The following is a 72089-nucleotide window of genomic DNA, read 5'->3' on the forward strand; positions in this document are numbered from 1 at the left end:
TGAGGTCACAATGGTGGACCTATAGTCCTTATTGGGGTCTTCCCATCTCCAAAATCCAAACCCAATATGTAGTAGGTGTAATCATAATAATATTAGCAAATATCTCAGATTAGAAATGTAGTACATCTTTTCTGATTCACTGTGTCTCTTTCTTCATGTGTAGACATTGCAGGATCTTAGACAGTCATGGTTATGACCATGAGCAACTAGCTAACTGTCACTAAATCAGTGGGTGTAACCATGGATTCCTAAGGTCCAACAATTCCTGCACATGAGGAATGAGACATAGTGAATCAGAACTATATTACATTTCTGGAGATATTTGCTGATATTATTATTATTACACCTACTACATATTGGGTAGGATCTTGGAGATGGGAATACCCCTTTAAGCCTGTAATAAGGAGGCTTATTACCATGTCACAGCTATCATATTCTAGAAATTAATATTTCTTAGATGAAATGTTTAGATAATGTGGCATTATTAGATACAGTAGAATGTGAAGTCTTTGCACTGGGAACTAGGAAATTCTGGCTATTGCTCTGACTTTATATTTGATTAAATACTTGTACCATATTTTTCGAACTATAATACGCACTTTTTTCCCCAAAAATTTGGGAGGAAAATGGACATGCGTCTTATAGTCGGAATGCACTTACCATTAGTGTGGAGGCAGCAGAAGTCGTGCAATTTTGTCAGCCCTGGGCTGGGAAGAAGGGGTGTTCAGTGGTCCAAAGCTGCATGGCAATGTTATAACTGCAAGAGCACAAAAAGAGGATTCAGAGATCCTCCAAAAAATAGAAAAAACAGCAAAACAAGGCAGAGCTTCTTACCTGCCTACGCCTCTAAACAAATGCACTATCAGGATGCAGTGGACCCATGTGATTAAGATGGAGACTACACAGGTGCAGCATAACCGATGAGGCAGCCACTCTCAACCTACTAAACTAATGGAGGGGGTGGCTTCTTGGCACAATGCTGCACATAAAAGACTCATGGGTCCACTGCATCCTGATAGTGCATTTGTTTAAAGGCCTAGGCAGGTAAGAAGCTCTGCCTCGTTTTGCTGTTTTTTCTATTTTTTGGAGGATCTCTGAATCCTCTTTTTGTGCTTTTGCTGTTTAGAATTAGGACTCGTAAGCGTGGGGACCCTTGACGCGGGTCACGAGCTTGCGTATTTTGGCCAAAGAAGCTCTGCCTTGTTTTGCTGTTTTTTCAATGTTATAACTCCAATCCCAGACTGGTGTGGTAATATTTGGCAGTGCTCGGTGGTGCTGGGGCTCAATCTCAATCTGTGCATGCGCCACCTCTGGCGGCCATTTTCCCAGAGGCCACCGCATTGAACAATGGATGTGCTGGGTCTCTGGGCTTTTACAAAATTTTGGTGGAACCCCGTGCTTCCAAGCACTGCCGAACCTGCCGTTCCAATCTGGGATGGGATTCATAACATCGCCGGACCACCAAACACTCCCGCTCCACCAGCGTTGCCAATCCTCCCACGGTAAGCTGAATTCAGACTGTAAGAGGGACCCCCATTTGACGCATTATTTTTCTCCCTTATTTTCCTTCTGAAAATTTGGGGTGCGCCTTATGGTCCGATGCATTTTATAGTCCAACAAATACAGTAGTTATTACACCATCAAAGTCAATATTTCTATAACCACATAAAAAATCTTTGATTACTGATATTTTTTCTCTAATTCTTTGGAAAGTTGGAGAGGATATATTGCATTGAATTAAACTTCATTTTAAGCTGCAAAGGCAAAGTACTGAAAACTGTAATTTCTGAACTTTTTCAGTATATTTAGCTTCCATATTCCAAACTAGAACTATAAGAAAACCGGACAAAACATCTAGTTAAAATTAAATTGAATTTTCTGATTATATGAATTTCACCCAGTGCATTATAAAGTGAAATTTAACATAAGATTGAATGTACTGTAATTTACATCAAAAGCAGTAAATGTTCTGGTTCCTAAGACTTATTTTAGAGTACTCATAGAGCCAACTGAAGATTTAATTTAGCTATTGTCTTCTTTCCCTAACAGCATAATTTTTTATTTCATTGTCCAGAAACAGCGTAAAAAGAACAGTAAACCTTAAATATAAGTTATTTTGTATGGAACAGTTAAAACAAATCACAAATACATATGTAATCATGTCATATTAGTTCAAATTTTGCTGAATTTGGGCCCAAAGTAAGCTAATCAAAGCCTTAGATGGGCTATCTAATGGTTTCAAGGGTTAATAATGTAATAATCTAGCTAGTAGCCTGCTTTGAAAGAAGATGTGTTTATATAAACCTTTCAAAGATACGATAGCTTGGGCCTTCACCATAAAAATATTAGCTTTGTGCCATAAGACTTGATAATATACTTTTAGCACGGACGAGAAATTTAATAGTAAATCCATGGACTTTGATAATGGTGACACTTCATGTTTACATATGTATATATTTGTGAATTCTCTACTCTAAATTAAATAAACCTGTATTTTAGGTTTAGAGAACCTTGACGAAGAAATTAGCTCTCAAGAACCCATAGAACAAAACGATGATCACGTCATTGGAGCAACCAGAAGGAAACAATGCAATTATATCTTTCTGCACTTTAATATATCTAAAAAATAAAAAACCTCATATTTAACATTGATAATTTTGAATGTTCTAGTGCACTAGACTGACAGGTCCATGTAAGAAGAAATAAATACAATAATTTAACATAGGTACCCAAGCATTAGCAAGTACCCCATGTTTTCTTAAAAACCTTCACAATAGAAACTAAAGCAGATACTGCCATTTTCTAAATAACCAGGACCCCTTTGACAAAACTCAATATTTTTGCAGTTAATATAAATTCTCTATATAATCGTTTGGGCATTTAAGGATTAATTAATAGTTATATAGACATATAATGACTCAAAACATACACATGACTAAATAGGATAAAAAAAATTCCTTGTTGGTTGCGTCCATGACAGATTAGGTTAGAATAGCACACTGTTAGTATAAAGGTTAATAAAAGATTAGGGCTTTAGTAAGTTAATAGAGATTTGTTAGAATGTTGGATTATTAGTTCTTTATTAGTCAGTAATATTAATCAAATACATTCATAGCAGAATTAGGACAAAACATAGTTAAAATTGTTAGTCATGCTTACAGATTCAATTCTGTCATGGAATCTAGATGAACATATAAAAAAAAGAGTCAAATGCAAACTTTCATGTTTAATTCGAAGACTTCCTAATAATGTACTAAACCAATAATGAAAGGTTTGAAACTACCAAAGGATTACTTCTGTTCTTCAGAAAAATAATACATTTTACGTTTTGAAATATTTCTTATTCCTACTTTGTGCATTAAATAAGGCCATGACAGAAGTGTGCTGTAGATTAAAATTGCACCATAATCACCATTGAAAATTGTTAGAAATCTGTTAGTAGTTAAAGCACTTCATATGTTAAGACACAGTCGGTCAGTAATCTCTTTATGACTTAACCTTCACAAATAATATTATGCGACTCTACAGTTCTATGCGTTCAACTTAGTTTTTCCCCACAAATGAATTCCTGGTTACCCACAATTAAAAACTTGGTAAATACTTACATGTTCTTGAAACAAAAACTTTTCATAGAAACTAAGTTAAAATTTAATAATGAGGAGTAACATATGTCTATAGTTTATCAAACTTAAGGAGAGTGCATGAATTAGTGAAAGCCAAGATTTACTCAATACAAATGACACTACACTAGTGCCACGTTGGAGACAAAATTGAGCAGGTGTTACAGAGGCGTTAGCATTTGTTGGCATATGTACTCTTTTTTAGAGTAGTTTTGCACGTGTTTAGGCAATAGTAAAAATTTAGGGTGAGCCACAGAATTCTACTCAATTCTACAAATTCCTGTTTTCTGAAATTTGAGTCCTACTCTCTTTCCCAAACCCCATTTTTTCTGCACCGTAGAGTCAAGTGATTTCCTCAACCTGTTCTTTCTCAGCACACAGACAAATTATGTGTGCATAGCAGAAAGCTACCACCATTTTCCTCTGCTGGCAACAAGATTCCAGTAAATGAAAATGGCTTTGAACGTTATTATATAAAGTGTGCTGCTGTGCATATTTTCACTTTCTCCTTCTGTTAAACTCTTTTTACCTTTTCCTAAATACAGCCCAGTCCCCAAGCTCAGCTGTTCTTGTGTTAAGTGCTATATTTTATTAGTATGCCTGGCTGAGGTTTCCAACCACTTACAAATGTTATCGTCTAAGCTCCAGGAGTAATTCAATAATTTCTACTATTTTCTATGAGTTTGAACTAAAAAGATAAGTCTCCAAGTGGCATAAATGTAGGCTAAGACTTGAAAATGTATGGCGGAATAACTAATCAACCGCATAGAAAATAATAGAAAAAAACATGATAGTCTTATTATTAATTTCTATGGAACAATGACAGTCATTCCGACAAAAAAATTAGGAAGTGTGCTGTGTATGGTAACCTGCTCAGGCCAAATGCAGTCACTTCTAAGAAACTGCATAATGACTTGCTTTTAGCTATAGTTATATATCATGGTTTTAACATTTTTCAGCATAGTATTCTATGATTAAGGCCAAATCAATGCATAGATCAAAAGAGATGAGACAAAGAGATGGTGTGAGAATTACAATCAAGAACGCTGGAATTTGTATAACCTCAGATGCAAGAAAAAGAACAATATAGTTACTTACATTACTACATTGGAAATTGTGCAATACACTATCAAATATATAAGGGGCTTATAGCTGTTGATATGACGTCATAAACCAAATATGTTTTAATTAATCAGGTTAATGCAAAATAGAATATTGATGGGGCACACAAAAATCAACATGAGGCTCTGTTCGCATTTGTGTTGGAGGCTCTGTTTGGAGCCTCTACCACAAATTGTTATATGTAATTTGAAGAATAGCAGTATTCTCCATCAGAATCATTTGGGATCCATTGAGCATTGGTGGTATCTATCCTTTGATGCAACAAAGATTTGAACAGAGCCATACTAGGAATACTCCAGAGAAAACTAAAACACTGTGTAATGCTTAATGTACAGTCTAGGGGGGGCAGTCCATGATACTGAGAGTCTTTGATGTCCTTTAAAGGGAACCTGTCACCTGAATTTGGCGGGACAGGTTTGCGGTCATATGGGTGGGGTTTTCAGGTGTTTGATTCACCCTTTCCTTACCCGCTGGCTGCATGCTGGCCGCAATATTGGGTTGAAGTTCATGCTGTGTCCACCGTAGTACACGCCTGTGCAAGGCAATCTTACGCAGGCGTGTACTATGGAGGACACAGCATGAACTTCAACCCAATATTGCGGCCAGCATGCAGCCAGCGGGTAAGGAAAGGGTGAATCAAACACCGAAAACCCCGCCCAATATGACCACAAACCTGTCCCACCAAATTCAGGTGACAGGTTCCCTTTAAATCCTTGTGCCAAGTACTGTCCCCTTAGGCCCTACACTAAGCATAATACAGCATATCTATTTTTCCCAGTGTTCCATAAAATGAAGAAATAAAATAAGGATATTCAAGTTCCAGCACATGAGCTGACTAAACCAATAATACAATATAAAAGGCCCTCTGTAACATTAACATATTTTAACATCTCCCTTAAAATGTAAAACTGTATTGAAAGTTTCTATAAAGTCAAACAAAACTATTTTCTAAATGTAATTCTAGAAATACTCTCAATTTTATTGTTATTTCAGCTTGGAAACTTTTCTTAGGAAAAAATAATATCAATACTTGCACTTGCAATTTTTGTAAAACTGTGCAGAAAATTTTAATTTTTATATGTTGTATCTATTGGGCAGTAAAGTTGTTAATTTAGAAATTGATTGGACCCCTTCAGTCAAAATGGCTACTGCATCTATGTTGTAATATTCCAAAATAGGTTATTCACCTTCCATCAAATTATGTATCCAAATTGATCAATTTATAATGTAGATGTGGTCACCATAAGAGCTATTCCTAGTGATTGCTAATATGTGGCCTAATAGAAATGAAAAATCTGAAATGGAATTTAGTCTCCTAGACAGAAAACTTTTCTAAACGTACTAGTGAATGTTACCAATGCTGCTCTCTTTTAGGACCTTGCTTGTATTTTAGGTTTAGCCACTCCTTAAATAACAGTTTATTCTTTAATGCTACATTGTTCTGTTTCTCAACACATAGTTGACAGCGTTTCTATACATTACTATATGAAAATAATGAGGTAGAAATAAATGTTCATTCATGATTCAAGAAAAAACATTTCATTAGGTGATTTTAAAATATGTCCTACAAATCCACTACTGGTAAAATATCTGAAGTGAAAATTACAATTCTCACATTCTTAGTTGAGATATGTTTATATTGCTTATGGCAGTAACAGCTTGTTCACGATCCTTATGGTAAGTGCCAATGATAGGATCAGGTCCAAACCTGGAAGGTAAGCAAAAGCTTTTTCTTAGCTAATCTTTGGAAAAGGCTTTTATGATCTATCAGAATAGAATCCAATCTTATGCAGACATTAGTTTGCACTAGCATTATACAGTATGAATTTTATTTTGTGGTGGAATCTATCAATAATAAGATACATTTATATATTTTTACAAAAATATGTATATATATGTATAAATATATATATTTAAATCTGCTTAGAAATGTTGCCTAAAGGTGCATTTACACTGTAAGACTATAGTGCGGGTTAAACAGACTGACGATCAGCAGACAAATGACGGAAACGCTCACCCGTTAGGTGAAATGATCTTTTGGTTGGGCAAAAGATTATCGTTCATGGCAACATTTCATCCTCTGCAACCAGGACCTGTGGTGCCAAAAACAATGGCAGTCTGTGGCTACGGAAAAATCTCTTACCGAACGTTCAGAGCACATCTGAAGTACGTTTGGCCAGGCTGGTAAACGGCTGTTGACCGGTAAACATATCGTCGGTTTGTGGTCATTTAACAGTGCACATAGCGCATTGTAAATGCACCTTAAGACAAACGTGGCTTCAGTTCTGTTCTTTGCTGGGAGTTTAGGACAATGTGAGTTCAGCATTGAGATTAGCATTTGTTGTCAGGGCTCATCACAACCGGGCTGTCACACATTTTGTCACAGAACTGCCACTGAACTACTAAACTGCAAGCATAGAAGGAGAATGAACTAAAACTTCAACCTTCTTTTTTATGTGCCGCCACATTTAAAAAACAAATAGTTTAAAAATACTAACAATATACTAATTGTAAAAGGCTTCTATTCATCCTTCATCGGCTGCGTAAGAAGATTGCTGTTTATTTAAAAGCCATTAATGTGCTTTCCATTAATCTTTGTAGATGCATTGCGGCTTAGTGACAATGCCTTCATCCAGGTGCTGCACAATCTAACAGGATTACAGCTGCTGTTTATCTAAGTCTTATACATGCATTTTTGAAGAATTAAAATCTTCCTGAGGGACAGTTTAAAATAAGAGCATATTTACTTTCCTGAGTATATAAACATGCATGAAACTCTTCACTCATTTAACGAAGTCACAGAATTGATGAAATAAGAATATTGAGGCTCATTCAGGTAAAGCGTCTTTTCAAAGGAGATCACAAATATGTCCATCAATGTCACAATTGCAATCTTTAATTTAAGTGAAAGAAATTATGTGAATATCCAATATTTAGTCACAAGGATAACACTATAACATAATGGGAAAATACTCATAAAGGTATTGGCAATGAAAATAATCAGCTTAGCATCTTAAATGAATATTCCAGTATCGGCATGTAGGGATAAATAAGTAGATCCCTAGGTGTTATTATACTTGGACATAGTCTCTGAATACCAATCTTGGGGACTGTAGTGGTGAAGCGGTTATTTATTTTCTATTTTGTGCGTATGAATGGCATTTTCTAAGCAAATAATCCTCCATATTGCCCTCACGGCAAGAGTTGCTACTAGTGATGAGCGAATGTACTCGTTACTCGAGATTTCCTGAGTACGCTCGGGTGTCCGCCGAGTATTTTTTAGTGCTCGGAGATTTAGTTTTCATCGCCGCAGCTGAATGATTTACATCTATTAGCCAGCATAAGTACATATGGGGATTCCCTAGCAACCAGGCAACCCCCACATGTACTTATTCTGGCTAACAGATGTAAATCATTCAGCTGCGGCAAGAAAAACTAAATCTCCGAGCACTAAAAAATACTCGGAGGACCCTGGAGCGTGCTCGGGAAATCTCGAGTAACGAGTATATGCGCTCATCACTAGTTGCTACTCTTTCCTCTAACTCTCTTACTACCACTGATGGTTGAAAGTAAATTGAAGTTGAAAGTAACTTAATATGGAACACATCTGTGCTCACCAGAGAAAAGCAGCGAGTTTGGATGAGCCTGTAACCTTATTTACAGGAGTATTTTCTCAAGTTCTCAAGCCATGATCTTTTAGCAATGAAGCAATGAATCTCTTGTAAAACAGAATAGTATTCTATTCCATTCCATGCTACTGTTCTCCACAGACAATAAATATTCCCTTCATACTATGATAGGAAACATGTGCATGATGATGCCATACAAAACTTTGAGTTGTATATATCTTCAGTATCCATGTAACTAACAGAAGCAGATCAACATTTGGATCAATGTGTGCTACTTATATGGTATAGCTTGAGAAGTCACACATGTGGACAAACCCATAACTTTAATACACCTCTAGTATCATACCTGTTCCAAAGAAAAATTATGTTTCATGCCGGTAGCGACCAATGAAAGTCTAGACATTAAAATTGATTGTTGAAAATGGGCAACATAAACACATTTTCTATGACCCAGCTTAGGGTACCGTCACACAGTGGCATTTTGATCGCTACGACGGCACGATCCGTGATGCTCCAGCATCGTAACAATATCGCTCCAGCGTCGTAGACTGCTGTCACACTTTGCAATGTACGACGCTGGAGCGATAATTTCATGACGTATGTGCGATGTAGAAGCCGTTGGTTACTATGCGTACATCGTATACAATATCGTGCACACCTTTGTTACACCATGCGATCATGCCGCCACAGCAGGACACTAGACGACGAAAGAAAGTTTCAAATGATCTGCTACGACGTACGATTCTCAGCGGGGTCCCTGATCGCAGGAGCGTGTCAGACACTGCGAGATCGTAACTATATCGCTGGAACGTCACGAATCGTGCCGTTGTAGCGATCAAAATACCACTGTGTGACGGTACCCTTAGATATTTAAGGCCCAATATCTCTATGTAACGCCAACATGTTTATCACAAAGAAACAAAGAAAGGAGAACATAAGAATAGTATGATAACATCTTGGATCAACAAATGTATTTGTAATTAGTAAACTTCCACTCATTGAAAGGTCCATTAAGTCAACAAAAAGTTTACAATCTCTTTTGCATGTAGTACATATGCATGTTACCTCTACTATATAAGAGCATTCTGAGTTTTAGACACACATTGAAGTACTATAAAATGCTTCTTTGCTCTCTTTTAGTAAATATGTTGAGACTGTATTATAAGATTACATGATAGGTTGGTCCAATGAATGGCATCATACTATAAACACTTTCTTTGCTCATAAGCTAAGAACTGCTCATGAAAAGCTAATATTAGTGTATACATAAGCATGCACTATGTTAATCATGGCATATTCCACATGACATGTTAAGATGTACTGAGGATTTACAAGGATATACACCAAAGTACATGATATTTCAGCAAAGTCCCTGGAAGCATACAACACCTTAAACAAGAAAAAAAATCAATGGTAGATGTTTATTAGAAAGACCCAAATGAGTCCTGTAATGAGTGAACATAAATCTCCATAGTGGTTTGTACTGGAGATTTCACATAGAATAAAGACAACCTTACATTCCAATATGAGATCTTACAACAATCATTAGCAAAGCAATTTATGGTTAGAGTCAGACAGGGTAATACACTGATAGTATATCAAGTGTGTCATGCTGTAGATTAGTAGAAGATCAATTGATAGGTTAATTGCAGATGCTCTCCGTGGAGCCTTCAGCATGCATCGGAAGTTAGTAGGTATTAGTCATTTTCTGTACAGAAATTTTCAGCTTTGCCTTTTATTTTATGAAGCGTTATGCGTGCATTTTGCATTAGTATTATTGTCACAAAGAGTTGGAACTAGTTAATAGGACGCTTTTTCTTTTTTTCATGCATTACTGGTAGTTCTGAGAAAGGAAGACATGCAATATTTTCTATTTGGATGAAGGAAAAATACTTTGTTCCACAAAGAATTAGAAAGCACAATTTGAAATTTAGCTTCTAAGGTGCACTAAAGCAAAATACCGTTTTCCACAAGACAGTAGGACATCATGGCAAGCTACTCTAGTCAATAAACATTGGTTTGCAGTCAGAGGAAAGACATGATTTCTGGGTGATAGATTCAGAATTTACTCTAACAATCCTTGATGGTTTCAACTACATGTACGTGTAATGACTGCCTATGGATAATGGTTCTCAAGTTCTTTGCCAGTCATGTTAATTAGGCCAAAAGGTTAGAGATTACATGGTCTATGTTCTTGTAATGTGTAAGTATTGAATAAATTTACTGGCTACGGTGATAAATACATGGCAAGGCAAAGGACTTTACTGCCACTACTCCAAGGTAGGTATGTGGGAGGCTATGTATGAAAGAGAGCAATGAAAAATCCTCTGCACTGTTCTCCTCAACATTTGGTAAGATTATATTGGACACAGTTCTGTCACATGTATATCAGATAAATGTAATAAATATTATTTAACACTATGAAATGCGCTACCTATCTCTGTGGTTTGGAGCTATACAACTTTAAATAGTAGACTGGTCAACAAGATAGCCAAAGGATCGTTAGATGTTACATATGCTAACAAGGTCAAGATGCAATATAAGCCATGAGGTCCAGTAGGGGGACAAACCAAACTGGTGCCAACCATTGCGCAGCTCTGTTGTTGCTGATATTTATAACATTTTTGGGTTATTTTTCAATTTGAATGTGTTGTGTGAAGATGAAGGGTAAGTACTTAGTATAATATTTTCTTGACTCAATGTAGGCAATTTGCCATTTAAAAAATCCTCATACATAGCCTCACTCACAAAAATCATATATACAGTAATAACCCTGATTATTAATAATAATAATAATAATAATAGGATTATGATAAAGGGAACCTGTCACCAGGACAGGCCCCTTTACATGTATTACATCTGTAAGAAGCCTTAATGGTGAAAACTAGTAGGTGCAATTGTGTCTGCTAAACTGCCTCCAAAAATGTAGAGGACTTTAAAATGGCTAAACGCAGCTCTTAATCAGAGCCAAGAGATGTTACTTGACATACTGCACAGCAGTCAGACTCATCACCCCTAAGAAGCAGGAAGCATCTTACTTCTTAGGAGTCAAGTGGGTGAGTTCACTTCTTATTTGGCACTTGTTGAACCATGTAGTGGTTGTAATTGCACATACTTGTTCAGCTTTCATTGAGCATCATTTTGGTGCCCTAATCTTAAAGAAACCTATTCTGGTGACAGTTTCTCTTTAAACATCGTACTTTCCTTTTGGTCTCTCAGTAAACTGAAACCTTGTTCAATTATCGGTGTGAGTAGCACAGAGCTGTTTCAGTACGTTAGTGTGTTTAATACTGTTAGTGTTGTTAGTAGTAAAAAACGTTAGTAAATGCGCATTGCAGACTCCAGATCATTTCCTCGGAGTTGTCACACTCAGTTGAATCACATCACCAGACAATTGAGAAGACAGGACAGGCAATTCATGTTAGTGAGTTTGCTATTTACAAGTTAGTAGTAAAAAGAGAAAAACGGGCAGAGTCAGTAACTGGAACAGTTTGCTGTGTCTCTGCATGGTTAGTAGAAAGTGAGGTTAGTACAGCATGCTTTAGTTCCTGGTTAGTTTGGTTAGTTAATATTAAGTGGTGTTAGTTTTAACCAAAGCTGTAGACTCAGTTATTGCATTTACTGTGTGTCTGCAGTTGTTAGTATGTTAATACACATGCAGTTGGTCACCAATAATACGACTGGGATGCACACATAGACTGGTAACAACAGATATCAAAGTTATTTGATTGACATAAACTTTTTTACAGACATTATGTCAATCTTAGGAACGTTGAATTATGCCTCATGAGAAATTATAGACCATTATCCTTCACGTAGTTTCCTTAAAGGCCTGCCATTCCCTATACATCATAAATGCTCGAAACATGAAAATATGAAGAACATGTTATGAGTTCACATTCTCATGTGTTCTTAGAAGAACTTTTGAATAGCCACCGTGATATAAAAAAAGAGCACTGATATATTAATCTTTGTCACCTTTTGCTTGCCTTCTACTAGCTGATGATCCGTTTTTATATCACTATGCCATTCTTAAATTCAGTAACTATAACATGGACAAAGTGGATAATTGATTTGGCCTTAATCATTTATATCGCTCTTATGAGGACAAAACAATACTTAGAATTTGTCAAGTAAAAAGAGTTTTCAACAAGGAGGAAAGAACATGCAAGTCAACACACTTAATATCGATATCGTTAACGATATCGTTGCTTTGTGTGACGTAGCAACGATATCGTTAAGGAAATCGTTCTGTGTGACAGCGACCAACGATCAGGCCCCTGCTGGGAGATCGTTGGTCGCTGAAGAAAGTCCAGAACTTTATTTCGTCGCTGGACTCCCTGCAGACATCGCTGGATCAGCGTGTGTGACACCGATCCAGCGATGTCTTCACTGGTAACCAGGGTAAACATCGGGTAACTAAGCGCAGGGCCGCGCTTAGTAACCTAATGTTTACCCTGGTTACCAGCATACAAGTAAAAAAAAAAAACACTTCATACTTACCTACCGCTGTCTGTCCCCGGCGCTCTGCTTCTCTGAACTCCTGCTTCACTGGCTGTGAGCACAGCGGCCGGAAAGCAGAGCGGTGACGTCACCGCTCTGCTTTCCGGCTGACCGACGCTCACAGCCAGTGCAGAGGAGTGCAGAGAAGCTGAGCGCCGGGGACAGACAGCGGTAGGTAAGTATGAAGTGTTTTTTTTTTTTTACTTTTACGCTGGTAACCAGGGTAAACATCGGGTTACTAAGCGCGGCCCTGCGCTTAGTAACCCGATGTTTACCCTGGTTACCGGGGACCTCGGGATCGTTGGTCGCTGGAGAGCTGTCTGTGTGACAGCTCTCCAGCGACCAAACAGTGACGCTGCAGCGATCGACATCGTTGTCGGTATCGCTGCAGCGTCGCTTAGTGTGACGGTACCTTTAGAAGGACTTGACAATCTAAAGAGTTCAGTCACTAGCTGACCATCAATTCCAATAAATGTGGTGTAAATGGAATGGGAAATGTTAATTGGAGCAATGAACCATGTAGGATATGAATATGATGTCATATCATCTCAAGGTCTGCTAACCATATTAGCTTCCAATCAGGCTAGAAGTGACCTATATTCTGCACACGTTTCTCTATCATCTCTTCACATTTCCACAACCTTGATTTCAGTTTTTCAGTTTCACGTCTACATCCATTTCTAACTGTTTAAAAATAACTTTCAATTTGAAATTCAAACACAATATATCCGGAGGTAATGAGTCGTACTACTGAATAGATTACCAGAGCCATAAGTGGCAATTATTTCAAAATGTGTAATTCACCATACTTATCATTGCAGAGATTATAGTGGTGGGGAACTTGTATATCTCCTAATGACATTCCTCATACATTGAAGAGTCTAAAGTGCTCAAGAGCAAAACCCTGAGGTAATGGCTTCTTTTCTCTAATACTGCCGTGAAAATGTCATTTTTACAGCACATTCATACACCCACAAGATAGAGGGTTGAAAGTGCAAAAGAACAGTGCCCTGAACGACAGCATATTATGCTTTGACCTGTAATTGCCATATTCACAGCATGATCATTGACAATTTTTTTATAACCTTCAGGTACTACAGGATAATTAACATCAACAGAGAAAAGACAAGTAGGTCACTGGTCGTACAACCTATAGAGAATATATTGCCTATTATAGTCGCCTTAAGGAATAGACCACATGTTACAATTATTTCATTAAAATAACATTACATTGCCGTACGTCAATTTTCAGCATTTACACCGGCAAGCCAATATTATTCAGTATGTCACAGACTGGTTTCTACCTACAGTCCCTATCATTTCTACCTACAGTCCCTATGTTTTTTTTCTACTACCATAACACATTAACTTTTTCCCAAATCAACAGTATTTTACCCATAAAATCACCAATAAACAGAAGCAATGGAAAGGTCTCCAACTTTATCTTCCAACTGGACTATACTAGCAAAACATGAGATTAGAAAGCACAAGCAGATACCTTCCAGCGCTTAGGGAATAAAAACATCTCATTCCCAGTCCACTATCTCCTCCTTACACAATATTAAAGCTTTTGATAGAAAAGTAACATTAAAGCCATGGATTAATAAGCTACAGCCAGTCGTTGTAATTATCCCTTGCCTGAAATCCATTAGATGTTCTTTGATATCTTTCAAAGTGCTTTTTGCATTAACATACAATGGCCGAGGACCTTCCTTTAATAATCACTATGGATGAACCATCTCCATCAACCTCACAGGAAGCAAAGTACAGCTAACTACTTTATTGCACTCAGCAGATGAGTAATCTACTAATTCAAGCATAATAAAAAATAAACAATCACATAAGAGCAGATGACATTGGAGAGGTAATTAGCTTAATTGTCTTTAAGCATCAAAGGAGTGTGAAAGCTTATTCCGATTTCTAGTTGCTAATTATTCCCATAAAGAAAACTGCATTTTCCAAGATAATCTGCTCAAACAAAACATCTGCAGATCATTTGAAAACGCACAAAGGTTTTAAGAGTCACAAAGCACCTTGTAATATAAAAGGGAAATACGCAGAACAGAAAATAAAATAGCCTTTTCTCCCACAAACATATTGTGTTTCAAGGTTAGGAAAAGGCTAAATGGTACATGGGATTGCTTCAGAGCTCACTGTGAGAAATCTTAATAAAGGAATAATGAAGAGAAAATGCTTGTCAGAGATTACTAAATGGTAGATGTTCAAGGATGTAGAAAGTGATCACACGCCTACACATATATGGTAAAACCTAAGTCCCAAGCCTACTTTTGATCAAGTGTCAAGTATTTCTAAACAGGGATTAACTTTTTAAGACTATACCAACTTTTTATAGCACTAAAAGAATACCGGAATATTGAAAATAACGCTAATTTTCACTTCTGACTTATGAGTACTGTAATGTCAAATCAATAGCTGACAGACTACAAATGGACTCCAATGGCGAAAGTATGGGAAAAAAGTGTCATAGCAGTTATACCGACAGTGCTCCAACTTTGTCACATAACGTATGTTAAAATTTGATCCTGAGGGTTGATCTCTAGGGTTGTGTCAAGGAGTTGTCATTTACATAGACACATACAAATGGTAGTCAACGTGGATGCGATCAAGGGTATAAATATGGCAGGTGGCTTTTGCCAAATTAAACAATAGCCCGATCAATGATGCAATAGTTAATATGGGCTAATATAGAATAAAGATTATGCTCTGGGCTTGACCAGGTTAATTCTCTGGAAGAGTTACATATATATTTAGATTTAATTTCTTTCGAAGCATCTTATCCATACTGGTTGCAATATGGATTTTCCTACGTAAACTGACGTACAACCCTACTACAGCAGATCAACACTCACAGACTAAATTTCAATATATACTACATTATACCCCTTCACTTCCCAGCATACATCATACGTATTCAGCAGCCTACATAATGTAACAATTTAATTTGGTATTCTTCATTTCCTTTTCTTGAGCAGAAATTGGCATTCAAGTTTTCAATCATGTTCAAGAAACCATCTGTGCCGGTCCTTATAATAAAGTATCACTCTGGTGATGTGATCACTTTGTTGAGGTGTACTGTACGTGCAGAGTAACGGATCGTGGCATCTTCCCTGCCTGCTGCAACACATTGATTTTTGGAAATAGCACTCCGCAGACAAAGCACTTATCTGAAAAGAATTGAAATAAATACATCATCAAATGCCGTTCAGTTGTGCCTGCAATGTTATGTACCAGTAATTCAATTCTGCTGCCTCCTAATTACATCTGGCCTCAAAACACATCTTAAATTCATGCTGATTGGCAAAGTAGGTGGCAGATCATTGTCACAAATTGTATACACTTGGGTCTTCAAGGCTTAAAGGATGATATTGATTAGTGCTTGTTGACATTCAGACAGAAGACAAAAATAATTGGTTCTGCAGATTATCGTACCTTTGGTTCATTTCCTTGACACAAAGAAGGTGTGACATATGACTGCAGGTTTATATTTAGTTTTACTTCATGATGAACTGACACTTTGGAAATTACCATTAAACATGTGATCTGGTGCAATTTCAAGCTGACAAGCAAATGATTGTTAGCTGATTAGTAAAATGAAGGCACTTATTTAAAGCTCCAGTCTCGTTTATAGTTAGAAATGACGGAAGAATATTTTGCCTGTGCTATAACTGCAGTAGCCATTATATCTCTGTGCTGGCTTTTACATCTCTGTTGCAGTATCTTCACTTGGTAGGTTATGCCCAACCCACAATCTGTTTTACAATTGTATGTATCATACTAGTCATAATAAAAGCTACATACACTGTAGTCGAATTTAATGGTTTAAAGTATCAGGACATAGTAAAAAAAAATGTCTGGTCCTTAGAAGGTATAAAAATTAGGTAAATACAATCTCAGATGAGCAACAACGCATCAAATATGAAACTGCATCATTATTATTTATCAACAGTTAGGTCAAAATGCATAAACACTGTGTGAAAACTACGTACACCGTTACTATTCCAATAGGAACTAAGAAGTCAAGTTGCACGCAGGTGATGCTAATTAAATGCCTTTCATTCATTTTCATTAGAAAAGTGAGATCACCTCTATAAAAGCAGAAGTTTAGTGAATTTGCTGGTCTGATGCATTCAGGCATACAGTGGGGGAAATAAGTATTTGATCCCTTGCTAATTTTGTAATTTTGTCTACTGACAAAGACATGAACAGTCTATCATTTTAAGGGTAGGTTAACTTTAATATTGAGAGCTAGAATATAAAAAAATTCCAAAAAATCACATTGTATAAATTATATACATTTATTTGTATTTTGCAGTGAGAAATAAATATTTGATCACTCTGGCAAACAAGATTTAATACTTGGTGGCAAAACCCTTGTTGGCAAGCACAGCAGTCAGAAGTTTTTTGTAGTTGATGATGAGGTTTGAGCACATGTCAGGAGGAATTTTGGGCCACTCCTCTTTGCAGATCATCTCTAAATCATTAAGATTTTGAGACTGTCGCTTGGCAACTCGGAGCTTTAACTCCCTCCATAAGTTTTCTATGGGATTAAAGTCTGACGACTGGCTAGGCCACTCCATGACCTTAATGTGTTTCTTTTTGAGCCACACCTTTGTTGCCTTGGCTGTATGTTTTGGGTCATTAACTTGCTGGAATACCCCCCCTCAACCCATTTTTAATGTCCTGGCGGAGGGGAGGAGGTTGTCACTCAGGATTTTATGGTACATGGCTCCATCCATCCTCCCATTGATGCTGTGAAGTAGTCCTATATCCTTAGCAGAGTAACACCCCCAAAACATAATGTTTCCACCTCCATGCTTGACAGTGGGGACGGTGTTCTTTGGGTCAAAAGGCAGCATTTTTCTTCCTCCAAACACGGCGAGTTGAGATAATGACAAAGACCTCAATTTTTGTCTCATCCGACCACAGCACCTACTCCAAGGCACTCATAGACGCATCCAGGTGTTCATTGGCAAATTTCAGACAGGCCTGAACATGTACTTTCTTGAGCAGGGGGACCTTGCAGGTACTGCAGAATTTTAAACTTTTATGGTGTAATGTGTTACCAATGGTTTTCTTGGTGACTGTGGTCCCGGCTGCCTTGAGATCATTAACAAGTTCCCCCATGTGGTTTTAGGCTGATCTCTCATCTTCCTCATGATCAAGAATACCCCACGAGGTGAGATGTTGCATGGTGCCCCATATCAATGTTGATTGACAGTTATTTTGCATTTCTTTCATTTTCTTACTATTGCACCAATAGTTATCTCCTTTTCACCCAGCATCTTACTTATAGTTTTGTATCCCATTCTAGCTTTGTGCTGGTCTATGATCTTGTCCCTGACATTCTTATAAAGCTCTTTGGTCTTGCCCATGTTGTAGAGGTTAGAGTCTGACTGATTGAGTCTGTGGACAGGAGTCTTTTATAAAGGTGACTCTGTAAGACAGCTGTCTTTAAAGCAGGTGACAGGTTGATTAGGAGAGTCTAACTGGTCTCTAAGAGCCAGAACTCTTAATGGTTGGTAGGGGATCAAATACTTATTGCTCACTGCAAAATGCAAATACATTTATTTAATTTATTCAATGTGATTTCCTTGATTTTGATTTTGACATTCTATCTTTCAATGTTAAAATTAACCTATCCTGTTCATGTCTTTGTCAGAGGCCAAACTTACAAAATCAGCAAGGAATCAAATAGTTATTTCCCCCACTGTACGTAAACACAATGTCAAGGAGGAAAGACACCAGCAATGATCGTTGGCAACCAATTATTGCTGCTCATCAAATTGGGGAGAGTTATAAGGCCATTTCCACACATTTTGGAGTCCATCATTCTACAACAGGGTAGATTGTTTACTGTCTTGAATGCATTCTACTTGCAAATAATTTTCCCAAGAGTGAATGTCCAAGAAAATTCTCACAAAGTCAAACTGCAATACTAAAAATAAATTGCAGAAAAATCAAGAGCTACAGCTCAGAGTCTAAAGACCTCAGTTAACATATTAAATATTAAAGTTCATGAAAGTATATACCAACTTATAAAGTGCTTATACCCAATTTATACCTTTTTTATGTTTTAGCACTTTTGCACAAGAAAATCGTTTATTTAAAAAACCCTTTTTTGCATCACATTCTTAATGCCTCCAATCACGTTAGACTAATGTCGTCTGAATCTGCTAATATAGACATCTAATGTGTATGGGTGTGCCAGCCAACTGATTTCAGACTCCTAGGCCGGCGTCACATTTAGCGTAGGGAAATACGGTTCATTTTTTTTACAGGTGTAATATGCAGAAAAGTTCCTGAACAGTGATCCGTATTCAACGCGAGGATGCGATTTTTTTTTTTCAAAAAATTATCTGTCTGTCACCCGTATGTCATCCGTATGGCATCCGTACGGCTAGATATATATATATATATATATATATATATATACACATAGATATATATATATATATCTATGTATATATATATATATATATATATATATATATCAGTGACACACATATATATATATTTATATTTAATACAGAGCTAGATAGCAGAAAAGCCGGCAATTCAATTGCCGGCTTTTGCTATCTCCTTATCAAACCCGACAGGATATGAGACATGGTTTACATACAGTAAACCATTTCATATCTCTTATTTTTTTTTTACATATTCCTCACTACTAATGTTAGAAGTGTCTGTGTGCAAAATTTGGGAGCTCTAGGTGTTAAAATAAAGGGTTAAATCATTGAACAAACTAGCATGGGCTCCCACACAATTTTCTCCGCCAGAGTGGGAAAGCCAGTGACTGAGGGCAGATATTAATAGCCTAGAGAGGGACCATGGTTATTGGCCCCCCCTGGCTAAAAACATCTGCCCCCAGCCACCCCAGAAAAGGCACATATGGAAGATGCGCCTATTCTGGCACTTAGCCTTTCTCTTCCCACTCCCGATTAGCGGTGGGATATGGGGTAATAAAGGGTTAATGTCACTTTTCTAATGTAAGAAGACATTAAGCTTTTCTATAGAACATCGGTGCGTATCTCTCGTAAGTCACACGCATGGTCCATGTGTAATCCGTATTTTTCTTGCCCCCATAGACTTTCACTGGTGGATTTTTTGTGCAATACGCTGACAAACGCAGCATGCTGCGATTTTCTCAGCCTGTAAAATATTGCCGAGAAATATATGCCAGATAGGAGCTGCCCCATAGAGAAACATTGGTCAGTGTGCAATGCGTTTTTTTTTGCGCCTCTCATTTGTCCGTATTCCTCTCTAGTGTGACCCCGGCCTTAATCACAATGATCTCCTGAAGATAAGTCACCAGCCTACATGTAAGCCGGAGGCTTTCTGATAGAAAACATTTGGCTGAACATATGCTCCTGTATATGAGAGACTTTGCTGAGATGGCTGTTGTATGAACAATCATCCAAATCATTGTTCATCAGACAGCTGATTAATGTCTAAAACTTTTTCATGAATCTGTCACAGCTTTTTGTTTTTTGGGGAGTTTTTTTTGCGCCATTCCACAGGAAGGATAAATAATTCTATATGGATACTGCTCATACTTGATACTGATGTTTAGAAAATTTAGTTTCTACTTTTTTCATCACTTGCTTATCATTAACATGTCTATTAATCCGGTGATTTCCATGATTCCATGACTTTTCCTAGTCAATGCTGCAATTTCACTATTGAGCAGTATTTATTAATGAATGTGTGAACAATAGGCAAATAATTAAAAAAAAAAAAACTCTCAAAACATAATGAACGAGTTTCAGTACCTCACATGGGAATACATGTACATGCGCACCTTGGCATGTAATCAATGAGGTTAATAATGATTATCTGAGGAATGTTATACCAAGCTGAATGAACTTAAGCATGAAAATCATAAAGATTTGCTGCTCGCTGCTCCCTTAGCAAAGACTTCCCATATGTTCCAGATGGGAGACAAGTCGAGAGACACTGTAAGCCTTGGTAACATGTTTCAGGAACCCAGCCTGCTCAAAGTAGCATGAGAAACAAGCAGCCTGGCGTTGCTGTTTTGAAAAATGGCTGCTGGGGTACTTTGGATAAATGACCATATCACTGGTTCCACAATCAAATTAATAATAAAAAGCTGTTAGTGTATCTGGAATGAAGGCTGGAGGGATCTGGCTATTATACGGTGCGCCACCTGTCACATTCATCATGATAGTAGGACCAGAGTGATGTTACCTCATGAAGCCCTCATCCTGGCATTGTCCACATGGTCTCAAAACCAATCTCCAGCTTTCCTTGGGTAGAAAGAAAGTAAAACTCATCACTGAAGAGAATAGACCTCCATTTCAGCCTCAATTCCTGTCTTGCTATACACAATGATAGCATTTGAGAGCAGTGGCTTAACTGAAAGTCTGACTTGTAGCCCCGTGTCATGCAAATCCCTTCTTATGGTTTGTGTAGACACTGTTTGATGACTTAGACTTGGTTGTGATGTATAATTTCACTTGCAAAACAGAATGGATTAATCATAAAATCAGTGGTGCAGTCATTTGTATAAAGTGTTGAATGTTATTTATGCTACTTAGATGAGCATGCATTGCCTAAATGTGCTACCATGATCTGCAGCATCACTGGACTTAACTCCCATCAAGCATATCTGTGATGTCATTGGTCAGCAATTGCATAGAGAAATGCTTGTAAAGCATCTTGATGATTTGGTGCTAAATACATTCAGCATGACAGAACATTTATCAGTAGTGTTGAGCGATACCGTTCGATATTTGAAAGTATCGGTATCGGATATCGCCGATACCGATATCCGATACCAATACAAGTCAATGGGACACAAATATCGGAATGTATCCGTAATTGTTCCCAGGGTCTGAAGGAGAGGAAACTCTCCTTCAGGCCCTGGGATCCATATTCATGTGTAAAATAAAGAATAAAAAATATTGATATACTTACCCTCGGACGCGCCCTGGTTGTAACCGCTGCAACCGCCATGACTGCTCATGTGACCGCTCACGCGACCAATCACAAGCCGCGACGTCATCGAAGGTCCTTCACGCGCTCATTCTTAGGAAGGGAATCATGGCGGTTGCAGCGGTTACAACCAGGGCGCGTCCGAGGGTGAGTATATCAATATTTTTTATTTTTATTCTTTATTTTACACATCAATCTTCATCCCGATACCGATTCCCGATATTGCAAAAATATCGGAACTCGGTATCGGAATTCCAATACCGCAAATATCGGCCGATACCCGATACTTGCGATATCGGAATGCTCAACACTATTTATCAGGCAACCATTAATGATGTCACTGATAGCATGCCAAGGCATGTAATTCGGTATATTTCTACACATGAATTCATACCCGATACTTACAAAAAAAATTTCAACACATCCCAACTTATTGTCTTTTTAGGAACATTTTAAATAAAAATTAGCCTGTAGCACATGTACCTATCAGCAACAGTCCTTAAGATAGTTCTTAAAATCCAGATGACAGATCCCACGACCATAGTACGTGTATCCAGCCCAGTGGGCAGCCAATCTCCAATCTCCATAGGCCATCCATACAGGGGCACCAGGACCTCACTAACAGATTCTTGCCCCTCAGCATAACTGCATCAACTCTCTCACTAAACATGTGACTTATTGTTCTCCCTCCCTGGGATAAGCTGCCTGAATGGGGAGAAGTGTTCATAAACCCCCCCAAAAGCGAACTGTGAATTGTGTCGACTTTTTTTCTCAAGCTGAACCCATCACTTGGGAAGGCAAGTGAGATCTCCTGTTGTGACAGCTCAGCTGGGTCTACTGTCCCCTTCCACACAATGGTGCTAGTGGTTGGGACAACAATGACTTGAGGTACCTGAATATGCAAATTGCCTCTTCTGAAAAAAAGAGGACTTAAACTCTATAGCATCACTTGTTGGAAGTAGCGATCCTACAAGTCACAGTCATCCCTTTAACGAGTCGTGCAATATGATTTAGGATAAAAGCCAAATCAGTATCTCAATTCGCAGACATGGTGTTTCGGGCTGTTGGCCCTCGTCAGTGCAAAGCATGAGAACTGATTTGGCTAGGTGAGAGGCTCTGGACTGGGGTCTAAGGGGTAACGTTTCTCCTTATGGAGAGTGACATACCAGCTGGCTTGTCAAGGTAGGGAGGCTTGAGGTCCCTGAGACACTAATTAGAGTAATGGAATGATTGCTTTCCATGATTACCAATCTTAGGTCTGGCCTTATGTATGCAGAAGATCCAACCTGCACGAATTCCTCTGTATACTGTCACTGAATGGAAACATTGATTCCTGAGGCTGAACTAACAAGCAAGCAAATTTCTAATAAAACACATCAAGCAAATTTCTAATAAAACACATCAAGCAAATCTCTAATAAAACACAGCAAGAAAATCTCTAATAAAGCACAGCAAGAAAATCTCTAATAGAACACAATATTAAGATTGGCATAACTAGTGCTAAATGCCGAAAAAAGTCTACATTCCTTAGAGCCACGAATTCTGCTGTACACCCATTGGTCCAGTAGGTTTCAGAACTAGCCAGCTCCTCACATTGATATCCCCTGGTCTCTTTATTGCCTGTGTCTTTTCATTCTGCATTTATCATATTTATGTGCTTCTTTTCATATTGTATTAATAAATACTATATTGATTTTATTGGCTTGCACTTTAGTTATTGGTGTTCTCTTGCTTTTTTGTTAAATAAATAATGACCTGGTGTAATGTTTTATTCATCATGGTGCATCTAAAGTTGTATTTACCTAATTTTAAGACCTTTTAAGGACTTGATATTTTTGTTACCTTCTGATAAAAACATAGGATTCATAGAGTGTATACTTACCGTATTTTCCAGCGTATAAGACGACCTTTTAACCCCTGAAAATCTTCTTAAAAGTCTGGGGTCGTCTTATACACTGGGTGTCATCTTATAGGGCATGTGCGGACCAATGTGCATATGGTGGGGGAGAGTGGTCCCGATGACGAAGAGAGGGGGCATCTCACAATGAAAGTGTAAGTGGAGCATCCCCTATTACCTCATTGTGGCAGCGATGCTCTCTGCGGGTCTCTGTGCTGGGAGGTGATGGCGCATGCTCAGATTCAGATCTCATCCTGAGATCTTCGGAGACAAGATCTGAAACTGAGCATGCGCTGCCCCAGCGGCTATTTTCCCTATGGCCACCGCATCGCAAAAATGGAGCTGCCAGGGCCCTCAGGCTTGAGGAAATGCCGGCGAAGCCCCAACAATGCACAAAGAGCCACCACTGCCCCCAGCACAGAGCCCCCACACTGCTGAAAGAGGAGCAGCCACCACCCCCTAGCACAGAGACCCACAGAGAGCATTGCTGCCACAATGAGGTAATAAGGGGATACTCCACTTCCACCTTCCTGTGAGACGCCCCCTCCCTTCATTGTGACCACTTACCCCCACCATATGCAGATTGGTCTGCACCCACCCTATAAGATGACACACGGCGTATAAGAAGACACCCCCGACTTTGAAGAAGATTTTATATTTTAACTGGAAAAGTTGGAGGGTCGTCTTATATGCCCAGTCGTCTTATACGCCAGAAAATACGGTAGTTTTTCCTGTGGCACTACATTTAATGATATATATATATATGATATAACCTTTTTCAGAGTTATAGATTTATAGTTATAGCAATTAATTTGTTTATCTTTTGTTCCAGATTTTTTTTGGATCATGGCATGATGTCTAGCTCGTGGTGATCTTTTGGTCTACTTCACTTTGTAAGGCAGGTCCTGTTTATGTGATTTCTTAATTGAGAACAGGTGTGGCAGCAATCAGGTGTGGGTGTACCTAGTGAATTTGAACCCTTGCTTTCCAAAGATGTGATAAACCACAGTTAACTTATGGGTTTTTTTTCACATAGGGCCCTGTAGGTTTGGATTTCTTTTTCTCTTAATGATAAAGATCTTTATTTAAACATTTATTGCTTTTCACATGTATGCTAAAGGAAATGAAGTTGATGAAGGTCCTGATTTTTGTTAAATCAACAATCTGTTGAACTGGTAATGGCTACGTCATGAGCCATCATATTCCATTAGGATATATCTTGATTAGAGATATGGGGCACAATGCAAAACATGTTATTCATTTTTTTACTTGTTCATTTTGAAGACAGAACCAGAACCAAATGTTCAAGAAGCTTCAATTTCCTGCAAATAATTGTGATGTTATTGTTTTTCGGAAAGAAAATAAAAAGCCAATATGCTAACCTTGCAGTAATAGGAGGCCACAATAATGACACCAATCTTCAACAGAACCCATACATGTGTAAAATTTGACGCGAACACAGGTCACCAGTCAACAAATCCTAGAAAAAAAAGAGAAAAAAGCAACCGACGCAGCATAGAGAAAAGACATGCAGTGTGAATAAGGGAATCAGTTGTCTAGTATTTTAATTGTTTGACCCCCAGAGGTAATCATGATATCTGAAAGGCACACATAAGTGGCTCATAAACATTTAATCGGATTTAATTTATATAACTTACATTAATGTACAAATTTGTTAAACTATTACGGAATTTAAAATCTTGTACATAATGATAGATATGTGAATGATTCAACTGTACTTGACCAATTACGTTGTATTCAAAAGTAAGAACACTGACCTTATAAAAATGTTCATTTCCTATTGTAGTCACTATGTACATACATGGTAGCTTGAAGGATGAGGGTGGACCGGATTCACAATAGCAATCCCTGGGGAACTAATGAAACCATGATTTTCATAACTTTAATAAAATATATGTTTAAAAGTAAGTAAAAAAAATGTATAAGTATTGTAAGTAATGTAAGTATTAAATATATGTTTAAATGTAGAGTATGCCACATACCTTTCTAAGTGCCTTACTAGAATAGAATGGTTGATATCTTTTTCCTCCTACCCGACCTTGTGGATGCAACCAATGCTATACCTTTTGATGCTAGGATACATAAAATAGTACAGAATACATTATTTTAGCCTTTTAGGGCACATTGCCCAACATCATGGATGACAAAAATTATGGTCCTAATTCAGCAAAGCAATTACAACAGAATTCTGGAGCAAAACACTTTGAAAAGTCCCAAGATTTTTAGCAAAAAGCAGAATTGCACAAAAATGTTGTGAAATTTGGCATTTTCAAGCCAGTTTTGCCAGCTCTGCAAAAATGGGTGGAGCTGGAGTGGGACTGGGAAGAACAAGGTTGTAAAACCACAACTTGTCTAATTTATGATGAACTGTGGTGTACCTCATGCCACAAACTTTTTTCCAGTCCCTGTCAAGAGTAGGATTTGTGGCAAGGCAAATGGAAGAACACACCACTTTTCAGCTGTGCTTTTTATACTAATAGATGTGCCTCTTAATGAATGGGGTGCCTCGAATCTACCCACCCTCATTAAGACCTGCATGAACAATGTAAGTCTTGATCAATCAAGGTCCAAAATAAAAGTCCTAAATATCACTTTTTTGTTCTCTACTGATGGGATATAAAAGATGTATTTTGTATGCAATATTCTTCCTTTTCTCCATGATGCAAAATAAAAAATTATATTGTGCTACCCTGTAAGCCATAAAAATCTATGTAAATATTTTTATGCTCAAAAATGGCAAAAGTATTCTCGGACTGATACCTTTAATGGTTAACCAGAAAAATTATATTTGGAAGCTTTCAGAGCAACGAGATAGTGAAAAAACTCTTTTCTTTATTCACTTGAAAAATATGTTCAGTAGAGGATAAAAACATCAGCCATTACAAAGAATAAAATGCGATATCAATGCGTTTCTGGTGATCAAACACCCTTAGTCATGACTTAGTCAACGCGTTTCTGGTGATCAAACACCAAGTCATGACTAAGGGAGTTTGATCACCAGAAACGCATTGATATCGCATTTTATTCTTTGTAATGGCTGATGTTTTTATCCTCTACTGAACACATTTTTCAAGTGAATAAAGAAAAGAGTTTTTTCACTATCTTGTTGAGCTGGATTCCTCATTTTTTCCCTGACTTCTCCACGCCTTGACACAGCGGTTCCGTGCTCCGAGTTTCCAACGATGTCGATCATGGTGAGCTGGACTTTGTTCGATTTAGGCTTTCAGAGCCCCCGCAGTTACATGGTTTTCTATGCGGTGGACTCCAGGAAAACGGCTGCCATAGGCGGTGCATGCGCAGATGGAGATCTCGGCACCAAGATCTCGGGAGAAGAGATCTCAGCGCTCCAATCTCATCTCCCGAGATCTTGGTGCAGAGAACTCCATCTGCGCATGCGCCACCCCAGCAGCCATTTTCCCAAAGTCCACCGCATGGGAAACCATGTTACTGCGGGGGGCTCTGGGTTTTCGCAAAGTATTGGCAGAGCCTCTGCAGCACCGAACACCAGCAGCGGCGTGCCACACATCCGAGTACTCCCTCATCCCAGCCTGCGGCCTGCAGCAAAGCTCTACTCTTACCTCTTCCAGCAGCGACCCTGGGACCCTGCTTTACCTCATCCACCACCCCCGGTAAGCAATAAGACACATGGATAATAAGAAGTACCACCATTTAGTTAAAAAAATGTTTTTTTCCTATTTTTCTTTTCAAAATTCGGTGCGTCTTATAATCCACAAAATACAGTGTACTGTATAATGTACAATTCTGTGAAAAAGTGTTTACCCCTTCCTGATTTACTATTCTTTTGCATGTTTGTCACACTTAAATGTTTCTGATTACCAAACAATTGTAAATGTTAAACAAAGGTAACACAAAATGCAGTTTTAAAATGAAGGTCTATATTATTAAGGAAAAAAGAAACCTACAGGGCCCTGTGTGAAAAAATGATTCCCCCCTAAACCTAATAACTGGTTGGATCACCCTTTGCATCAACCACTGCATTCAAGCATTTGCAATAACTGGCAATGAGTATTTTACAATGCACTGGAGGAACTATGGCCCACTCATCTTTGCAGAATTGTTGTAATTCAGCCACAATGGATGTTTTACGAGCATGAACCGCCTTTTTAGCCCCTTAAGGTACCGTTACACTAAACGACTTACCAACGATGACGACCAGCGATACGACCTGGCCGTGATCGTTGGTAAGTCGTTGTGTGGTCGCTGGGGAGCTGTCAAACAGACAGCTCTCTCCAGCGACCAACAATCAAGGGAAAGACTTCGGCATCATTGAAACTGTCTTCAACGATGCCGAAGTCGCCGGCATCGCCGGCCGGCCGTAAAGCAGAGCACAGCAGTGACGTCACCACTGTGCTCTGCTTTACGGCCGGCGCTGACACAGTCAGTGCGGGAAGCTGACGCTGGGGGACGTGACAGACATCAGATTGTGAGTATGTACTGTTTTTTTTTTAACTTTTACAATGGTAACCAGGGTAAATATCGGGTTACTAAGCGCGGCACTGCGCTTAGTAACCCGATATTTACCCTGGTTACCAGTGAACACATCGCTGGATCGGCGTCACACATGCCGATTCAGCGATGACAGCGGGTGATCAGCGACCAAAAAAAGGTCCTGATCATTCCCAGCGACCAACGATCTCCCAGCAGGGGCCTGATCGTTGGTCGCTGTCATGCATAACGATTTCGTTAACGATATCGTTGCTACGTCACAAAAAGCGTGACGTTGCAACGATATCAATAACGAAATCATTATGTGTGAAGGTACCTTTAGTGAAAGAACCAATTTTGTCACTGTCATTAAAGGTACGCTTCAACAGATCCCACTGATTCTGAGAAGGTTTCTTCGTGACATATTTTACTTCATGTTAGTGGTAAAATTTCTTCGATATGACTTGGGTTTATTTATGAAAAAAACGGAAATTTGTCAAAAAGTGTGAACATTTTTCAGCTTTAAAATTTAGAATTTTCATGCTCTTAAATCACAGAGGTATGTCAGGCAAAATAGTCAATAAATATCATCTCCCACATGTCTACTTTACATCAGCACAATTTTGGAACCAAGATTTTTTTGTTAGGAAGTTATAAGGGTTAAAAGTTGACCAGCGATTTTTCATTTTTCATTTCAGAGATAGAGTAACCCAGCTGGCCATTGTCAAGGAGACTTATTTTTGGCGCAGGAGACACATGCCCGAATATAATCTCCGACGTCACGGATTATATGCGGCCACCAGTACGTCCTCGCGAGCAGCTCAGATGTCCTCTTTGTCCCAAAATGTCCACCCACCCTGGACGAATGAGCCCAAGTGAGAACCTCTGGTCGCAAGTTCATAGGTACAAAAGTCTTGCCCGGAGGCACTGACTCTAGCGAAACCGGAGCTACGGTTCTCAGGCTCTCAGAAGAGACAATAAGCCGAGGCTCCCCTTCCTCCTCCTCAGAAGACACAACGGAGCGAGAGAGGGCATAAGCATGAATGTTCTTCTCCCCAGCGAGATAATGGAGGGTGAAGTGGAACCGGGAGAAGAACTAGGACCATCTGGCCGGACGAGAATTTAGCCGCTGGGCTGTTTATAAATATACCAAATTTTTGTGGACCGTGAAGACTTGGACGGGAAAGAGAGCCCTCTCCAAAAGATGTCTCCACTCCAAGAAGGCCAATTTCATTGCTAGTAACTCCCTGTCCCCGATGGAATAATTCCTCTCCGCTCGTGTGAAGATCTTTGAGAAGAAGAAGCAAGCATGCTTCTGACCTTGAGCATCCTTTTGGAAGAGGACTGGTCCAGCACCAACAGATGAGGCATCCACCTCCATTATAAATGAATTATCAACATCGAGATGAGGTAGGATGGGAGCGCTAGCAAAATGAGACTTAACAGAAGAGAAAGCCTTGGAGACCTCCTCAGACCACAATTTGGGATTTGCTCTCTTCTTCGTGAGGACTACCAAGGGAGCTACCAAATTTGAGAAGTGGGGAATGAACTGGCGGTAGTAATTGATGAACCCCATAAAGCACTGCACCGCTTTAAGAGAATTAGGTTCTTGCCAGTCCATCACAGCCTGTAGTTTGGCAGAATCCATAGCCAATCCCTGGGCAGAGATGATACAGCCTAGGAAACGTAAAGACTCCTGCTCAAACATACACTTTTCCAACTTTGCATAGAGGGAATTTGCCCGTAAGAGGTCGAAGACTCTGCCAACATCTCTCCTGTGGGAGTCAATATCTGAAGAGAAGATGAGAATATTATCCAGATAGACTACGACAGACGTGGAGAGCATATCCCGGAAGATATAGTTAACAAGGTCTTGGAAAACGGCTGGGGCATTACAGAGCCCGAAGGGCATCACCAGATATTCATAGTGCCCATTCCTGGTATTAAAAGCCATCTTCCATTCGTCCCCCTCACGGATGCGAATCAGGTTATAAGTACCCGCAGATCTAATTTGGTGAATACCCTTGCTCCCCGTAGCCTATCAAAGAGCTCAGAAATCAGGGGCAACGGGTACTTATTCTTAACGGTGATGGCGTTAAGACCCCTGTAATTTATGCATGGACGTAATTCTCGTTCTTCTTCTGCAAGAAGAAAAACCCCGCCCCAGCAGCAGGTGACACTGACTTCCTAATGAACCCTCTTGCCAAATTCTCCTGGATGTATTGGGACATAGCCTCCATTTCTCAGAGAGAGAGGGGATAGACCCATCCCTGATGAGGTTCTGCTCCAGGTATGAGATCAATAGGACAGTCATAGGGGCGTGAGGCGGAAGGGTCTCCGCAGCCTTTTTGGAGAACACATCTGCATAGGACCAATAGTGCTTGGGAAGGGAAGAAAGATCTGCGGGTATCTCGGTAGTGGAAACCTGAACGCACTCCCTCACATATTTGCCCTTACATGATTCACTCCAACCCAATATCATCTCAAAGGTCCACTCAATATGTGGGGAGTGGAAACAGAGCCAGTGTATTCCCAGCAGAATCCCTCTGGAAGGACAAGAAGGGAAATAATCTCCTGTAGGAAGGGGACACGGATAACTTGAAAGGGACAGTCTGGTGTGTGATTTGTGAGGGAAGTGTCGACCCATTCACTACTCTGACAGTCACCGGTTTGGCGAGCATCACCAGAGGTATTGCATGGCACAGAGCAAAAGCAGAGGACATGAAATTCCCCTCTGCTCCAGAGTCCAAACAAAGCTCAACTGTCAGAGTGGATGAGCCTAACGTGATTGTCCATTTAAAGGACAACTTGGAGGAAAATGCCGCTGTGTCTAGTGAACCGCCTCCAATGGATACTAGACGTGATCATTTTCCCGACCGCCGTGGACATTTATTGGCATAATGTCCCAGCTGTTGGCAATTTTTACAAACCACGGGTACTTTGGTCCAAGACTTTGGTCCCGCTCAAGAAACCTCCATGGCCTCATGGGAGTCGGATGACTGAATGGAAGATTCTAGAGGTTTGGCGAAGGTGGGAGCCAGCCGAAACCTCTGCCTACACTGGATCCGCTCTAACCTCCGCTGGTTAAAATGGAGGTCGATGCTGGTAGATATAGAAATGAGCTCCTCCAGTGTGGCGGGAATCTCCCTGGTGGCCAAGGCATCCTTCACATGGTCTGCCAGTCCTTTCCAGAACACCAGAATAAGGACTTTATCCGGCCACTCCAGCTCAGAGACCAGAGTCCAGAATTGGATGGCAAACTGGCTGACCATGGACGAACCCTTTGTAATCGCCAACAATTGGAGTGCGGTATCGTGGGTGACACGAAATCCTAGAAAGACCTGTTTCAGAGCGTCCAGGAAGAGAGGAGCACTCTGCACCACATGATCATCATGCTCCCACAGCGGCGTTGCCCACTCCAGCGCCCTGCCCGACGAAAGGGATAAAATAAATCCCACTTTCGCCCATTCTGTAGGAAAATGTGCAGCCAGAAGCTCTAGATATATCGAGCACTGACTCATGAATCCCCGACATAGCTTACTGTCACCAGCAAACTTGTCTGGAAATGGTAGATGGGACAAAGTCGGAGCAGGGGTGGCAGAGGACAAACTGGCTGCAGCTACACTCGTAGCCTGAACAGCGACTGCGGTAACATCCACAGCTGAGGTTGTGCATTCTAGGGCCGCCAACCTACTCTCCAGCTGCTGGATGTACCGCTGTACACGCTGATCGTCCGCCATTTACTAGCCAGACCCTGGCACTAGTATTCTGTTTGGGCTAGCGGAACGCACTGAGTAAATATAGATGTTTATTATTATTGGTGCGTTCGCAGCCCGGGGTCCACTGTGCAAGAGGAACCTACTGCTAGTGAAAGGTGGCACTATTTGGCGGTATAGACTAGCTCTGTTACTTCACAGAGTAGTCATGAAAGGAAAGCACTGCGCCCTGTTAGCCTCACAGGAGCACAAGCTAACTGCCGAATTGATAGCAGTCAGTGGTCACGCAAACACGCAATCTCCTCACCGGAGGTGCCGGTATTCTACTGGCTTATTTCAGCCAGGTCCCTAAATACAATCATACAATCTCCTCACCGGAGGTGCCGGTATTCTAGGGGCTTATTTCAGCCGGGTCCCTGAATACATTCACACATAACCACACTGGTGCAAAGCACATACTTGGATTGATGCTAGCGCATGGCCGTGCGGTCATGCAAACCTTTTATAGCTGCAGCACGTACAGGACCTTCCCAGAAGGACCAATGGGAGGCTGCCACAGAAGTTGAGCAACTTCAGGACCTTCCTAGAGGACCAATGGGATTAGCTACAGTATCTAAGCATGTGACCGTTGATCTCCAATGAGAGATCTTACCCTGGGCATGCTGAGAAGGGGAAAAGCAGGACTTAGTCCCAGAAATGTCTGATCGCCGCTGCCCAGTACTGGCTACAATGGCAGAAGCTGGAAAGGCAGCAGTAACTCTTTGCACAGAGTCAGACTGAGCGAGACACTGGGACCGACGTCTCCGCTGAGCAGACTCCACTGCGGCAGGAGAAGAATGGGAGACTGCAGCGGAGATGGCTTGAGATTTCCCTTGTGCAGAGGTGGGAACTCGACCCCCAACACAGGTGTTCCATTGATCTCATGCCACAGCTATCGAAGGCAATCATGCAGAATAGTGAGATCACAATGGAGGCAACATTCTCTTCACCTCTTTAGATGAGTCCCACTTTTATCTTGGACACAATGATAGCTGGAGTTTGATCTAGATATATAGATTTCTATATATAAGAAATATATTGGTCAATTTCTCTTATAACATTTTGTATTTTCACATCAAGCTACATTACATTTTATTTAATATGGAATTTACTAATACCATGCCATTTTTATCCTGTAATATTGCTGAAGGGTTTTGAAACTAGAAATATATTCAAACATTAAAGAAATTCAGCAATAATAAATCATTTTTTTACCAGATTGCTTGAGGCATTTCCACCTTTTTATTGTCTTCTATATTAATGTTCATTCTGTTAAAAAGAGAGAACTGAACATATTAGTTGGAATACATTAAATTTATGCTAACAGAGATAAAAGAAATACATTTTTCTTCTTAGTAGCTCGATTTTTGTAATATAGGCAGCGTTGTACTGATTATACAAGATAAACAAGCATGCAGTGATTCATCCCTTGAAATGATGGTACTGTACCACCTTCTAATACAGTGTTGTTCTCAACTCTGTGGTATCAGCAGATTTGCTGTCAGAAGATAATTAGCAAGTGATAGCAATGCGCCTTCAATGTGACAGAGCAGACCTAATTTCAATATATTTCAGGCTACAACAGAATATTTATATATGAATATATACTGTCATTTACAAGAATATGCTTATATTGCAGATATATTACTATCTGTAATATTTTATCCAGCACAACCCTGTTATATTTTGCATAAAATAATTAAAAAATGTTAACTTGAAGCCATTGTGACATGCATTGAATGTAAACAAAAAACCTCTGGCCTTATCAAATCAAAATTTAAATACAGTGGGTAAAATAAATATTGAATATGTCACCAATTTAATATATTTTTAAAGGTTTTATTGACATGAAATTCTCACCAGATGTTGGTAGCAACCAATCCAATCTACACAGACAAAGATATCAAATCATAATTGTCTATAAATTAAGTTATGTGTAGTAATGAGAAATGACACAGGGAAAAAGTATTGAAAACATGAAGAAAGAAAGGTGCAAAAAGCTATGGAAAGTCATGACCTCAGCTGAAGTCTATCAGTAATTAAAAAGCAGTGCTGCCACTTAGTCAAAAAGAATATCAGGTGGTTCAATTAATGGCTTATAAAAAGATGTCCCATTACCTAGCTGCCACACAACAAACATCACATGATGGGTAAAACCATGTGAGCTGTCTCAAGACCTTTGCAACCTTATTGTTGCAAAACATATTGATGGAATTGGTTAAAGAAGAATTTTTAAACTACTGAAGGCTCCATTGAGCACTGTTGGGGGTATAATCAAGAAAAAGCATAATTTCATTAATAAACTGGCAATGACCAGGTGCTCCCCCACAGTATTTCACACAGAGGAGTGAAAAGAATATTTAGTAGACATGCTCAAGATCTAAGTACCACCTGTGGAGAGCTACAGAAAGACCAGGAAACCGCAGGGACAATTCTTTCATAGGAAACTATAAGCAATAAACTTATGAGTCTATGCATGCTCCCCAGGCAAAATTCCATTTCTGAGCAAAAAGCATGTTCAGGTCGTTTACAGTTTGCTCAACAACATTTAGACAAGCCTGTGAAATACTAGGAGAATATAGTCTGGTCAGATAAGCCCAAAATTTAACTCTTTGGATGTCATAATAAACACCATGTTTGGAGGCCAAAAGGTTCTGCATATCTCCTCAAAAAACACAATGCCAGTGAATTTTGAAGGGGGGGAACATCATGGCTTAGGGCTGTTTTCCAGCATATGGCACCAGTAAACTTCATATCATTGAAGGACGAATTAATGCACAAATGTACCAAGACATTCTTGATAAAAATCTGCCGGCATCTACTAGGATGATGAAGACGAATTAAGAATGAATATTTCATCAAGACAATGATCCCAAACAAACAGCCAAGGAAACTTTCAATCGGTTTAAGAGAATGAAAATAAAGCTGCTAGAATGGCCCAGCCAGTAACCTGTCTTGAATCCAATACAGAAATTATGGAAGGAACTAAAGCTCAGAGTCCATAGAAGGAGCCCACAAAACCATCAGGACTTTAAGAGTGTTTGTGTGGAAAAAAGGGCCAAAATCACATCTGAGCATTGCATGTGACTAATTTCTCCATACAGGAGGCATCTTGAAGTTGTCATCACCAGCAAAGGCTTTTGTACAAAGTACCAATACTTTTTTTCTGTCATTTCTCATTATTACACTTAATTTATGAACATTCATGATTTGATTTCTTTGCCTGTGTGGATTGGATTGGTTGTTGCCGACATCTGGTGAAAATTTCATGTCAATAGCACCTTTATAAATAGATTTACTTAGAAAATTGGTTATGTGGTAATTACTTCAATACTTATTTCACCCGCTGCATATGCTATGACACAGAATGATAAAATGGACTGGTACCCTTTCTTTTTTGATTAGACAAACCTTTCATGCAAACCTACAGTATTAGAACAAAATATGATTTTAGTCATTACAGAATCATATTATTAAGGAATTTTACAGCTATATACCAGCCGAGGTCTTCTTTGTTGGATGCACTAACTATAATAGACAGCATCCTATGCTGCTTATTTAAGGCAATCTGTCAACTGTCTTTATCCCCAATCTAATAATATGTGTATATAGCTCCTTCAAAGACACGTCTAGCAATACCTTTACATGTTCAGTCTGTTCTTCCATCCGTGAAACATCAACATTTGAATTGATATGAGGCTGAGAAGCTATTTGTAGCTCTGAAGCCTGTGTCACTATAGCTCTATTCCCCTCTTAATGGTGCATCCCCCTGCCTAATTGATGGCTCCTTTGCTTGAAGTCACACAGGGTAAAAGTTGTCCGTCAAGCAAGAGCAAGCAGCACGGGGCAGAGATTAGAGCAGGAGTGACAGAGGCTTCAGATATGTAATTTATAGGGGGCTTGGACCATTATTATTTTATAAAGGTGTATATTAGGGTTTGGTGGAATGCACCAAATATATATTTATAGAGTACTAGATGGTGGCCAATTCTAACGCATCGGGTATTCTAGAATATGCATGTCCACGTAGTATATAGCACAGCCACGTAGTATATTGCCCAACCACGCAGTATATTGCCCAGCCACGCAGTATATAGCCCAACCATGTAGTATATTGCCCAATTACGTAGTATATTGCCCAGTCACGTAGCATATTGCCCAGCCACGTAGTATATTGCCCAGCCACGTAGTATATTGCCCAGGAACGTAGTATATTGCCCAGTGACGTGGTATATTGCCCAGCCACGTAGTATATTGCCCAGCCACATAGTATATTGCCCAGCCACATAGTATATTGCCCAGCCACGTAGTATGTAGTATATTGCCCAGCCACGTAGTATATTGCCCAGCCACGTAGTATATTGCCCAGCCACGTAGTATATTGCCCAGGAACGTAGTATATTGCCCAGTGACGTGGTATATTGCCCAGCCACGTAGTATATTGCCCAGCCACATAGTATATTGCCCAGCCACATAGTATATTGCCCAGCCACGTAGTATGTAGTATATTGCCCAGCCACGTAGTATATTGCCCAGCCAGGTGGTATATTGCCCAGTCACGTAGTATATTGCCCAGCCACGTTGCCCAGCCACGTAGTATATTGCCCAGTCACATAGTATATTGCACAGCCCACGTAGTATGTAGCACAGCCCATGTAGTATATTGCACGGCCCACGTAATATATTGCCCAGCCCACATAGTATATAGCAATGTGGGCATCATATCCCTGTTAAAAAAAGAATTAAAATAAAAAATAGTTATATACTCACCTTCCGGAGCCCCCGGATCCAAGCAAAGCGGTTACCGACACTCCTCGCGTGCTCTGGTTTCAAGAGTGCATTGCGGTCTTGCGAGATGATGACGTAGCAGACTTTCTCGGGAAAGGCCTGTTGTGGATCCGATGGGCCGACGGACGTGAGTATATAGCGATTTTTTATTTTTTTTATTATGTTTAACATTGGATCTTTTTACTATTGATGCTGCATAGGCAGCATCAATAGTAAAACGTTGGTCACACAGGGTTAATAGCAGCATTAACCGAGTGCGTTACACTGCGGCAGAGCGTGGTCGGTTATCGCTGCCATTAACCCTGTGTGAGCGCAGACTGGAGGGGAGTATCGAGGGGGCACTGACTGTAGGGAGGAAGGAGCGCCCATGTTGCCGCCAGACTGTGCCAGTCGCTGATTGGTCATGGCTGTTTTGCCGTGACCAATCAGCGACTTGGATTTCCATGACAGACAGAGGCCGCGACCAATGAATATCTGTGACAGACAGAAGGACAGACAGAAAGATGGAAGTGACCCTTAGACAATTATATAGTAGATATGGTGAGTTTGCAACTCGGGGTCCACCGTGCTATTAACTGACGGTACTATATAGCGGTATAAGTGAACTCTGTTACCTCACAGAGTCACTTAAGGCAAGAGAACGCTGTGACCTGTTAACTTCACAGATGAACACCACTACCAAATAGAGTGAACAGTGGTCATGCAGTCAGAATAGCACACGCAAAACTCCTCACCGGAGGTGCCGGTATTCTAGGGGCTTATTTCAGCCGGGCCCTGAATCCACACACACAAAACTCCTCACCAGAAATGCCGGTATTCTAGGGGCTTATTTCAGCCGAACCCTGAAACCACATACAAATGACCACAATGGCGCAGAAAACATAACTTAGTTGATACTAGCGCATGGCCATGCGGCCATGCGAACATTTTATAACAGCAGCAACTTCAGGACCTCCCTAGGTGACCAATGGGAGCTGCTACAGTACCTGAGCAACCTCAGGACCTTCTTAGAGGACCAATGGGAGCTGCTGCAGTACCTGAGCATGTGACCCCCGACCTCCAATGAGAGGTCTTACCCTGGGAATGCTCAGAAGGGGAAAAGCAGGCCCAGAGACATCTGCTCGCCGCTGACCAGTACTGGCTACAATGGCTGAGCCTGGAAAGGCAGCAGTAATCATCTGCACCATATCAGGCTGAGCCAGACACTGGGACCGACGTCTCTGCTGAGCAGGCTCCACTGCGGCTGGAGAAGAATGGGAGACTGCAGCGGAGATGGTTCAAGATTCTCCCTGTGCAGAGGCGGGAACTCGACCCTTAACAGGTGTACACTGGGCTTTAGTACTTTGTAAGGGAGCATTTGGCTGATAATTACTTTATAAAGGGACACTTGGAATATTATTATTTTTGAAAGAGGCACTCAGAGCATAGCTACATTATAAGAGGGATTGGGCTATTATTATTTTATTTGGGGACACTTGGGAAATATTAATTTAGAAGGGGTATTTGCGTCATTAATATTTTTGGGTGTATTTGGGGAAATACAACCTTCAAAGAGACACACGGGGCTTCTATGATTTCTTCACATAGAATGTGGCTTTCAAATCTGAATGTGGCTCTCTTGGTAAGAGAGGTTGGGGGTCCCTGCTATATAGGATTATGGATAATTTTTTTTTATTTCCAATCAAACAACGGATGAACGTTGATAAATGAGCTGCACTCAAGAATCCTTTTTCGGGGGCCATATTTTTCAATAAATTTGTGCCTGAAAACATTCATAAATATAGTGATAAATCATTCCCCAGTATATCTAAGGCTTTTTCTATATGAACATGCCCATACAATCAAACTCAAATTGTCCATAAAGTAGCAGTTCTCAGCCTGGGGCCAACCATTAACGGCACTGCTGTATATCAATATTGCAATTTGAATGCCTAGTTAACTAAATCCTATGTGTTAAAACTTTAGTCCAGAACCTGCTCTGATCTCTCATTTAAAACCAATTTGTTTAGTAGTTACAAATGCCATCAGAATAATTGAATGTGGGTCTTTTTCTAATTGAATGGTAGGATGCATCCATAAATACCTTTAATCATTTCATCTCATAAAAGATGTCATTTAGAGTCAATTGACTTGAAGATGACGAGTTTTAAAATTGTGCCAGCAGCTTATAAAATGTGTATATCATCTTTTCCCATTTTGTCCTTGGTGGTGACCCGGTTGCAGTGTTACAAGTGTGTTTAAGAGATCAGCGGTAGCCTCATATAAAATGCATTGGACGTTTGACACTAGTGCAAACTGACAAGGGGAAACGCACGTGTCACACTTTAAAAGGTCATGGTGGAACCTTCACTTTGTTCTACATCAGGATTATAATGGGCTTTCAGGAACCTGTTACTTGTGACATACTTTTTTTTATCACAGCTATTTCTATGACTCACCTTGTTATCCTTTGGAAACTTTCAGAACTCTGAATATTAACAAGCCGAATTCTTCATAGTGACAGGAAGAGCAGTAGGGCTTAGGAAAATGGGACTTCATTACTTCTATATTATCATCTAAGAAAGATCAAAGAACAGAAAAATTGTGTTTGTTAAAAAAAAAGGAGTATAATACACGTCCACTTTTATATATCCCTCCAGCGAAAATGAACATGTGAGTGGTTAGCTTAATATCGGTACCCAAGCCAACAAGACCAGAGTCCTAAGACTGAAGACTAGAGAAGAGCGAATGTTTCAATTTTCGGTTCGGATTATGACTGCCATAATTTGCAATATTCTCTGAACGCCATTGGAGTCAGTGGGAATACAGATGAGCGAATATGTTCGGAAATTTGGCAAATTCAGATTCGGCGATCGTTTTCCAAACATATTGGCTCATCTCTACTGAAGACCTTAGAATGTTCCCCTCGTTTATCTTCTATTTTATAATACATTGTCTAAATGAATAAAACACAATCAAATTAACAAATAAATATTACAGGTTCCAGTCAATATTTGATATGTTTTTACAGAGTGGATAATGATATCATTTTTTTTTAGGAATTGGTGAAGATTTCCTGAGGAGCAAACCCCCTCAAAGATCTGATCATTGTTGGGATTTTGTAGGAATGATCATTTGATGCGGTCAGGCAAGAGAATAGCCCATCCATCAGTGTATTATATATTTTACTCAGATTAAATAATAATTGTTAGCAGCGCATCTTCCTAGGTAAGCAGGGAATGTACTGCCGACAGTATGGGAATAAAATGATTGTATTAAAGTGAATCTGTCAGCAGGTTTTTGGCATGTAACCTGAGAGCAGAAGTTGTGATCCTGATTGCAGCAATGTGTCACTTATTGGACTGTCTGTTGCTGTTTCAATAAAATCAGTGTTTTATCAGCAGGAGATTATCACAACAGAACTAACTGCCTTGTACTTCCTGGTCAACTGCTCTGTGTAACTCCACCCCTACCACTGAGTAGCAGGTTTCTGTTAACATACAGTGTACACAGAAAGCTGTAAATCAGTAGTATGTGCCGGCTTATTCCTATCTCAGCATTTCTGAGCAGTTCTACATCTGCAGCAGAGAAAAGAGTGATTGTATCAAAATGACAGTATGCAGACCAGCAAAAGACACATAGCTGGAATCAGGGTCTCAGCTCCTACATCAAGATGCTCTCAGATTACATAGCAAACCCCTGGTGACAGACTCCCTTTAGATATTTCCAACCTCATATGCTTTGCATTGACCTGTAACTATTCATAGTTTGTATGCGAGACAAATGAAAATCCACCCAGCTGAATCTTTTCTCCTGAAAAGTTAAACATCACGTAATAAATAATAAGTTAAAAAAGCAGACATTGGTTTGATGACCTCAGCATTCAATTTTATATCTGATTAATACAATATGCAGCTCTGTAGGCTTTCAGATTTTACATTGGTTAAGTGAAAACTAGATTCCACAAATATATGTAGAGAGCCTGGCCGGAGCCACAGAGAACATGATGTCAATATGGGGTTCAATGGCGCTTCACAAATTCACAAAATCCATACATTTAAGTGTAAATATGTGGTTGTAGTGGATTATGTATATTGAGTGTAATTTGTGTGAGTGTGTGATGTGTCTGTGTGATGTGTGTGTTTGATGTATGTGTGTGATGTGCATGTGTAATATGCATGTGTTTTGTGTGTGATGTGTGCATATGTGCGTGATTCTTATGTATGTGGTGTGTGCGTGTTGTGCATGTGTAATGTGTGTGTTTTGTGTGTGTGATGTGTGTATGTGCTGTACGTGTGTGATGTGCATTTGTGATGTGCTTGTGTGTAATGTGTGTGCAGTGTGTGTGGTGTGCGCGTGTGTTTTGTGTATGTATGTGTGCGTGATGTGTGTATGTGTATGTATATGCGTGTGATGAGTGTGCATACGCTCCATTTTACTCCTTACGATTTCCATATGTATTTTGCGGGATGTCTGTATAGGCTATGCATGTTTTGAGACAAAAATAATGTTTGTAAGCATATTGGAGTACAGTCCCTTTCAATAAAAACACAGCATTTACATGCAACAGCCATTGTCGATATTTCCTACTTATTCATACATAAGGATCCATGTGGGTTTTCTATCCTTTAATGCAAGGGTTCCCAACCTGTAGCTCGGGAGCCACATGTGGCTCGCGGTCTCATGAATTGTGGCTCGCAACTGTCTGCCAGCTTGGTGCATTAGCTCCAGGGCTAGGAAACAGGTGTGAAGAGCAGAACAAAAATGATTACCTCAATGAACAAAAATAAAAAAAAAGAATTTGTGATAAATATTGACCTGTCCATTCAAGGACATTTTAGCTATAGTATGAAATCCTGTTTTTCTTGTCTGTGGAATTGCCTTTGTACTGTTTGTTGTGAAACTGCCGCCCACGAAACTGTTTTCTTTTCTTTTCTTTCTTTCCTGTTTTGTCTCTTTGTTTAAACATGCAAAACTTGTATAACCACTAAACCTACTGAAACAACTATATAAAGAAGGGATAGCACCCTGAAGGCAGGCGTGCTTCAGAGACTTCCCAGTGATACACTATACAAGACGTGTCTTGTGTATTATTTCTGGTGATGCCCCACTTCCAAAGGCTGCTCCGACTGAGTGTGATCCCGACACAGGTATGAAGAGTACATCTCAAAATGGTGAATTTTGTAAGTAGTCCTCCACAGAAGAGCAGATCTGGATGCACATACACTGGCCTTTGGGGTTTAGAGATACTTTGAGCATGGTAGGCTGACCCCCTGACGAAGGCAAAGTGCCGAAACGTGCGTTGGGGAGGACGCCATTCAGGAGTCAGGGCTCTACATTATCACAGTAAGTGATATTACACGTTATTACTGATTTTACTTTCACTTTATCTATTCCCTGACTTCTCTGTATAGTTGCTTCACGGCCCCTTCCAAGGTCCACATTTATGTGCTTATGTATTCGTTCACTGCGGCTGCTTAAACCTGATATTGCACCCTGTTTGTGCCTTCACTCGTAATCATTTTCTTTGAGCCTTGTATTTGTTTTTGTATGCACGGTTTTTTGCACTGATATTTTTTCTCCACTACATTGATTGATGTTACACATTGTGATTTATATTGTTTCACTGCCACATTTTTTTGAGGCATTACCATGGATGACTATGGAGTACCGATAGCTTGGTTGTGGATATAATTCAATATCAGCAACAGCCCCCTCTCTCTCTTTTTGGTGGGATATTGTGTAGACTCTATATATTTGCCGTGATATTTATTAGCAATTTTTATGGTTACATACATTCTTCTCCTGATTGCGTCCTTTTTGTAGTGTTTACGGGTAAATAGATGCTTTTTTATATAATTTTAATTACCTGTGATTTTCCAGTGCTTTACATTTCTTGTATTTTATGATTATGATTTAATAAATCTGTATTTCTTGGACTTTCTGGTCGGTCAGTGGTGATCTTTTTTTTTGGTTTTATTGATTTTATCCGGCTGTCCATGACAGTACATTTTAGTCCTTCACGTGGTGATAGTGGCTGTAGGTTACCTTTACTCTATATATGGTCTACAACTATTATTACCTCGTGTATCTTACCCTTGGGCATATTTCTTCCCTAGAAAACAGGTATGAAGAGTACATCTCAAAATGGTGAATTTTGTAAGTAGTCCTGCACAGAAGAGCAGATCTGGATGCACATACACTGGTCTTTGGGGTTTAGAGATAGTTTGAGTATGGTAGGCTGGAGACAGGATGATACTACCTGTAAGAGGAGATGCTTGAAGCTGGATGTAACATTGTGTTGGAAGAAAACTGAATGGGGGTATTGTGGGAACCCTTGGACCTTGGTATTTTGCTTCGGGATGATTTCTGTGGAAAAGCTTTGGTTATCAGTGGCTTTGATTGCTACTGCTGTGAGGGGACAGTACCTGGATGTGGCTCGCAACCTTCTCTCAGAGCTGAATGTGGCTCTCAAGGTCAGGAAGGTTGGGGACCACTGCTTTAATGACTACAATAGGGAAGCGTTGCCTGAACATTCAGCATGTTGGGCTTATATGGACTGAGCGCATAGTACAGTCCATACTAACATGGTCATATTGTAGACCCTTTCTATATGAATCACAAACATATCCTGAATGTGCTCATCTGCGTGAGAACAAAGAGCTGTCTTCTACCTTGCCATGGTTCTTCATCCTTTCAATTATACAAAGAACAGGAAATGAATTTGTTGTCCTATTTGTAAACAAGCTACATAAATGATTTTCATTTTTGCTTGAAATCCTCAGATTCCCTGAAACTCATTAGATCCATTTAATATCACTGCCAAGGGTTCATATTGTTTAGAAGACTTCAAAGGAGCTTCTGGAAATCAAACTAACAAGAAGATTTTGGCAGGCAGATAACTGACTAGTATAAGAGGAGTGAATCAAGGGATTCTGCACATTTTCTTTGCTGTTGTGTCTTCCAAAAAAAATTGCATTTTGCATTGTTTATATGAAATAGATATTTTCTCCCCACTCTGTTGAAAAGTACTGACTGTGAAGCTCAAGAGGATACCACTGAAGTGTCAGAACATTTAGTTCTATGTTCGAAAAAAAGCTTGTTAAGAACACTGGGATCTTGTGAAATGAGGTGGCTTAAAATCAGGTTTTTTGCATACATAATCTCCCTGCCTTTTGTGAAGGGTTTGGAGATCATTTCCATTTGTCGTCAAGCACAGAGGGATGAGATTAAAGGGAACCTGATGCCACCAAAAACCCTATTTACCTGCTGATATAGGGTTAATCTGCAGGTAATAACCATTAAAAACCTGTGACAGCTGACTGACTTGAAGTGCAACTACACAGAAAAATCAAAGTTTTATCATGATGTTAGCTCCGAGTAATAGCTCTCTCCAAGTCATCGGGGCAGTGCAGGGAGTGACTACACCACCTCAAAGTTTTGCTGGGAACACTGCTATAATCATGCCATTGCATTTTGAGTGACAGCCTGCCTGCAGAGTAAGTGTGTACATCGAGCTATCACTTCCAGCACACTGAGCAGTGACGTAACCATTCCACCGCGTTGCCTAAGTGGCTTGGAGAGAACCGTTACACAGTGATTAAAGAATTTTTTCTGTGTCATTTTGAGTCAGTTGGATACACAGGATTTTAATACTATGTTACCTGCAGATTAACTCATTTTTTGGTGATGTCACAGATACTTGTAAGTGAATTATGATATGATTATGGTATTTCCCTTTAACAGTAAAAACATATACCAGGAAACACTACTTTTGATGGCACATGTATCATGTGTTGTATGGTACTGTCACATTTGTCAGAGGACACAAGCTCAAAAAGGCTACTTTTGGCAGACTTGGTCAAAGCCGCTCCATCTGGCAGGTTCCAGAAGATGCCAGACGTTCACGCTTTAACCTCTGTACAAAGATCTGGTTTGACAATGCGATCCAGTGGATTGCTTCCGAGGTCAGAAAATAGGAGGAATCAAAAAAACATCACAAGCCATTACTAGCACAAACCAGGTAGCAAGACCAATTGACTAGCAGTGGAAAATAGAGGCCCAGGAGTTTAAATAGCAGGCTACCCCTCTCCACCCAGAGGACATTCAAAAGGGAAAAATACAAATCGGACTATTAATATCATAGTTCCTTGATCTAAGGGCACCAAAAGTCCCAGGAATAAAACAGGACTAATGCTGTCATGAATCACCTACAACAAAGGTGCTGCACCGCCTAAAGGGCAAAACAGAAACAAAGGGGACAGGAATCGGCATGATGTTACAGGTACAAAAATAATTAATTTTCCTCCTTAGCTAAGCATTCTGGTTTTATGTAATAATGCTCATTAATTTCATTATGAAAGTTATGTAAGTTTCTAATATCTAAGTATATATCTCTGCAATATTTCATACTGATATCTAGCTCTGAAGAACCAGGTATAGTATTACTTGAAGGTAATTACGCTAGGATTTCAGCTCCTCTCCTAGATATGAAAAATCAAGGTATCTAATCACTGTTATCAAGCAGAGATCTTAAAGATGGTGATATTTTTATATACAAAGTCTATTGGAAGATAGCTTACACCATGAATAAGCCTTAATTACAAAAATATGAAAACCAACTTTAACACCAAATTCTTCTGTGAACATATTTTTATTCAAACAAAACATATATAAAATGTACAGTCATGGCCAAAAATATTGTAACTGACACAATTTTGGTTTGCATAAAGTTTGCTGCTTTAGTTTTTATATCTGGAAGAATGATAGGAAAATAAAAGGTGAGCGCTACCATGAGTCCTGTGTCCTGCCAACAGTAAAGCATCCTAAGATCATTCATGTATTGGGTTGATTTTAATCCATGGAGTGGGCTTGCTCACAATTTGCCTAAGAACAAAAGCAACATCTCCCACCAATCCTGAAGCAATATGGTGATGAACAATGCTTTTTTCCTGTATGATGGAGATCATGTCACAAGGTAAAAGGAATAAGTAAATGGCTTGGGGTACAAAACATTGAAATTTTAAGTCCATGAACAGGACACTCCCCATATCTCAGCCATATTAACAACTTATGGTCAATCCTCAAATAGATAGCAAGCAAAAAATAAAACAGAACCTCCAAGCACTTATTAGGCATGAATGTGTTGTCATCAATCAATATTTGGCCCAGATGCTGATATGCAGGAGGTTGCAGTAGTCTTGAAAAATAGGGGGCAATGCTATAAATATTGAGTCCTTCAATAATCGTAATGCATTTGACAATGAAAGTATAAAAAACATATGAAATACTTATAACTATACTTCAGTAATGTGACGCTAGTCACTTCTCACGGCCAAGCCGTGAGTCATAGGGGTCAAGGAGTCCAAGGACAGAAGCCAAGAGGGTACGTTATAAACAGAAGGAAGAAACAAAAGTGTAGTCAGGTAACGTTCCGAAGTCAGAGTACTGGGAGGATAATGGATCAGAGCTGAAGGGGTTAAATAAGCAGATGGTTAGATCGAAGTCCAAGGTCAGGAAACAGATTAAGCATACAGAACTCAAGGCACAGGAAGGCACAAAACTCACATGCTGAATGTACATCTGGCAGTGGTCTAGGGGAAGCTGGTCAGTTAAGTAGGCATGGCAATCACCCAGGATAGTGAACACTTGGAGACAGCTGACCCCTCCCAGTAACAGATTGGATAGTCAAGCTGTCATTCAACACACTGACAGCTCAGCATGCCCCTGTAGCAGATTGGATGGCCATGCTGTCAATCAAAGTACTGACAGCTTCAGCACGCCCCAGTAACTGCATCCCAGACTGTCATGATAAGGTGATTCAGTACCACAATGGACATTGAGGTCAGAGCACATACAGTGACCTGACAATAACCCAAAAACATAGAACGAGCTCTGAGACGTGGAAACTCTGCTGACCGCAATCCCTAATCCTCTCCAACACACTAAAGGCAGCCGTGGATTGCGCCTAACGCTCCCTATGCAACTCGGCACAGCCTGAGAAACTAGCTAGCCTGAAGATAGAAAATAAGCCTACCTTGCCTCAGAGAAATACCCCAAAGGAAAAGGCAGCCCCCACATATAATGACTGTGAGTAAAGATGAAAAGACAAACGTAGAGATGAAATAGATTTAGCAAAGTGAGGCCCGACTTTCTAAACAGAGCGAGGATAGAAAGGTAACTTTGCGGTCAACACAAAACCCTACAAAAACCACGCAAAGGGGGCAAAAAGACCCTCCGTACTGAACTAACGGCACGGAGGTACACCCTCTGCGTCCCAGAGCTCCCAGCAAGCAGGAAAAAACAAATAGACAAGCTGGACAGAAAAAAAACAGCAAACAAAATAGCAAAGCGGAACTTAGCTATGCAGAGCAGCAGGCCACAGGAACGATCCAGGAGGAAACAGGTCCAATACTAGAACATTGACTGGAGGCCAGGATCAAAGCACAAGGTGGAGTTAAATAGAGCAGCACCTAACGACTTCACCACATCACCTGAGGAAGGAAACTCAGAAGCCGCAGTACCACTTTCCTCCACCAACGGAAGCTCACAGAGAGAATCAGCCGAAGTACCACTTGTGACCACAGGAGGGAGCTCTGCCACAGAATTCACAACACCAGACACCCTGAGGTGTGGAACCGTGACATGTAACCATGGAAACATCGCATTAAAAAATCTAAAGCGAACCTGTCATCAGGATTTTGTTGAGTAAACTACAAACACTGTCAGGTGGGCGCCATTACACTGATTAAAATGATACCTTGGTTCATGAAATCCATCTTGTGGTTGTTGTTTAATATTTGTTTTCAGTTTTCAGTTAATGCGATTCTTATGCTTGGGACGGCTTGTGGGTGGGGTTTTATTTGGTGTTCTCTGACTTCTTCATTATGGCTTAACTGACTGGTTACTGTTCCTTTAGTGACCTGCCCCCTATTTTAAATATTGCAGTTAATAGTTTGGGCTCTGAAAAAAAATTGCCTCCATCAAAATGGCAGCAGCAGTGCCTGCACAGTAGCATTTATAGCTTACTGATAGATGCTACTGCGTATGCTGGAGCCAATTGTTTTTTTTCCTCCAGCAAAATTGTGCCGGAGGCAGCGCCTGGCAGTAGCATCTATTGGCAAGTGATACTCTAAAGGTACCGTCACACTAGACGATATCGCTAGCGATCCGTGACGTTGCAGCGTCCTCACTAGCGATATCGTCCAGTGTGACAGGCAGCAGCGATCAGGCCCCTGCTGTGCTGTCGCTGGTCGGGGAAGAAAGTCCAGAACTTTATTTTGTCGCTGGACTCCCCGCAGACATCGCTGAATCGGCGTGTGTGACACCGATTCAGCGATGTCTTCACTGGTAACCAGGGTAAACATCGGGTAACTAAGCGCAGGGCCGCGCTTAGTAACCCGATGTTTACCCTGGTTACCATCCTAAAAGTAAAAAAAACAAACAGTACATACTTACCTACAGCCGTCTGTCCTCCAGCGCTGTGCTCTGCTCTCCTCCTGTACTGGCTGTGAGCGTCAGTCAGCCGGAAAGCAGAGCGGTGACGTCACCGCTCTGCTTTCCGGCCGCTGTGCTCACACAGACAGTACAGGAGGAGTGCAGAGCACAGCGCTGGAGGACAGACGGCTGTAGGTAAGTATGTACTGTTTGTTTTTTTTACTTTTAGGATGGTAACCAGGGTAAACATCAGGTTACTAAGCACGGCCCTGCGCTTAGTTACCCGATGTTTACCCTGGTTACCGGCATCGTTGGTCGCTGGAGAGCGGTCTGTGTGACAGCTCTCCAGCGACCAAACAGCGACGCTGCAGCGATCCGGATCATTGTCGGTATCGCTGCAGCGTCGCTAAGTGTGACGGTACCTTAAATCTGCGCAAGCACCGCCTGCCCACCTACTAGGGTAGTACTTTCTTGTTTTTTTAGCTCATTTTCTTGCTTTGCTGTATACAATGGGACAGAAAGAGCAAGGTCATCACATTGTAATGAGAGGACAGGATTTATTGTACCGCTGGGGACCTAGATAAGGCAGAATAGTGGCAGCATAGAAATTCAGGGTACTAATTGCATCTTCTCTGTCACTTTCTGATTTTTGGGAAGGAACTGTACTCTATCACTTCTTCATGACTGTAATAATCAATGACATTTCTATGTCCAGTAACTTCATAGCATTTTAAGAATAAAACATGTAAACCCTGCTGTACTTACTATACAGCCAATACAGTGAGAGAAATATGTACTTTCAATATAGCAAATTAACATTAATGTATTAAAATCATACTTCTAATTGATAAGACTAACATTTTAAACATGAAAAATGTCATTAAATCTTCATCTGCTCATTCCTTTCATCTAATTACAAAAAATTTTGATAAATCTTTGTCATCACATTTCTTCATAATGGTGCATATATATGTGGTCAAATAAATGTTCAAGACAGCAAAACCTGCAACGTATTAAAGTAATGTTAAAATGATTTTGTAAAAGCCAAGTCTTGGCTTCCCAGACCCATAACTTTTATATTTTTCAGTCAATTTTGCCTTGTGAAGGATTGATTTTGCCGGACAATTTGTACTTTTAAACGGCACTAGCTGTCATGTGCAGGCTCAGCACCGGGGCCCGCATCAAAGGAGGTTAGATGACCTTGCACATATCTATGCGTCCAAGGTTATAAAGAGATTAATAGCCGATGTAAGGGTAATCTGCAAAAAAGGGAAAAATGAAGATATATTCTCTCTGTAGTCGCTCAGTTCCTGTCATTCTAGTGGTGCAGGGGCAGTTACAATCACAGGTCACTACACAGTGAGTGTGTCACTCCCCGGCACTTTGATTGACAGCAAACACATAGTTAATTGGTCGGTAACTGTAACAGCCCCCTGCAGTGATGACTGGAAGCAAGTGGCAAGGAGAATAAAACTTCATTTTCGCCCTGTAGCCATCCTTCCAGTAAGCCAGCTATGCAGTGATTAAATGCTATTGATCTGCAGATTACTTATAGGTGCTGGTAAATAACTTTTCTTGAGGCAACAGGTTCCCTTTATTTTGTGATAGGAATGCACTGTTTTTGAGCCTGATCAATGAGGGGGCATTTATCTAAAAACCTATTTTGACATTAACCTTAGAAGCAGGTGGAAAGGAAGAACAATTTTAAATACCCTCTGTTGTAAAATGTTTGGATACCTGTTTGGCGACGTTCGCACGTTCAGTATTTATTCAGTATTTTACCTCAGTATTTATAAGCCCAAACCAGGAGAGGGTAAAAAACGCAGAAGTGGTGACGTGTTTCTATTATACTTTTCCTCTGATTGTTCAACTCCTGGTTTTGTCTTACAAATGCTGAGGTAAAAATTTCACCAAATACTCAATGTGTGCACGTGGCCTAAATGTTCCTACAATAGATATACACATTTTGCACAAAATGAATCACATTCTTCCAACAGGATTACATTCATTTTGTGTCAAAAATTGTAAATCCCTCACAAGAACTACTACTGTATGAAGAAATTTGCTCCTGATACATTTGCAGGCATCTTTCTCAGTGACAAAAAGTGAATTGCTCACTTTACCAAGTTATGCATCATGCCCACAGTTCAAGGAGGCACATGGTTTGCAATTTGGACCTGAGGTACAGACCCACATTGTGTGGTGGCTGGTGTACCTATGTGTGCCACAGTATTGTAATTGTAATATTTGATGCAGTGGAGAATGTCACAACTTGTTTTCCTCATGGATTCTAATTATCTGCCGGAACAAAAAATTTCATTACAAAAACTGGGGAGACCCTAAGTTATAGTAAGAACCCATTAAATATCATGAATAGTGTGTTCCTGATCTGTATAACATCAATATGAATTTATATATATCTAGCTAAAATGGAAAAATGGAGAAATAAGAAGAAAGTACAATAAGATGTCATGATCTAGGATATAGTAAAACAAAGAGCATGCCAGGCTGAGGATTCCGAGAACAGACGTGAAGGCCAGCTGCCATAGAGCCCCCTGACAAAGGTGCTTCTCCGAATCGAGCGTTGGGGCGGAGGTGCGCCCCCAAGACATCTCGATCACATCTATTATAAGGTGACTACTGATTATTTGTATTTATTAATATATGCCTCGGAATATTAACAACTCTGAGGAGTGATCATGGTGGACAGTGGGTTATTTATACATAGGCTGGCTCTGTGTATTCTGGTGTAATAGTATTATATACTAGAGGCCAGTCATTACTACATTCCCACTACTAGATGCCCAGGGAGATGCGCCTCCTTCTTTGCACAGCATTTCTGTAGGGTTATGGTTTTGTGTTCCATTCCCTTTCATCTCTGTAATTTAAAAAAAAGTAAAGTTTGTTATATCTTGAGTAATTTGGACCAAAATATCATCTTTTTTGTGTGTGTTGGTTTTGTAAACGATAGTGATGATAGGTCACACAGTCCTCTACATTTATGGGTATCTGTCTATAATATTATGACATTGTGCAATATGCAGATACGCCTTATAAGCCGCTATTTCAGCTGCCATAGAGGTCCAGACTGGACAGCAGATAAGGGCAGCACAAATTGAATTACTTATCTCTAGGTGGGACTCATTATTTTAAATCATGCCTTGTCATTGTCTCTGATAGTATTCCTTGTCTCCTAAACACAGTATGCGTTAAATATAAAGCATCTTTATGTGACGTTCTATGATAAAACCAGGCATGCTAGTATTGAATTTGCAAAGACAATCCCTTTATTATGAAAAGGGATAAGGGTTTAGCAAAGCATCTTCAAAAAAAATTGGGAGGAGTGTTCTTGCAGGTTAAAGGGACTATGTCACCTGAATTTGGATGGAACAATCTTCAGCCATAGGGGCGGGGTTTTCGGGTGTTTGATTCACCCTTTCCTTACCCGCTGGCTGCATGCTGGCTGCAATATTGGATTGAAGCTCATTCTCTGTCCTCCATAGTACATGCCTGTGCAAGGAAGATTGCCTTGTGCAGGCATGTACTACGGAGCACAAAGAATGAACTTCAATCCAATATTGCAGCCAGCATGCAGCCAGCGGGTAAGAAAAGGGTGAATCAAACACCCGAAAACCCTGCCCCTATGGCTGAAGATTGTTCCCTCCAAATTCAGGTGACAGAGTCCCTTTAAGTCTTGAATGCCATTAATTTTATATTTTAAATGTATTCTACAGTATCCAATACAGTTCACTGCTTTAGCTGAATATTTCCATATATCCTTCCGACAGATGCATTCATTTCTATCCTATTAAACCTGACCCATTGAAACCAGTAAGGTGAACTAAACAGCCAATAAATCTCGCAGTTACAGTAGGTCATATGTAATGCTAATCAGATTGTTCCAAGGATCTGTTCACATCACGTCTAAGCAGTACACTGAGAGCATTCCCCCCAACATATACCTTGGATGTTTGCCATTTAATTGCAGTACAATGGCGTGCAAAAATTATTGAATGTAATGTAAAAAAAATGTATATGATGTCAAATGTCTGTATTAAAAAGTTCAATCTGCACTTTATTGTATATGTAAGGTATAATTAAGCAAACTACCCCAAAGAAAGGTAAAAAGGACGATCTCTTGGGCTTAGTCTGGTAAATGGGGGCATATGGCTATATTTGGTGTATGCACCTGGAGCTTTCCCATCGCATACGTCAAACATGGTCACATAAGGTGATTTCAACTAGGCCTAATACTACATGGTATACTGGTTTTGGAAGAATTGTAGTGTGAGCTATTATTCTTTTGTGTCTGCATTAATCGCTATCGCTAGTAATAAAATGTTTTTCATGAAAGGTCTGAGCTGTGTTATGTTAATTAACAGATTCATTACATTTGCTATACTGATAATTATAACTTATTTCATACTATTATGTTAAAACTCATTTTATCCCTATTATTTTTTCTGACTAGTAGTACACAGATACATACAATAAGCATGTTTTCCCCACATAAACTTCACATTAAATATGAGACACTTAAGAAATCTTTTAATTTGTCAATGGAAACCAATGTCAGGTTATAACAAACACTATTGTAAATGATGAAGTGCTCTTATGAATCTGTGTGTATACTAGGTACAGTGGGCATACGAAGAGGCACGTGTTCCACCCAATTAATTTTAATTAAAGCAGAATGCTGACTCAAACATCAAATGTTCCAGTAGAATGAGAAATAAAGGGAAAAAATAATTGAAACTGTGTGCATCTGTACATCAGTAATGTTTTCTTCAGCTGTCACAAGATAATGAGCTTTGACCTTGGTAATTTAGTCGACAATAGCTTAAAATCTATGTTTCTTTTGACATTAGAATAAATTGACATTGTGAAGGCCACAGAGTGGTTATTATAATGGATGTTGTACCCAGCTTAAAGAGCATTTTTCACCCTTATTCCCTTTGCAAAAATTGCAATAATTCCTTTGTCTTCTTACCTGCTTAATCTTCAGCATTTAACCATTTTGTGATTTAAGGACCATTTTGATAGGTAGCGTTTAGCCCTGTTTATTAGTGATTATCGGGCACTAAAATGTTCAAGTGCTCGGTACTCAAATCGAATAGGTCGGACGCTCAGACAGGCTCCACTCGAGTAACGAGTATAATGGAAGTCAATGGGAAACTCGAGAACTCCTGAAGACCGTATATAGAGGGCTGGGGGGCCGGAAATTCACTGAAATTGATACAAAAGTGCTCAAATGGAATGCAAACAGCATGGGGAAGAACCCTGGATGCATCTCTGACTCTCGGGTCGCTGCTGGGAACAATGTTGTCACAGTATTACGCAACTTTTACAGACTGACAATAAAATATACAAAACCAAAGATAAAATGTATTTTACAGGAAAAAATGTTAGGAAACATTATTTCCTGTATAATGACTAGAATACAAGGCAAAAATAAAGAGTAAAAGAACCCGCCTCTTCCACACCTTAATAGTCCGGCCATCTCTCACCATATTTCCTCGTTGTCTATGACTAGAGTAGATGACTAAGTAGAGGAGGAAATAAAACTACACCCTCCAGCATTCACTGTTAAATGTAATTTTAACATTTTACTACCTAATCTGGGCCTGTGATGAGTGTGACATGGTCAGTCACATCCTGTTTAATTTATGAAGGAGGGACTCTGAAACTCAGAAAATCTATTTGAACAATGCAAGAACTGCCAAAAATTAGAAGTTAGAGGGACTCTGATACGTCCTGTATTAGACATAAAAGATACCTTATACACGATCTGTTACAATTGTTAGGTAGTGGGACTCCTATACTCATAAAACCTATGCATTATGACCCTCTAAAAATTTGGAGAGAGTGACCCATAATGATACTCTAAAAATTTGGGGAGGGTGATGCATAATGACTTTCTAAAATCTTGGAAAGAGCGATGCATAATGACTTTCTAAAAATTTGTAGAGTGAAGAATAATGACCATTCAAAAATTTGGAGAGAGTGACACATTGTAGAGGGAAGTACCTCAAAATGTACATACATATAAATGGATCTAAATATACTGTATACCCACATGATAGGCCATTTATACAAATATATATATCTATATATGTAGTCCCCCTAACATGAACTCCACATGAATAATGCCCCCATTGCTGTATTTCCCAATCACTTTGCTTTTGTTGCCGACGTAAGATTTACCTTATACAATAGAATGTCCGGTCAATTGCTGAAAAACCTGTTCAGCCCGGATGCGGGGAACGAACAATGAACCTTAAGCTAGCTTCACATTGCATTAGGGCTATCCGTTTAACCGATTCATTACCCATTGCCATACATTATCGTAACGCATCCTAACGCATCTCAAAATTGGTCTACTGCCTTTTCGGGTACGTTAGGTCTAACGCACAGTGAACAGACGCATTTGCTGTGCATAGGCCTCTATTGCTGTGCAGAGGCCTCTATTGCTAATGCATGCCAACGAAATGGTACCATGCATTGGCGCGATTGTAGAAAAAAAAGATTTTGGGCATCAGCGTTAAATGGATGGCACTAACGCGATGTGAACATAGCCTAAGCCAGTAAGTGTGAAAAAATACTACAGACTGATGGCATCATTCCCCACACCTGGGACTTAACATGCCTCTTTTCTGCTGGGCTTAAATATCACAACACACACATGCTCCCTCTCTTAGTCCATCCACGTCTTGACATAGTACACTGGTTTTGGTCTAGGTACAGTGGGGAAAAAAAGTATTTAGTCAGCCACCATTTGTACAAGTTCTCGCACTTAAAAAAGATCAGAGGGACCTGTAATTGACATCATAGGTAGACCACAACTATGAGAGTCAAAATGAGAAAACAAATCCAGAAAATAACCTTGGGGTATCACGTAGGTGATATATTATTAGATAATTAAGGGTTTGAAAGTGTGGTACTGTATTTTGCAGTAGTATCTATACATATATACAATTGTGTGAAAAAGTGCTTGTCCCTTCCATATTTCCTATTCTTTTGGATGTTTGTCACACTTACAGATCACCAAACAAATTAAAGTTTTCCACAAAGAAAACACAAGTAAACACAAAATGCTGTTTTTAAATGAAGGTCTTTTTTATTAAGGGAAAAAGAAATCTGAACCTACAGGGCCCTTAGCAGCAACAACTGCAATCAATTGTTTGTGATAACTGGCAATGAATCTTTTACAAGGCTCTGGAGGAATTTTGGCCTCCTCATCTTTGCAAAGTTGCACTATTTCAGCCATATTGGAGGATTTCTGAGAATGATCCGCCTTTTTAAAGTCATGCCACAGCATCTCAATCAGATTAAAGTCAGGACTTTGATAAGGAGACTCCAGTCTTAATTTTGTTTATCTTAAGCCCTTAGAGTTGAACTTGCTCGTGTGTTTTAGGTCATTGCCCTGCTGGATTGGTAGATAGCAGAATTCACAGTTCCATTTACCACAGCAAGTCTTCCAGGTCCTGAAGCAACAAAACAGCTCCAGACCATAACACTTCCAACAACATATTTTACTGTTGGAATGATGTTCCTTTTCTGAAATGCTGTGTTACTTCGATCCAAGTTGTAATTGGACATACACCTTCCAAAAAGTTTAACTTTTATCTCTTCAGTCCGAAGAGTGTTCTCCCAAAAGTGTTTGGGATCATAAAGATGTTTTCTGGCAAAACTGAGATGGGCCTTTATGTTCTTATTGCTCAGCAATCTTTTTCATCTTGGAACTCTGCAATGTAGGCCATTTTTGTCCAGTCTCTTTTTTATGGTGGATTCATGAACACTGACCTTAACTGAGGCAAGTGAGGTCTGCAGTTCTTTAGATGTTGTGGGTAGAGATGAGCGAAACGGGTCGAAATTTTTCAAAAGTCGCCGACCCCAGTGTGGGGTTGGCCATGAAGTCGGCGATCTTTTGAATCTAGAATCGGAAGTCCGATACCGATTCCCGATATGTTTATATCGGGAATTGGTACTGGAATTCAGATTTAAGTGGAAAATAAAGAATTAAAATAAAAAATATCGCAATACTTACCCTCTGACGCACCCTGGTACTAACCGGGAACCTTCCTTCCTTAGAATCAGCCTTCCAGGACCTTGCGGTGACGTCGCGGTGACGTCGCGGCTTGTGATTGGCCGCGCGGCCGCCCATGTGACCGCTCGCGCGACCAATCACAAGCCGCGACGTCACCACGACGTCACCGAAGGTCCTGGAAGGGCTGATTCTTAGGAAGGAAGGCTGCCGGAAAGAAGCAGGGCGCGTCCGAGGGTGAGTATATACCTAATAGGAATATACTCACCCTCGGACGCGCCCTGCTTCTTTCCGGCAGCCTTCCTTCCTAAGAATCAGCCCTTCCAGGACCTTCGGTGACGTCGCGGCTTGTGATTGGTCGCGCGAGCGGTCACATGGGCGGCCGCGCGGCCAATCACAAGCCGCGACGTCACCGCGACGTCACCGCAAGGTCCTGGAAGGCTGATTCTAAGGAAGGAAGGTTCCCGGTTAGTACCAGGGCGCGTCAGAGGGTAAGTATTGCGATATTTTTTATTTTTATTCTTTATTTTACACTAAAATATGGATCGCAGGGCCTGAAGGAGAGTTTCCGCTCCTTCAGACCCTGGGAACCATGGAAACCCAATGCATTGCATTGGGTTTCGAGTCTCGGCCGACCCCGACCCCGACTTTTTTATAGGATCGGCCGATTTCACTCGACCCGACTTTTGAAAAAGTCGGGTTTCGTGAAACCCGACCCTATAAAAGTAAAGGTCGCTCAACCCTAGTTGTGGGGTATTTTGTGAACTCTTGGATGAGTTGTCACTGCACTCTTGGGGTAATTTTGGTCGGCCAGCCACTCCTCTGTAGGTTCACCATTGTTCCATGTTTTCACAATTTGTGTGGATAATGGCTCTCACTGTGGTTCGCTGGAGTCCCAAAGCTTAAGAAATAGCTTTATAACCTTTTCCTGACTGACAGATCTCAATTCCTTTTTACCCATTTGTGCCAGAATTTATTTGGATGATGTCTTGCTTTTGAGGAACTATTGGTCTACCTCATTTTGTCAGGCAGGACCTTCATTTAAAAAGCTGCAATTTGTGTTTTCTTGTGTTATCTTTGTCTAATATGTAAATACGTTTGGCGATATGAAACATTTAAGTGTGACAAGCATGAAAAAGACTAGGAAATCAGAAAGGCAGAAGGGAGGAAAACACTTTTCACACCACTATATGTGTGTGTGTGTATATATATATATATATATATATATATATATATATATATTTATATACAGTATCTACTATATATATACAGCTCTGGCAAAAATTAAGATACCACCACATCAAAGCCCTGTCATGGGCAGCCCAATCTCCAGACCTAAACCCCATTGAAAACCTCTGGAATGTAATTAAGAGGATGAGGGATAGTCTTAAGCCATCAAACAAAGAAGAACTGCTTACATTTTTGCACAAGAAGCAGTGTGAAAGACTGGTGGAAAGTATACCAAGACGAAAGAAAGCTGTGATTAAAATCATGATTATTCCACAAAATATTGATTTCTGAACTCTTCCTGAGTTAAAACATCAGTATTGTTGCTTCTAAATGATTATGAACTTGTTTTCTTTCCATTATTTGAGGTCTGAAAGCACTGTTTTTTTTTTAATTTTGACCATTTTTCTTTGTCAGAAAAAAAATACAAAAATTATTGCTTGGAACTTCGGAGGCATGTTGTCAGAAGTTTATAAACTAAAAGAACAATTTACATTTCACTCAAAAATATACCTATAAAGAGAAAAATTAGACAAAATGAACATTTTGCAGTGGTCCCTTAATTTTTGCCAGAGCTGTGTATGTATATATATATATATATATATATATATATATATTTATATATATATATATATATATGTATTTAACGAATGTGTGGTGTTGCCTACTTCATTGGTCATCATATACCATTAGGATATACCCTCATTAGATATAATAGAGGGAGCAAGCACATTTTCACACAATTGTAAATTTATAGTTGCCAGCTTGAGTATGAATATTATATGTATGTGTAGCCAGTAGAATATAACTGTAGACTTTGGTGTACAACACACTGTTTGGTCTCAGTCATTGTTCTTACAGATATAGCATAAGGAATAGATAATTTGTTACGATATCACTAAGTTGTATATTAATTTTTACTAGTCAAAGCTGACATTAATAACTAATATCGGACCTCAATAGAGGTGTAATATTCCCCCTAATATTTTAGAGGGATATCATTCCCTATTCTGCGCATAATGGCCCTCTAAAAAGTTGGACAGAGTAACTGTGACCCTCTAAAAATTTTAAGAGATTGACGCATAATAACCCCCTAAAAATATGGAGTGAGGACCGCATGATGACCCTACATTTGAATTGGCTTTACGTTCTGCAACCGTCATCTGGTGGGGTTGAGAAACCAGGGCCAATCCAGTACTTGCTCATTTTGAGTGAGAGTCGCATGATAACCTTATGAAGATTTTGAGTGAGGATCATCCATTGACCTTATTAAGATTTTGAATGAGGGCTGCTTGATGACCCTATAAAGATTTTGAGTGGGGGCCATCTGATGACCCTATAAAGATTTTGAGTGAGACCCGTCTGATGACCTTGTTAATATGGTGGAGGAGAATTGGAAGAAGACAAGAAAAAGAAGAAACCATGAACAGTATACCCTTTTTTAATTGGGAATGGGTGCATGGGAATACACCAGAAAAAAGGAACGTTTTAAGTGGCTTTATCTTCTGCTGCTGTCATGCAGTGGGGTTGAGAAATCTAGGGCCATCCAGGCCTTGTTTATTTCAATAAGAGTCAGCCTGTAAACATTTTCAGTTGACAGACTGATGCACCTATCAGTTATTTTGCCCCTGGCAGCACTCAAAACCCGCTGTGACAAAACGCTAGTGGCAGGGCAGGCCAGCACATTCAAAGCGCCGAGGGTCGGTTCATGCCATATGTCCACTTAGATACCTAATATTTCTGTGACACAAAGATATCACAGAGGACACTAGTACCGTTGGCTAGGTACTCATTCACCATCTTCAAAAACTTTTCCTTCCCTGTCAGACTACCCCACGTATCAGAGTATGGACGTTGAGAGGGTCTAATGAAACTGTCCCAGAACTTTGATAGTGTTCCCCTCTGATGGTCTTCGTGTGTGTCTCCCTCGATTATCCTCTTTCATTGACCATAAAACTAAGCCCTCTGCTGCCAGCGTTGTCAGATGGGAATTTTTTTATTTATTGTTTAACTAGGGCCTTCTGCTTTTGCACCATTTTTCTAGCCCCCTCCACCGCAGGAAGGAAAGATGGAATGCTCTCCTTGTAGCGTGGCTTGAGAAGGGTGAACAACCAGTAATCAGCTTTGGCCAAAATACATATAATACGACTTCCAGCTTGCGACTCATATGGAAGACAATTTGGAGATGGAGGATGAGAAGTAAGAGGGAGTGCAGGAACTCATGTAGGAGATGGAGGAAAATCTAATGGAGCTAGGGCCTGCAATCCTCGGTGTCGGTAGCACGTGTGCCGTCCCAGAGTCCGACCAGGTCCTGGCCTCCACTATGTTAACCCATTGTGCCATCAGGGAAATACAGCAAGCACTTGTCCACACTTTGGTTGTTAAGTAGACCTTCCCAGTAACTGTGTTGGTCAGGACACAAATGATGTTATGGGACATATGCTGGTAAAAGGCGGGGATGGCCCACTGGTTTAACCCCTTTACCCCCAAGGGTGGTTTGCACGTTAATGACCGGGCCAATTTTTACAATTCTGACCACTGTCCCTTTATGAGGTTATAACTCTGGAACGCTTCAATGGATCCTGGTGATTCTGACATTGTTTTCTCGTGACATATTGTTCTTCATGACAATGGTAAAAATTATTTGATAGTACCTGCGTTTATTTGTGAAAAAAACGGAAATTTGGCGAAAATTATGAAAATTTCGCAATTTTCCAACTTTGAATTTTTATGCAATTAAATCACAGAGATATGTCACACAAAATACTTAATAAGTAACATTTCCCACATGTCTACTTTACATCAGCACAATTTTGGAACCAAAATTTTTTTTTGTTAGGGAGTTATAAGGGTTAAAAGTTGACCAGCAATTTCTCATTTCTACAACACCATTTTATTTTAGGGACCACATCTCATTTGAAGTCATTTTGAGGGGTCTATATGATAGAAAATACCCAAGTGTGACACCATTCTAAAAACTACACCCCTCAAGGTGCTCAAAACCATATTCAAGAAGTTTATTAACCCTTCTGGTGCTTCACAGGAATTTTTTGAATGTTTAAATAAAAATGAACATTTAACTTTTTTTCACAAAAAATGTAATTCAGCTCCAATTTGTTTTATTTTACCAAGGGTAACAGGAGAAAATGGACCCCAAACATTGTTGTACAATTTGTCCTGAGTATGCCAATACCCCACATGTGGGGGTAAACCACTGTTTGGGCGCATGGCAGAGCTCGGAAGCGAAGGAGTGCCATTTGACTTTTCAATGCAAAATTGACTGGAATTGAGATGGGACGCCATGTTTCGTTTGGAGAGCCCCTGATGTGGCTAAACATTGAAACCCCCCACAAGTGACACCATTTTGGAAAGTAGACCCCCTAAGGAACTTATCTAGAGGTGTGGTGAGCACTTTGACCCAACAAGTGCTTCACAGAAGTTTATAATGTAGAACCGTAAAAATAAAAAATCATATTTTTTCACAAAAATTATCTTTTCGCCCCCAATTTTTTATTTTCCCAAGGGTAAGAGAAGAAATTGGACCCCAAAAGTTGTTGTACAATTTGTCCTGAGTACGCTGATAGCCCATATGTGGGGGTAAACCACTGTTTGGGCGGATGGGAGAGCTCGGAAGGGAAGGAGCGCCGTTTGACTTTTCAATGCAAAATTGACAGGAATTGAGATGGGACGTCATGTTGCGTTTGAAGAGCCACTGATGTGCCTAAACATTGAAACCCCCCACAAGTGACACCATTTTGGAAAGTAGACCCCCTAAGGAATTTATCTAGAGGTGTGGTGAGCACTTTGACCCACCAAGTGCTTCACAGAAGTTTATAATGTAGAACCGTAAAAATAAAAAATCATATTTTTTCACAAAAATTATCTTTTCGCCCCCAATTTTTTATTTTCCCAAGGGTAAGAGAAGAAATTGGACCCCAAAAGTTGTTGTACAATTTGTCCTGAGTACGCGGATACCCCATATGTGGGGGTAAACCACTGTTTGGGTGGATGGGAGAGCTCGGAAGGGAAGGAGCGCCGTTTGACTGTTCAAAGCAAAATTGACAGGAATTGAGATGGGACGCCATGTTGCGTTTGAAGAGCCACTGATGTGCCTAAACATTGAAACCCCCCACAAATGACACCATTTTGGAAAGTAGACCCCCTAAGGAACTTATCTAGAGGTGTGGTGAGCACTTTGACCCACCAAGTGCTTCACAGAAGTTTATAATGCAGAGCCGTAAAAATAAAACAAAATTTTTTTCCCACAAAAATTATTTTTTTAGCCCCCAGTTTTGTATTTTCCTGAGGGTAACAGGAGAAATTGGACCCCAAAATTTGTTGCCCAATTTGTCCTGAGTGCGATGATACACCATATGTGGGGGGAACCACTGTTTGGGCACATGGGAGGGCTCAGAAGGGAAGGAGTGCCATTTGAATGCAGACTTAGATGGAATGGTCTGCAGGTGTCACATTGCGTTTGCAGAGCCCCTAATGTACCTAAACAGTAGAAACCCCCCACAAGTGACACCATTTTGGAAAGTAGACCCCCTTAGGAACTTATCTAGATGTGTGCTGAGCGCTTTGACCCACCAAGGGCTTCACAGAAGTTTATAATGGAGAGCCGTAAAAATAAAACAAAAATTTTTTCCCACAAAAATTATTTTTTAGCCCCCAGTTTTGTATTTTTCCGAGGGTAAAAGGAGAAATTCGACCCCACAATTTGTTGTCCAATTTGTCCTGAGTGCGCTGATACCCCATATGTGGGGGGGAACCACTGTTTGGGCGCATGGGAGGGCTCGGAAGGGAAGGAGCTCCATTTGGAATGAGGACTTAGATGGAATGGTCTGCAGGTGTCACATTGCATTTGCAGAGCCCCTAATGTACCTAAACAGTAGAAACCTCCCACAAGTGACACCATTTTGGAAACTAGACCCCCTAAGGAACTCATCTAGATGTGTTGTGATAGCTTTGAACCCCCAAGTGTTTCACTACAGTTTGTAACGCAGAGCCGTGAAAATTAAAAAAAAAAATCTTTCCCCCCAAAATTATTTTTTAGCCCCCAGTTTTGTATTTTCCCGAGGGTAAGAGGAGAAATTCGACCCCAAAAGTTGTTGTCCAATTTGTCCTGAGTACGCTGATACCCCGTATGTTGGGGGAAACCAACGTTTGAGCGCATGGCAGAGCTCGGAAGGGAAGGAGCGCCATTTGGAATGCAGACTTAGATGGAATGGTCTGCAGACGTCACATTGCGTTTGCAGAACCCCTAATGTACCTAAACAGTAGAAACCCCCCACAAGTGACCCCATATTGGAAACTAGACCCCCCAGGGAACTAATCTAGATGTGTTGTGAGAACTTTGAACCCCCAAGTGTTTCACTACAGTTTATAACGCAGAGCCGTGAAAATAAAAAATCTTTTTTTTTCCCACAAAAAATATGTTTTAGCCCCGAGTTTTGTATTTTCCCAAGGGTAGCAGGAGAAATTGGACCCCAAAAGTTGTTGTCCTATTTGTCCTGAGTACGCTGATACCCCATATGTTGGGGTAAACCCCTGCTTGGGCACACGGGAGAGCTCGGAAGGGAAGAAGCACTGTTTTACTTTTTCAACGCAGAATTGGCTGGAATTGAGATCGGACGCCATGTCGCGTTTGGAGAGCCCCTGATGTGCCTAAACAGTGGAAACCCCCCAATTATAACTGAAACCCTAATCCAAACACATCCCTAACCCTAATCCCAATGGTAACCCTAACCACACCTCTAACCCTGACACACCCCTAACCCTAATCCCAACCCTATTCCCAACCGTAAATGTAATCTAAACCCTAACTGTAACTTTAGCCCCAACCCAAACTGTAGCCCTAGCCCTAACCCCAGCCCTAACCCTAGCCCTAACCCTAACCCTAGCCCTAGCCCTAACCCTAGCCCTAACCCTAACCCTAGCCCTAACCCTAGCCCTAACCCTAACCCTAACCCTAGCCCTAACCCTAGCCCTAACCTTAGCCCTAACCCTAGCCCTAACCCTAGCCCTAACCCTAGCCCTAACCCTAGCCCTAGCCCTAGCCCTAACCCTAGCCCTAACCCTAGCCCTAACCCTAGCCCTAACCCTAGCCCTAGCCCTAATGGGAAAATGGAAATAAATACATTTTTTTAATTTTTCCCTAACTAAGGGGGTGATGAAGGGGGGTTTGATTTACTTTTATAGCGGGTTTTTTAGCGGATTTTTATGATTGGCAGCCGTCACACACTGAAAGACGCTTTTTATTGCAAAAAATATTTTTTGCGTTACCACATTTTGAGAGCTATAATTTTTCTATATTCTGGTCCACAGAGTCATGTGAGGTCTTGGTTTTTGCGGGACGAGTTGATGTTTTTATTGGTAACATTTTCGGGCACGTGACATTTTTTGATCGCTTTTTATTCCGATTTTTGTGAGGAAGAATGACCAAAAACCAGCTATTCATGAATTTCTTTTGGGGGAGGCGTTTATACCGTTCCGCGTTTGGTAAAATTGATGAAGCAGTTTTATTCTTCGGGTCAGTACGATTACAGCGACACCTCATTTATATCATTTTTTTATGTTTTGGCGCTTTTATACGATAAAAACTATTTTATAGAAAAAATAATTATTTTTGCATCGCTTTATTCTCAGGACTATAACTTTTTTATTTTTTTGCTGATAATGCTGTATGGCGGCTCGTTTTTTGCGGGACAAGATGACGTTTTCAGCGGTACCATGGTTAGTTATATCTGTCTTTTTGATCGCGTGTTATTCCACTTTTTGTTCGGCGGTATGATTATCAAGCGTTGTTTTTTGCCTCGTTTTTTTTTTTTTTTTCTTACGGTGTTTACTGAAGGGGTTAACTAGTGGGCCAGTTTTATAGGTCGGGCCGTTACGGACGCGGCGATACTAAATATGTGTACTTTTATTGTTTTGTTTTTTTTATTTAGATAAAGAAATGTATTTATGGGAATAATATTTTTATTTTTTTTTTCATTATTTTGGAATATTTTTTTTTATTTTTTTTTTACACATTTGAAATTTTTTTTTTACTTTTTTACTTTGTCCCAGGGGGGGACATCACAGATCAGTGATCTGACAGTTTGCACAGCACTCTGTCAGATCACTGATCTGATAGGAGTGCAGGCTGCTTCACAGTGCCTGCTCTGAGCAGGCTCTGTGAAGCCACCTCCCTCCCTGCAGGACCCGGATCCGCGGCCATCTTGGATCCGGGGCTGGAGGGAGCAGGGAGGGAGGTGAGACCCTCGCAGCAACGCGATCACATCGCGTTGCTGCGGGGGGCTCAGGGAAGCCCGCAGGGAGCCCCCTCCCTGCGCGGTGCTTCCCTGTACCGCCGGCACATCGCGATCATCTTTGATCGCGGTGTGCCGGGGGTTAATGTGCCGGGGGCGGTCCGTGACCGCTCCTGGCACATAGTGCCGGATGTCAGCTGCGATAAACAGCTGACACCCGGCCGCGATCGGCGGCGCTCCCCCCGTGAGCGCTGCCGATCGCATATGACGTACTATTGCGTCCTTGGGAAGTAAAGCCCACCCCACATGGACGCAATAGTACGTCTAATGGCAGAAAGGGGTTAAATAGTCGGCTGGGGCCAAGTACCGAGGGACGACCACTGCCATGAGTTTGTGGAAAGCCTCAGAGTCCACAAGCATAAAGGGCAACATTTCAAGGGCAAGCACTCCAGAAATGTGCTGTGCGGTCTGACCACAAATCTATACAGTTTACAAGCATATAATGGCTGTCTACCAATGTGCAAGAATATAATGACTGGTTTCCATCTTTTATACTGGCTTTGATAGCCCCCCGATTGGCTGCACTAGATAATGTGATGTGATAACTTAATCCCTTTCTGACATTAGACGTACTATCCCGTCGAGGTGGTATGAGCCCGTATGACCACCGACGGGATAGTACATTAGAGTTCGTCTAGACATCTTGCGCTCGACACCGCAACTGAGGTGTCAGAGCAACTGCAAAAATAACTTAAATGCACAAGAGTACGTCTAACGCGATCAGTTGCACTTATGGTGGGAGCGCGGCCAATCGTGGCAGGGTGTCACCTGACTATCGCAGCTGACATCCGGCATTATGTACCAGGAGCGTCACAGACCGGAACACTGTGATCAAACATGTTCCAGCGGCATAGGGAAGCATCGCACAGGGAGGGGGCTACCTGCGTGCTTCCCTGAGAACCTCGGAGCAACACGATGTGACTCTGTTGCTCCAAGGGTCTCCTTCCTCCTCCTCCCTGCAGGCCCCGGATCCAAAATCGCCACCGGGCTCCTTTTGGGTCCTGCAGGGAGGTGTCTTGTAGGCGCTTGCTCAGAGCAGGCGCTTCCAAGCCTCCTGCAGTGCCTGCGAGATCGCTGATCTGACACAGTGCATTTCAAAGTGTCAGATCAGCAATCTGACCCTATACTGTGATGTCCCCCACTGGGGAATGTTATAAAGTAAAAAAAAATATTTACATACAGTATGTAAAAAAAAAAATTCCTAAAGAAAAAAATATATATATATTGTTCCAATAAATACATTTCTTTATCTAAATAATAAAAAAACAATAAAAGTACACATATTTAGTATCACCGCATCCGTAACGACTTGACCTATAAAACTGTCCCACCAGTTAGCCCCTTCAGTGAACACCGTAAAAAAAAAACGAGGCAAAAACAATGCTTTATTATCATACCATCGAACAAAAAGTGGAATAACACGCGATCAAAAAGACGGCTATAAATAACCATGGTAAAACTGAAAACGTCATCTTATCCCACAAAAAATGAGCTGCCATACAGCATCATCAGCAAAAAATAAAAAAGTTATAGTCTTCAGAATAAAGTGATGCAAAAATAATTATTTTTTATATAAAATAGTTTTTATCGTATAATAGCGCCAAAACTAAAAAAGATACAAATGAGTTATCGCTGTAATCGTACTGACCCGAAGAATAAAACTGGCTTATCAATTTTACCAAATGTGGAATGGTATAAACCCCCCCCAAAAAAAAAAAGAAATTTATGAATAGCTGGTTTTTGGTCATTCTGCCTCACAAAAATCAGAATTAAAAGCGATCACAAAATGTCACATGCCCGAAAATAGTACCAATATAAACGTCAACTCGTCCCGCAAAAAACAAGATATTACATGACTCTGTGGACCAAAATATGGAAAAATTATAGCTCTCAAAATGTGGAGATGCAAAAACTATTTTTTGCAATAAAAAGCATCTTTTAGTGTGTGACAGCTGGCAATCATAAAAAACCGCTAAAAAACCCCACTATAAAAGTAAATCAAAACCCCCTTCATCACCAGCTTAGTTAGGGAAAATAATAAAATTAAAAAAAAGTATTTATTTCCATTTTGCCATTAGGGTTAGGGTTAGGATTAGGGTTGGGGCTAAAGTTAGTGTAAGGGCTGCAGTTAGGGTTGGGGCTAAAGTGAGGGTTTGGATTACATTTATGGTTGGGATTAGGGTTGGGATTATGGTTAGGGGTGTGGTTGGGTTATGGTTGGGATTTGAATTGGATTTACGGGTGTGGTTAGGGTTGGGATTAGGTTTAGGGGTGTGTTGGGATTAGGGGTGTGTTGGGGTTAGAGGTGCGGTTGGGATTAGGGTTAGGGGCATGTTTGGGTTAGGGGTATGGTTAGGGTTATGGTTAGTATTGGGATTAGTGTTAATGGTGTGTTTGGGTTAGGGTTTCAGTTAGAATTGAGAGTTTCCACTGTTTAGGCACATCAGAGGCTCTCCAAACGCGACAGTGCTCCTTTCCTTCCGCGCTCTCCCGTGCGCCCAAACAGGGGTTTACCCCAACATATGGGGTATCAGCATATTCAGGACAAATTGGACAACAACTTTTGGGGTCCAATTTCCCCTGTTACCCTTGGAAAAATACAAAACCGGGGGCTAAAAAATAATTTTTGTGGAAAAAAAAGATTTTTTATTTTCACGGCTCTGCATTATAAACTGTAGTAAAACACTTGGGGGTTCAAAGTTCTCACAACACATCTAGATAAGTTCCTTGGGGGGTCTAGTTTCTAATATGGGGTCACTTGTGGGGGGTTTCTATTGTTTTAGTACATCAGGGGCTCTGCAAGCGCAATGTGACGCCTGCAGACCATTCCATCTAAGTCTGCATTCCAAACGGAGCTCCTTCCCTTCCGAGCTCTGCCATGCGCCCAAACGGTGGTTCCCCCACATATGGGGTATCAGCGTACTCAGGACAAATTGGACAACAACTTTTAGGGTCCAATTTCTCCAGTTACCTTTGGGAAAATACAAAACTGGGGGCTAAAAAATAATTTGTTTGGAAAAAAATGATTTTTATTTTCACTGCTCTGTGTTATAAACTGTAATTAAACACTTGTGGGTTCAAAGTTCTCACAACACATCTAGATAAGTTCCTTGGGGGGTCTAATTTCCAATATGGGGTCTCTTGTGGGGTTTTTCTACTGTTTAGGTACATCAGGGGCTCTGCAAACGCAATCTCATGCCTGCAGACCATTCCATCTAAGTCTGCATTCCAAACGGCCTTCCTTCCCTTCCGAGCTCGGTCATGCGCCCAAACGGTGGTTCCCCCCACATATGGGGTATCAGCGTACAAATTGGACAACAACTTTTGGGGACCAATTTCTTCTGTTATCCTTGGGAAAATACAAAACTGGGGGCTAAAAATAATTTGTGTGGAAAAAAAATCATTTTTATTTTCACGGCTCTGTGTTATAAACTGTAGTGAAACACTTGGAGGTTCAAAGTTCTCAGAACACATCTAGATAAGTTCCTTAGTGGGTCTTCTTTCCAAAAAGGTGCCACTTGTGGGGGGTTCCAATGTTTAGGCACATCACAGGCTCTCCAAACACGACATGGTGTTCTATCTCAATTCCAGTCAATTTTGCATTGAAAAGTCAAACGGCGCTCCTTCTCTTCTGAGCTCTGCCATGCGCCCAAACAGTGGTTTACCCCCACATATAGGGTATCAGTGTACTCAGGAAAAATTGAACAACAACTTTTGGGGTACAATTTCTTCTGTTACCCTTGGGAAAATAAAAAATTAGGGGTGAAAAAATCATTTTTGAGAAAAAATATGATTTTTTATTTTTATGGCTCTACATTGTAAACTTCTGTGAAGCACTTGGTGGGTCAAAGTGTTCACCACACATCTAGATAAGTTCCTTAGGGGTCTACTTTCCAAAATGGTGTCACTTGTGGGGGATTTCAATGTTTAGGCACATCAGGGGCTCTCCAAACGCAACATGGCATCTCATCTCAATTACAGTCAATTTTGCATTGAAAAGTCAAATGGCGCTCCTTCCCTTTCGAGCTCTGCCATGCGCCCAAACAGTGGTTTACCCCCACATATGGGGTATCAGCGTACTCAGGACAAATTGCACAACAACTTTTAGCATCTAATTTCTTCTGTTACCCTTGGGAAGATAAAAAATTGTTGACAAAATATCATTTTAGTAAAAAAATATAATTTTTTATATTTACGGCTCTGCATTATAAACTTGCATACATCATTTAGGACTTCTCTACGAGGCTATACCTTGATGTTTGGTGCAGCAGCTAAGTATGCATTTTTTGCAAAAGACGTATCAACCAAATACCCTGTTATTTACATATTTTTACTAGCACTTGCTGATTACTGTGATTTTTTTTCAACGGAGTGTTTTTTGGTTTTACTGTGCTCTTTTGTGTCTTCAAGTTTCTTGGTGGTGTGTGAACATGTTCCTACAGACTTGTGCACTGTGCAAGTAACCCATGTGTTTCTGTTTCCATAATTGTTCTCTTGTGTGTACAAGACTAGGGAGTTAGCCACCCCTCCTTGTGGGCGGTCTGCACAAAAGCTGTTCCACTCAGCGTGTCCACATGGACATTTCCTCTCTGAACCCTGCTCATACAGGTAATATACAGATGATCAGGTTTTTAGATACATCAGATAGGGTTTTGTTGTGAATTCTGTTATCGAACTCCCTCCTGTGGTCATGAATGGTACTTCGGCGAGTTCTGTCCATGGACTCCCTCTGGTGGCTGTTAGTGGAGCTGCTGCTGCCGAGGTTCCTTCCACAGGTGACTTAGTTTATTCTTTGGCTGGCTGCTCTATTTAACTCCACTCAGATCGTTACTCCATGCCAGCTGTCAATGTTCTTGTACTGGTTCAGTTCGCTCTTGGATCTTTCTGGTGACCTGTCTACTCCAGCAGAAGCTAAGTCCCTGCTAGTTAATTATTTGTTCATTGTTTTCTTGTCCAGCTTGCTATCATGATTTTGCCTTGCTAGCTGGAAGCTCTGGGATGCAGAGTGGCACCTCCGCACCGTGAGTCGGTGCGGGGGTCTTTTTGCACACTCTGCGTGGTCTTTTTGTAGCTTTTGTGCTGACCGCAAAGATACCTTTCCTATCCTCAGTCTGTTTAGTAAGTCTGGCCTCCTTTGCTGAAACCTGTTTCATTTCTGTGTTTGTGACTTTCATCTTAACTCACAGTCAATATATGTGGGGGGCTGCCTTTTCCTTTGGGGAATTTCTCTGAGGCAAGGTAGGCTTTATTTTCTATCTCTAGGGCTAGTTAGCTCTTAGGCTGTGAAGAGGCATCTAGGCAGAGTTAGGTACGCTCCACGGCCATTTCTAGTGTATGTGATAGGATTAGGGATTGCGGTCAGCAGAGCTCCCACTTCCCAGAGCTTGTCCTATGTTAGTTGCGTGGCGACCCTCAAGACTGGGCATTTTCCCTTGTGCCAGGAGATCCTGCATTGCGTGATGTTGATGCGTTTTTTCTGGCGCTTGGATTGCTTTATGATGAACCTAATTCAGTGGATCAGGCAGAGAAAATCTTGCTGGCTTTGTGTCAGGGTCAGGATGAAGCGGAGGTATATTGTCAGAAGTTTAGAAAGTGGTCTGTGCTTACTCAGTGGAATAAGTGTGCCCTGGCGGCAATTTTCAGAAAGGGTCTTTCTGAAGCCCTTAAGGATGTCATGGTGGGATTTCCCACGCCTGCTGGCCTGAATGAGTCTATGTCCTTGGCCATTCAGATCGATCGGCGCTTGCGTGAGCGCAAAGCTGTGCACCATTTGGCGGTATTCTCTGAGCATAGGCCTGAGCCTATGCAATGTGATAGGACTTTGACCAGAGCTGAACGGCAAGAACACAGACATCGGAATGGGCTGTGTTTTTACTGTGGTGATTCCACTCATGCTATCTCCGATTGTCCTAAGCGCACTAAGCGGTTCGCTAGGTCTGCCACCATTGGTACGGAACAAGCTAAATTTCTTTTGTCCGTTACTCTGATTTGCTCCTTGTTGTCCTTTTCTGTTATGGCATTTGTGGATTCAAGCGCTGCCCTGAATTTGATGGACTTGGAGTTTGCCAGGCGCTGTTGTTTTTTCTTGGAGCCCTTGCAGTATCCTATTCCATTGAGAGGAATTGATGCTATGCCTTTGGCCAAGAATAAGCCTCAATACTGGACTCAATTGACCATGTGCATGGCTCCTGCACATCAGGAGGAAATTCGCTTTTTGGTGTTGCATAATCTGCATGATGTGGTCGTTTTGGGGTTGCCATGGCTACAGGTCCATAATCCAGTATTGGATTGGAAATCTATGTCTGTGTCCAGTTGGAGTTGTCAAGGGGTACATGGTGATGTTCCATTGCTGTCAATTTCGTCTTCCACTCCTTCTGAAGTCCCTGAGTTTTTGTCGGATTACCGGGATGTATTTGATGAGCCTAAATCCAGTGCCCTACCTCCTCATAGGGATTGTGATTGTGCTATTAATTTGATTCCTGGTAGTAAGTTTCCTAAGGGCCAATTGTTCAATTTATCTGTGCCAGAGCACGCCGCTATGCGGAGTTATATAAAGGAAACCTTGGAGAAAGGTCATATTCGCCCGTCGTCATCACCGCTGGGAGCAGGGTTCTTTTTTGTGGCCAAGAAGGATGGTTCTTTGAGACCTTGTATTGATTACCGCCTTCTTAATAAGATCACGGTCAAATTTCAGTACCCTTTGCCGCTGTTGTCTGATTTGTTTGCTCGGATTAAGGGGGCTAGTTGGTTCATTAAGATAGATCTTCGAGGGGCGTATAATTTTGTGCGTATTAAACAGGGCGATGAATGGAAAACAGCATTTAATATGCCCGAGGGCCATTTTGAGTACCTGGTGATGCCATTCGGGCTTTCTAATGCTCCATCTGTGTTTCAGTCCTTAATGCATGACATCTTCCGAAAGTACCTGGATAGATTCATGATTGTATATTTGGATGACATTTTGGTCTTTTCTGATGATTGGGAGTCTCATGTGAAGCAGGTCAGAATGGTGTTCCAGGTCCTTCGTGCGAATTCCTTGTTTGTGAAGGGGTCTAAATGTCTCTTTGGAGTTCAGAAGGTTTCATTTTTGGGTTTCATTTTTTCCCCTTCTACTATCGAGATGGACCCTGTTAAAGTTCAGGCCATTTATGATTGGACTCAGCCGACATCTGTGAAGAGCCTGCAGAAGTTCCTGGGCTTTGCTAATTTTTACCATCGCTTCATCAGTAATTTTTCTAGTGTTGCTAAACCGTTGACTGATTTGACCAAGAAAGGTGCTGATGTGGTCAATTGGTCCTCTGCGGCTGTAGAGGCTTTTCAGGAGTTGAAGCGTCGTTTT

The sequence above is a fragment of the Ranitomeya imitator genome, chromosome 1 (genome assembly GCF_032444005.1).
Source record: "Ranitomeya imitator isolate aRanImi1 chromosome 1, aRanImi1.pri, whole genome shotgun sequence".
In the NCBI taxonomy this organism is placed as follows: domain Eukaryota; kingdom Metazoa; phylum Chordata; class Amphibia; order Anura; family Dendrobatidae; genus Ranitomeya; species Ranitomeya imitator.